Here is a 67,895-nt window from a genome sequence, read left to right as displayed (position 1 = left end):
AGACTTTCTGAACCTGTGCCAGGCAGGTTGGCAACATTTTGCCAGGCTCACTGATCACCAGCCTCCCACTTCCCAGTCACTGCTCCTCCCTCCTTGGTACTTCACATTCTTTTCAAGGGTCCATGTTGTAGTTAGGTTCTTGTGGGCAACCAGACTGGCCTAGGGCATCAGTTGACAGACCTTAAGACTACCCAGCCTGTCTCAGTTCTGAGTGATCCTCCTGCCTCATCCTCTTAAATTCTGGGATTACAGGTGACACTTGACACCTTCCTCCAATGAAAGCAGCTTAGTTGTCTAAGACAATCTCTTTTATTTAATGGACTTAAGGTATGGGACCCATTTAAATATCATGGCTGAGGGCTTTGCCTATGGCAGAGCCTCTATTCCTACTTCAGTCCTTGCTGTCTTTTATATGTACCTATGTATACACACACACACACATATCCCCACACACAGCAATCCTCAGGTAAGGGACAATTTATTAATAAGGAGACAGACAGACAGACACTTAGCTGTGGAAACTTGAAGCTTCTCTGGCCTGCACTGGCCCTGCCCTTGCTCAGCAGGTTGGTCTTTTCGGATGTCCACGATGACCTAGGCTTTGCATCCAGACTGGAAGCTCTGAGTGCTCCTGCTGCTCTTCTAGTCCACCAGTGTCTCAGGGTCTGACTGGGAAGGACCCTCAAACGCATACAGATGTAAGTTCTTTCCCAAAGTGCCCTTCTTGGATAAAGCCATGTCCAGTGACCTAAAGGCAGAGGGGAAACTGCCTTCCCCACAGCAATACTTCACCCTCAGGGGTGGTCACGATGCCCTGCCTTGATCCCTAAAATTCCAACACTCTGCTCTCCCATTCTAAGGTTGAAAGGATCAAGGTTTTTTTGTTTGTTTGTTTGTTTGACCATGGAGTTCTGGCTGACCTAGAACTCTCTATGTAGATCAGTCTGACCATGAACTCAAGAGATCTGCCTGCCTTTGCCTCCTGAGTGCTGGAACTAAAGGTTGGACCTAACTGTGTCCAGCTGAGGGGTGTGTTCTTAACAGGAGGCAGTAGGATTTTAGAATTGAGTCCAGCTCATCAATGTTATAACTATTGAGGGCCTAATCTGTGCTAGCAGTTTTCTAGAAGCTGCGAAACAGCTTACACTGGCAAGGTCCCAACACCTAACCAAGACAGTTTCCTGAGCATGAAGGTTATAAACAGTCTCTGATCTGTTTCTAGCTATTCTCATCCTCCTCATCCCTCCCACCATCCCCAAGTCTTCTCTGCCTTCAGCAGCAGATGCCCTCCCTCTCGAGACTCCCCATCACTCCATTCCAGCTGGTGACTCCTCCTGAAGGGACCTGGGCCGAACATCCCCTACCCCAAAGGGCCTTAAGGCCAGATGCCCACGCTGGTGCTTTATACGAGCAGAGCTGTCACCGAAGCCCTTGCCACACTCTGCACATTTGTATGGCTTCTCCCCGGTATGTGTACGCCTGTGTTTGACTAAATCTGAGCTCCGGGGGAACTCTTTACCACAGAAGCCACACACATGAAGCTGGCTGGGTCCAGAGGGCTGGCCCCGCACCCGAGACTGAGGAACTATGGGTACAGAACCAGGTGGGTTATGGGGCCGCAGGAGAGTAGATGGTGGTGGTGGTCTAGTGCGTTCGCCCTGGTGGGTGCGGAGGTGCTTGACTCGGGCAGAACTGTCAGCAAAACCCTTGCCACACTCGGGACAGAGGTAGGGTTTCTCCCCTGTGTGCACACGATGGTGTTTCACCAGATCCGAGCTTCGGCGGAAACCTTTGCCACACTCGGGACACTTGTGGGGCTTGTCACCTGCCATTGGCGGAGGTGGCTCCCCAGCCTGCGGGCCCCCGGGCTCTGGTTCCAAGCCAGGTAGGCCAAAAGGCCCATCACTGGAATGTGAAGGGCTTCGAGGCGTCAGTGAGGGGCTGGTGCCAGGAGGAGGTGGAGGTGGGCTGGGGATGACTGGAATTACAGGGTAGGCTGAGAAACTGAAGTCCTGAGGCTCCACGTGGGTGAGGCGGTGACGGAGAAGAGTGGAGCTGAGGCTAAAGCTGCGGTTACATTCTGGGCAGGCGTGAGGCCTCTGGCCACTGTGGGTGCGGAGGTGCTTCACGCGGGCAGAGCTGTCAGCAAAGCCCTTCCCACACTCGGGGCACAGGTAGGGCTTCTCACCTGTGTGTACCCGCAGATGCTTCACCAGGTCAGAGCCCCGTGCAAACTCCTTTCCACAGACATCACAACCGAAGGGCTTGGGTCCTAAGTGACTACGCTGGTGGCTCAGTAGGCTGCAGCTGAGTACAAACCTTTTGCCACAGTCAGTGCAGATATATGGCTTGTCCTGGGCCTTAGGTCTGTGTGGAGCTGCTGGAGTTGCCTGAGATGGCTGCCGTCGGGGAACCACGGGCCGGGGGAGTTGATCCCCTCTGTGTGTCCGCTGGTGCTTTATTCGAGCAGAACTGTCCCCAAAGCCCTTGCCACAGATGCCACACTTGTAGGGCTTCTCCCCTGTGTGTGTACGCTGGTGCTTTACCAGGTCAGAGCTCTGCCGGAAGCTCTTGCCACATTCACCACAGATAGTGGGGCGTTCACCGGCGGGAATCCGAGATCGAGGCATCTTGGGAGGACCTGGGGCTGGTGGTGGCCGGACCCGATAGGGCTTCTCGCCAGTGTGAGTTCGTTGATGTTTGATTCGGGCTGAGCTGTCCCCAAAGCCCTTGCCACAGACACCACACTTGTAGGGCTTCTCCCCTGTGTGAGTCCTCTGGTGTTTCACCAAATCGGACATCTGCCTGAAGCTCTTGCCACATTCACCACACACTGCAGCTCGGTCATTACCGCCCTGTCCCCACCGGGGTTCTCCCAGGACCCGGGGGACTGGATCTCGAGGCTGGCGCTTTCCAAGCCCCTCTCTTCGAACCCATAGGTCATCCCAGCTCTGAATGCCTTCGGGTTTGAGAGAAGCATTTCCTGCTTCATGACCTGGGGCTAACTGTTCCTCTTCCTTGAACTCTGGGCCATCCCTCTCCTGTGGTGTATGTTCAAACTCATCCACCGGAGAAGCCTCCATATTCTCAGTCCCTAGAACTAGAGAAAGAAAACAGTTATAAATCTCACCCTTTGGCTCAACCTCATCTTTCTTTTTATTGCTCCCAGAGTGGACCCCAGAACCTCTACCCCTAGTGGCGACCTCCGGTAACTTCCCCAGTAAGACATCTTTAAGGATGCATGTTCCCCTGAATTTTCTCCCTCTCTACTGAACTTAGGGAGCACTAATTATCTGTCTTTCACTAATTATAAGTACCACTGTGCTACAATCCTCAGCTGAGACAGAGGTTTTGATAACTTGCCCAGGCTGGCATTGAACTTTCAGTCCTGCCGGGCGTGGTGGCACATGCTTTTAATCACAACACTGGGGAGGCAGAGGCAAGTGGATCTGACTTCAAGGTCAGCTACATAGTAACAAAACAAAGTTTTCCTAGCCTATCATCCTGGCTTACTATGTTTGTAACCTTCTTTTTTTTTTTTTTTCTTTTTTGGTTTTTCAAGACAGGGTTTCTCTGTGTAGCCCTGGCTATCCTGGAACTCACTCTTGTAGACCAGGCTGGCCTCGAACTCAGAAATCCGCCTGCCTCTGCCTCCCAAGTGCTGGGATTAAAAGCGTGCACCACTGCCCGGCAACACGGGACCTTCAAAATCCTATTAGTAACATTAGTCTCTTTGTTTTACACTCATGGAAATAAAGAGAAATAAAGCAATCCCCCCCCCCCCAAAAAAAAAACAGGGTTTCTCTGTGTAGAAAGGCTGTCCTGGAGTTCACTCTGATGACCTGGAACTCAGAGAGGTGTGCCTGCCTCTGCTTCCTGTGAGTGCTAGGATTAAATGCATGTGTCACCATCACATGAAAGTTAGTAGAAAACGGCCCAAGTCTCTAACTCCTATCTACCCAAGCCTGTGTTATACCACAGTATCTCTATTTAGAAAACCTAGTGTGTGGTCTTTCAATTGAATTTCTGTGGGTTTTTTTTTTTTTCCTCCATTTTTTGAGACTGTCTTACTATATATACTGCCTGACTGGATCTGAATTCTCCACCCTCTCCCCCTTTGGCTCTATTCTGTCCCGGTAACTTCAACGATTTTGTATGTACTAACTTCCCTAAAGATATACAGATATGGGGTGTAGGAGAGAAAAAACAAAGTAGCACGATTCTAACTATGGATTCGGAACAACCCTGCTGTCACAAGAGGCAAGAGATAAGAAGTCAAGGACCCGTATTATTCTAAGGCAAAAACAAAACTAAGGAAAGGAACGCGGTTATTTGGAAAAGGATACAGAGACTAGTCTGAGCACGCAAGGTCTGTACTTAACACTAGGTTCACTAAAGCTTTTAATTACTAAAAATAAGAAAGCTAGAGAAGGTTTTGAGAAGGGAGCCAGTATTAGAGCTGGATTTACAACAGAACGCATGCTGAGGAGGAAAGAGCACCAGAGGTTACCACAATTGAGCCTGGAGGCCTGCAGCAGGGCTGAGTGAAGGGGGAGGGGAGAGCGTTAGCGAGGATGCCCCTCACCGCCCGGCACACAGTAGGTGCTCAGAAACGTTGGATTCTTCCCCTCAGATTTTGCTCCCCAGCCCCTTCGGCCACGTCCGACTTTCCGGGGTCCTCAAGCATCCATTACCTGCCAGCGCTGCGCCGACCGCCGCCCTCACCTGTACCGATGGCTCTCGGCCACTCCAAGTCCGCTGCGCCGCGAAGCTCGGCGCCCCAGGGCTGTGTCGCGCGCTGCACCGTCGGTCCAGGACCCCGACGAGGGCCCGGTGACTCCGAGGGCACCCGCCGCCCTGTTCCCCTCGGTACAACAGGGACCCAGCAGCCAGCGGCTGGGGTACGGGCTCCACGCCACGCCGGGAGGGGGCTCGGCCCACGTCCCGGGCGCCGCGGGGCGGGACGGGAAGCGGAAGCACGGGCCTCGGCGAGCGCTCTAGGACCCGGAGGAGCCGCGGGCTCGGCGGCGGCGGCGGCGGCGGCGGCGGCAGCGGGGGCGGCGAGGACCAGTTCTAGCCGTGCCCTGCGGCGTTAGCGGCGAGCCTCCTCGTTTGGTCAACTGGCACGGCGGGGCCCGACTGCCCGCGCGGGACAACGGGGAAAGAGCCCAGGGATGGGGTGGGAGAGACCGAGGCAGACAAAGGGAAACGGAGAGCCGGCGGGCGGGGCGGGGCGCTGAGGCGGGGGAAACAAAGCCCAGCTCGGAGTGGGGGCTGGGCTGGGGACACACAGGTCGAGCTGGAGCCTGCCAAGTTCTAGCCTGAGAGCCACGAGTCAGGGCACTGGCGGCGAGAGACGACGAGCAGGGACAGGACCAAGAGACTGGGTACCAGAGACAAAGAGATGTAGAAACAGATAAGAAACATCAAGTCACCCAAGCGGAGTCAGGGGCCCTAAGAGGCGGAGAGCCTGGAGAGAAACAGGCGGGAGACAGAACAAAGGACGACAGGCGGAGACAAAGGTAGAGAAACAAAGAAGCTTCCAGCTTTGCAAAAGCCAAGCCCAGGGAGGGACTGAAGGATAAACCCAGCCTCCATCTTGGTTGGGGTCTTGTTCCAAGGGACCCATGCCCTAGAAGCATAATCCCGGGATTTTATGTTGTAGGCAGGTTTTCCTTTATAGAGGTGAGTACCCAGAGAATTCGGTCCTGCCACTAAAGCGAGGGCTAACGGAGTTTTTATTCATTATGTGTTAGCGTTTCACATTAAGGCAGAAGTTAGAGATAAAGTTAAACTATGCATCATTTGTCCCTTGAGTGCTGTCAGTTTTAAAGAAAAGTATACAAATCATTAGACATAGAGAATCGGGCCAATGATATGCCTCAGTGGGAAAAGGTGATTGTCACCAAGCTTGACAACCTGAGTTCTATCCAAGGAACCCATGTGCTGGAAGGAGAATGCTCGTTGTCCTCCCACTGACGCAGAAGAAAGACCACTGACCCAACACATCATGGTTAAATTAATTAAAGCAAGCTTTTTTATTCGTGAACACGGGATGCCTCCCCCTAAGATAGAGTCAAAGGGTCAGCATTAGACTAGGGAAGATAAGGTTTTTATAGCTCGGGGGTGGGGGTGGGGGTGGGGAATTCCAAATGGGGGATTTGGCAAACAAGTAGATGGAGTTACAGAAGCAGAACATAACAAGGTAGTCATAACAACAGGTGGTTATAATAATCTTTAGAAACAAATGTAGGCTTGCAAGATGGTTGTAACTTTTTGGAACAAAGACATGGTTGCTGTTACAGGCTGTATAGCCATTTGTAGTTGAGGTCACAGGTGGGATATGTGTTAGGAACTACCCACATTCCAGAACCAGATGTGCCCTCCGCCTGCTTTCAGCAACCCAGCACCAGCCCCCACATCATCACCAGCCACCATAGCCTTTATAAAGCCCATACCATCTTCTCTCTCATTCCTTCTCTCTCATTCCGGCTCAGAATCGGTCTTTTGTGACTGTCCAATAAATCTCTCGCATTTAGTGCATTATTATAGATCAGTTGTGTGGTGTGTTCTTTGTGTATTCCTTGTCCCCATCCACCAAGGTAAACTTCGGACACAAAAAACCCTAACATTGGTATCCTGGTGCCACTCTGGGACCCTACCCACTAGCTCTACCCGCAACACATCCACCTTCTGGCCCTCTTATCACCAGCATTGCAAATGATCCCTCTTAGTCCGTCGGCATAAATGGTTCACCAAATCTCTGGTATTCTTGGAGGCAGAAGTACCCACCCTGCTTCGGACTCTTTCCCTTTGGGTTAGGCTTTATTTCTGAGGTCTGTTTCCACCTTTTGGGTTCCCTCAAAAGCCCTGTTCCCCATTCAGTGAGGTGATGATCCACTGAACATCTGTGTCTTACAGTTCAGTCTTCCTCCTCAGCCATGGGGTCAGCTTTGCATATCTCCTGGCTCCCCTTTGGGAAGCCTCCTGCAGAACACCCAACCCCTCTTTACCTGGCACCTGACCTGAAGGACTCCTAATGTACTGGCATTCGAAATCTAATTTGGCCTGAGTATCCCTTAGTCAATCCAAACGTAGCCAACTAGTGGCATCCTAGATCTCAGTATTATGTGGGGCCTATTCAAACACTGTGAGCAGTCGAGAGGAATAGAAAAGAGATTTGGTCCCTATTTCTCTCTTGTCTTCTCCAAGCCCGGTTTGTTTTTGTCTAGTCTCCCCAGCACTGTGTAAATGTCCTGTCTCTAGATCTTCAGCTGTTGCCTCTCCTTGCTGTGCCCTCCTTGTGGGTCCCTCTCTCTGGTTCCCACAGCCTGCTATGTATGACTCTAGCCTGCCATGCCCATGTGGTCATCTCCCTTTTCCCTCCACTTGGAGCTACCTGCTCTATCTTTCTTTATGCCTTCCTGACCTATACTGTGCGAATTTCCTTGCCTTCCCTAGGAGCTCCCTGCTAAGTCTTGCAGCTTCTCTACACCTTTGTGGCTTCTGTGATATTGGAGCCCTTCCATAGCGGAGTTCCTGCTTGTTTCTCCCTTATCCCTAACCGATCTACTTCTGGTCTATACCATAAGTGTGTCTCTGGATCCTGGAGTCTGCTATGCCCTTAGGGAGCTCACCACTGGGCAACAACTTTCTCTCGGCTCTGGCCTGCTGCATCCATCCGGATCTTTCTACTGAAGTACTAGTTCCCTTCCCCTCTAGGCTATCTGTCCTTCCAGCCTGTAGTCCTGCAGCTTCAGCTCTCTGCTCCCTCTTGGAGCTATAGGAACCCCCCCCCCACCCCCAACCCCCCCACACACACACACACATAGAGAAGCCCCATCTCACAATAACAAAAGGATTAAAGGCAGACTGGCTTTCAGACTCCATTCTTATACCAGTGCTCAAGACCACAAGTCCTTAGGCATTTAGCTTGGCTCTGAGGCCAGGCAATTGCTCTTGGGCTGAGCTATGCTACTGGCATCCAGAGTCTCCAAACACCTGTCTTGGGACTTTTTGTTGTTGTTGTTGTTTTTGTTTTTGTTTTTCGAGACAGGGTTTCTCTGTGTAGCCCTGGCTGTCCTGGAACTCACTCTGTAGACCAGGCTGGCCTCGAACTCAGAAATCCTCCACCCACCTCTGCCTCCCAAGTGCCCAGCTTCTTGGGACTTTTTAACCATGGCAAAACCTGAGCCAATTCAGTTGCATCCCCAAGCTCTAATGACAGATTTGGAATTGGGTGTGATCAAAGTTTGAAAATTTTCAAAATGTTATCCTAGACTGTGGAGATGGTTTCCCGGGTAAAGTGCCAGCTGCTTAAACATTGTGGCCTGAGTTTAGGTCCCTAGCAACCCCGATAAAGCCAGTAGTGGTAGCACATCTGTAATCCAAGTGTTGGTAGAGAGACACAGGCAGCTACCAGTTGCTGGGGGCTCACTGACCAGCCATCCTAATTAAAACTGCATTCTACTGGTTCAGTGAGAGACCCTGTCTCACAAAGTAAGGTAAGAATGATTAAGGAAAGACTGGAGAGATGGCTCACATTCTTCCAGAGGACCTAGGGTCCAATTCCCAGCATCCACTTGGCAGCTCCAGTTTCAGAAGATCTCTGACAGCCTCATGTAGGCATACATGCAGGCAAAACACCAGTGCAGGGTTAAAAAAAAAAATGATTGAGGAAGACATCCTTGGTTATTTGTGGCTTCGTCATGTTTCTGCACTGTGGTTTGCTCATGTATCCGTACAGTTGAGTGCTCACAAACACATACAAAAGAAAATATCATTCAGCCCAAAGCATTTGGCAGGAGATGTAGATAATACAGCAAAAAGAAACACTTTCACCTTAAAAAATGCACCGCTGTGGGCAACGTGATGAGTCATCAGATAAAGATACTTGCCACCTATTCGGACAACCTGATCTGATCCCTGGGACTCCCACATGGTGGCAGCACAGAGCTGACTCTGACAAATTGTCCTTCCCTCTCCACCCCCCCCCCCCAACCTTCCATACTTTTACTGTGGCTTGCATACACCCACGATAAATAAAAATAAATAAATAGAATGGACAGTGGCGACACATGCCTTTAGCCTCAGCACTCAGAAGGCAGAGGGAGGTGGATCTCTTAGTTCGAGGCCAGACTGCTTTACAGATGGAGTTCTAGGCCAGCCAGGGCTACATACATACATACCCTGTTTTGAAAAAAAAAAAAAAAGTAGATAAATATTTTAAAAGAAAGAAACAAGACAGTCATGTTAGTTCCCTCCTTTATTTGTGAGAAGCAGAGGCAGGAGATCTCTGTGGGTTCTAGGCCAGCCTGGTCTATACAGAATGAGCTCCAGGCCAGCCAGATATACATGGTAAGACACTGTCTCAAAAAGCAAAGCTGAGTGGTGGTGGAGCACACCTTTAATCCCAGCACTTGGGAGTCAGAGGCAAGCAGATCTCTAAGTTCGAATCCAGCCTAGTCTACACAGAGAAACTATCTCAAACAAACAAAAAATAAAACAATGACAACAAAAAAATCATAAATACCTATGTATAGACAAAGGAGAAAAATCTAGAATAATACATATTAAAGTGGTGTTATATTAATGCAAGATATTGGATTAATATCTAATAGTTTATAAATTGACAGGTTTCCTAATGGTATTTTATACAGATTTCATTGGTTGATTCTCCCACAGACTCACCATCTGGTCTCCTGGGGCTCTGGTCCCATCCACTCCAGTACCTCCTCCACTTCAACAGCTCCTGTATCCTATTGGCCTTCCACCCTCTGGCTTTTTAGAAATGATTTTATTTCTTTTTGATTTATTAGACAGGATCTTTCTATAAAGCCCCTGCTGTCCTGGAACTCATGCTGTAGACCAGGCTGGCTTTGAACTCACAGAGATCTGCCTGCCTCTCTCTTCCAAGTGCTGCTGGGATTAAAGATGTTCACCACCATGCCAGGTGAAAAGATATTATTATTGTTATTTAATTAGTTGGGTATATATATGTGCACCTCTGTGTGGTTTGTGCATATGAATAACACAGAGGCCAGGAGAGGGTGAAGGATCCCCTCGAGCTCGAGTTACAGGCAGTTGTAAGCCCCCTGTGTGAGTGCTTAGAATCATTGTGGGACTCTACAAGAACATCGAGTGTTCTTAATGGCTGAGCCACCTCTCTTGCCCCCAGCCCTTCCCTTAAAACCATTTCTTCCCATCTCATGGATTCCTTCCTACTTTTCCTGGCCTTTACCCACTCATCCAGCTATATGAATTTAACCATTAGAAGCTAGGATCTGCATAGGAGAGAACAAATGGTGTCTGTCTGAGCCTGGCGTGCTTCAGGAATGTAATGTCTTCCGGTTCTATCCCTCGTTCCAGAAACTTTCATAGTTACATTTTTCTTTAGAGCTGAATAAAACTCCATCGTGTATAAGCCCCACCCTCCCATTGTCCCTTCACTGTCTGGCCTCATTCCCTGGCATGTAAAGACAGGCTTGGGGAGAGCAGGTATCTCTGTGACTGGGTTTTGTCTTCTCAGAATGCAGCCGTGGTGCATCTGGGCCATAGGGTGCTTCTAGATTTTTGTTTGTTCTTGCTTTGTTTTGAGACAGGGTCTCTCAAAATATGAGATATGTACATGGGGTTGTCCTGTCTGGCCTAGATCTTGGTATGTAGACAAGGCTAATCTAGAATCCAAGGAGATCTACGTGCTTCTGCCTTTCTAATGCTATGATTAAAGGCATTGGTTACCACACATGATATTTTCAGTGTTTTTTTTTTTTTAAAAAAACTTTATTATTTTATTTACATGAATGTTTTGCCTATATATACATCTGTGCATGACCAGTGTGCTTGGTGCTCTCAGAAGCCCACACTGGACTCCCTAGAATCAGAATCAGAGGTAGTGATGGTTGTGCACCACCACATGGGTGTTGGGAACTGAACTTGAGTCCTCTGCAAGAGTAGAAAGTGCTCTTAACCACTGAACTATGTCTCTAGCTTCTATTTTAGTTTAGTTTTTTTATTATTTATTTATTTATTTATTTATTTATAGAAATCTCTACACTGATTTCCATAGTGGCTGTACCAGTTCACACTCTCACCGGTAACAAATACAGACTCTCCTTTTCCACACATTCTCCGGAATTTGTTGTCATGTTTTCTTGATGATAGCCATTCTGACTGGGGTGAGAGGAACTCTGTTACTTTTAGTGTGTGTGTGTGTGTGTGTGTGTGTGTGTGTGTGTGTGTGTGTGTGTGTGTGAGATAAGATGGAGAAGACATGCCAAGGCATGGTGAGAACTCAAAGGGCAACTTTATGGAGTTGTCTCCCTCTGTTCAGATTTTCGTGGGTCCCAGAGGTTGAACTCCAGTGGCCTACAGCGTGCAACAGTATCTCTGTCTCTCCATCCCTCCTCAAAGCAGCTTTCGTCTGCTTTTCCTTGATGCCTTGGATGCTGGGCACTTTTAAGAGTATTTATTGGCTATTTGTATTTCTTCTTTTGAGAACCACATGCTTAGCCGGGCAGTGGTGGCTCACGCCTTTAATCCCAGCACAGGCAGAGGCAGGAGGATTTCTGAGTTCAAGGCCAGCTTGGTCTACAGAGTGAGTTCCAGGACAGACAGGGCTACACAGAGAAACCCTGTTTCCAAAAGCCATTTAAAAAAATTTTTTTTTTGAGAATCACATGCTTAGTGCATTTTTCTGTGTGTTGATTGGCAGTTTGGGGTTTTGGTGCTTAATTTTTAGAGTTCTCTGTCTTTTAACCGGATAGTCTCTGAGGTGTCAGCTCCCAAATAAAGACACGGAGTTTTTTTTTTATTAATTATGAAAGCTTGGCTGTAGGCCGCCGACCCGACTCGCCGGTCAAGATGGCACCGGCCTCGGCCTCTGGTATCCACTACTGGTGAATAGTGCACTGCGCTTGTCAACTCAGTTTGGTGCCAACCCCTCCCGAACAGGGTATGCTAATGAGGTGCCACAATCGAGCAGGGTATGCTAATGGGGTACCAGGATCCTGACCAATCACCCCTCCCGGGCAGGGTATGCTAATGAGGCACTGCAGTTCTGACCAATCGAGCACCTCCATGTGCTTCTCCGCCCCCCGCCCCCCCAAGGGCTGAGGGTATATAAGCAGCTCGCCCTGGGCATTCAGAGTCTCCTGAAAACTAAAAGAGCGCTTCTGCAATAAAGGCTGTTGAGAAGGATCCGGCTGTTCGCATCTTCCTTGCTGGTCGAGCGGGGCGCGACACTTGGCCTTAGTTTAGACTGTCCCTAACTAGCTCTTATAATCTAGTCAACCTGTTTACTCTAAGTTCTGCCATGTGGCTGGTTACCTCTCCTTCAGTTCCAACGGTTGCTTTTCCCTCTGTGTCTTAATGGCAAATCTACCACCTTAGACTCTTTCTCAAGAGTGCCTAACTCTGCCCAGAAGTCCCGCCCATTCTTTCCTGCTTTGCTATAGGCCGTTCAGCTCTTTATTAACCAATCAGAAGGTGATGGAGAAAATGTTTACGTAACTGAGACAAGTGATGCTTCATAATAATACAAAGACCAGACCGTCTTTACACAGTGCATAAAGAGATCGCCCCAACATCCTTCCTCTCTCCTTCCTCACTCTCCCTCTCTCTTCCTTCTTCCTCCCCTCCCCTTCCCCCCTACACTACACATGCATGCCTTCCTCTGTGACTCTCTGCCCTATTCTTTTGAGACATGCTCTCTGATTGAACCTAAAACTTGCCGTTTGCCAACCAGCAAGCCTCGGTAATCCTCCTGCCTCTGCCCTGCCCTCCTTCCCAGCACTGGGGTTATACGTGTGCGTGCTTTCCATCTAGTATTGGGATGTAGGCTTTTACCTACTGAGCCATCCTGCCAGTCCAAAACGCACATGAGGGCCACCGATCTGAACTCCGGTTCCCATGCTTCCACGGCAAATGTTTTTATGCACAGAGCCATCGCTCCATACTTAGTCCAGAGTTTTTATCTTCTCCCTTTTCTTCCTCCTCCTCCCCTTCTCCCTCCTTTCTCTCTCTCTCTCTCTCTCTCTCTCTCTCTCTCTCTCTCTCTCTCTCTCTCTGTCTCTCGCCTCAGCTAGCCTAGTATTCACTATGTAGCCCAGTCTGCCATCAAATTTTGGGCGATCCCCCTGCCTCAGCCTACCCAGTGGTGAGATTACAGTTGCAAAACACTACAACCAGCTGCATTTTGCTTTTTGAAACTATTAAATCCCTCATTGAGGAAAAAGAGACCCATTTATATAAAGGATAGACAGGATTTGGAAATCAGTCGGACATCTTCATGGAGGATAAGAGTAAGAAGAGTTTAGATTGCTTTCTTTACTTCTCTCACTCTCCATAATTTAATTTAATAAGATGGGTCTCAACATGTAGCTCAGATTGGCCTGCAACTTGAACTCCCCTGGCCTCAGCATCCCAAGTATAGCTTACACACAAGTACAGAAATTCATAGCCTGTTCTTTTCGTTTTCTGTTTCTCCCTTCATCCATCCCTCCCTTCTGTCTCAGTGCCAGGAATAGAATCCAGGGCGTCATGCTTCACACTCCAACTCCCCACAAGTCTACTCTGTCTGATAAGAAATAAAGGGGAGGGACAGTGGTGTGGGGTGGAAGGATATAATTATCCCTTTCTTTCTTTCTTTTTTTTTTTTTTTTTTTTTTTTTTTTTTTTTTTTTTTTTTTTTTTTTTTTTGGTTTTTCGAGACAGGGTTTCTCTGTGTAGCCCTGGCTGGCTGTCCTGGAACTCACTCTGTAGACCAGGCTGGCCTCGAACTCAGAAATCTGCCTGCCTCTGCCTCCCAAGTGCTGGGATTAAAGGCGTGCGCCACCACTGCCCGGCCCCTTTCTTTTACTTATATCTAAGCATGGTTTCTCTGCCAGCACTGTCATCATAGGTGCTGCAAGTCATGCTCATGGCTGTCTCTCTCCTCAATGGCCTGATGCTAACTTAATTCACACTGTCATCACAGGTTCGGGCAGAAGAGCAGTTCCTAGCTTTAGCTGACACCCCACCGTACTGCTGAGCCTGTGAGAGAATGAGCGACTTCTCCTGTAAACTCACATCATTCCCTAGGCACCCTTCTGAGCACTTCAAGTGTGCACTGACCTATATACCACATCTTCATTAATTGTGCTTTTGTTTTGTTTTCCAAGATAGGGTTTCTCTAAGTAGCCCTCAATATCCTGAAACTCATTCTATAGACCAGGTTGACCTTGAACTTGGAAATCCACCTGCCTCTGCCTCCCGAGGCATGAGACACTACCACTCGGCTTTCATTGTGTCTTTGTTGGGGGCAATTATCAATGAAGCCCTGAACAGATAAAGAAATGGAGTCACTGAGGTGTTACAGGAAGATGTCCAAGGTCACACAGCCTTGAGTGACCAGATGTCTCTGTAATCATATAGATCACTGTGTTGGTTAATTGTTTTTGTAAAATCAACACAATCTGTAGTCAACTGAGAAGTGGGATACTTAGTTGCGGATTTCCCTCCATCATATTGGCCTGTGGGTGAGTGGGTATTTTCTTGATAAATGATTGATGTGGAAGGACTGCCCCTGGACAGGTGGACCCTACTCTTCTATTGCTATGAAGAGATACCTTGACCAAGATAACTTATAAAAGGAAGAATTTAGCTCTGTGGGCTCTAGAGGGTTAGTCTAGGACCATCATGGTGTGTAGTGTGATGCCAGGCGGACAGGCATGGCACTGAAGCAATAGCTTAGAGCTTTCATCTGATCCACAGCCAGCTACTTGGCCGGGTTAGGGCTTTTGAAATCTCAAAACGCACTCTCATTGACAAACCTCCTCCCACAAGGCCACACCCACTTCAAGAAGGCAACACCCCCTAATCCTTCCCAAACAGTCTACCAAACATACAAATATATGAGTTTATGGGCATCATTCTTATTCAAGCCATCACAGGTGTATAAGACAGCAAACTGTGCCTTTAGCCCCTGCACTCAGGAGGCAGATGTTGTGTGAGTTCAAGACTAGCTTGGCCTACATACTGAGTTTCAGGATAGCCAGAGCTCCATAGAGAGACCCTGTCTTAAATTCAAAATCAAAAGCAAACATGAAAACGCACGAGAGAGAGAGAGAGAGAGAGAGAGAGAGAGAGAGAGAGAGAGAGAGAGAGAGAGAGAGAGAGAGAGAGAGAGAGAGAGAGAGAGAGAGAGAGAGAGAAAGAAAGAAAGACAACCTGGTCAAGTCAGGAGGAGCAAGCCAGAAGCAGGGCTCCTCCTCCATGGCCTCTGCTTCAGTTCCTGCCTTTCAGCCCTGTCCTGTTTGGGTTCCTAACTTGATTTCCCTCAAAGGTGATTGAGACATACAAGCTAAATTAATCCTTTGCTCCTCAAGTGGCTTTTGATCATGGTTTTTATCACAGCAATAGAAGCAAACTAAGACACAGTACAGGGCCTGTGGGTTGAATATGGCAAAGCCTTTCAATCCCATTTGACAGGTAAGGAGGGAAAAAGCTCAGAGGGGACTTTTCACTTCTCTTCCTCCTGCCTCTGTGGTGTGTGCGCATGCAAGTGCTCGCACACTCATGACCACGCCTGTGCATGGGAACTGACCCAGGGTCCTCATTAATACTAAGCAAGAAACCCCATCATTAGCCAGGTGTGGTCGCACACACCTGTTCCAGCACTCAGGAGTCAGGCAGGAGGTTAATGATTTCTAGATCAACCCAGCCTCCATAGCAACACCGAGCAGGAAGGCGACTCTATTGTGCTGCACCTGCTGCCCTGAGGTGATTTTTCTAAGGTTACATAAGGAGAATAGCACCAGATATGTGGCTGAAGCAGTAATTAGGTTTGCTCAGGATGACTGAGAATGTAACTCCATTGTAAGTAACTTCAGTGCCCAGTATCCATAAGACCCTGGATTCCATCCCAGAAACACCCCCACACACCCTCTAAAATCATTTTGTGTCTTTGTGACGCATGTACATGAATGTGCAGATGCACAGGCCCGTGTGCATGCAGAGCCCGGACTCTGTGTGTCTTTCTCTATTGCTCTCCACATTACTGCCTTGAGACAGGGTCTGTCACTGAACTGGAAGGTAGCCTTAGCCCCTGACTGGCTAACAGACTCTGAGGATCCACTTGTCCCCACTGCCCAGTGTTGTTATGATGCCATTCCCATACGCCTGAAGCACTGGGTCTTTGACATAGTGTGCCCATATCAACAGGACACATCCACTCAGGACTCCATTCTTTACACATTCATCAAGGCGCCTCCACTCCCCACAGCATGGGGCATACCTGTGATCCAAGGAATTTGAGAGTCAGAGGCAAAGGATCACGGCAAGTCTGTGGCCAGGCTAGGCTACATATTGATATGTATCTCAAGTAAACAAGACAACAGCAACAAAATACCAAAATAAAACAAACCCACAAAAATGCATAGCCACAATAAAATGAAAAGAAAAGCACTCGTGCTATTGAGGTTGTTAGTATTCTGTCTAAACTCCACCTCCCCAGTTACCTGGCAACAGCCAGGTATGCTCCTCCCCACAGTTACCTGGCAACCGCCAGGTAGGGATCCACTATACAAGGGGCTGCTTGCCCCCTCCTCTTCCTCTTATTCTCTTACTCTCTTACTCTCTCTCTTACCCTCTTGCCTCTCTGTCCCCTCCCCCACCTTCCTCTCTCTCCACGTGGTCATGGCCGGCCTCTACTCCTCTACTTCTCTTTTCTCTTATCTCTTCCACCTTCCTCTCCACACCTTTGCCTATCTCCTGAATAAACCTCCTCCCCCTTAGAACTGCGTGGTCTGGAGTGGTCTGTTCTGAGCTGTGGTCGGACTTTTTCTTAAAAGAACTAATAGAGGCTACCTTAGGCAGAGGTAGGGAATGGAGGAAGCTGCGTGGTATACAACCTCCCGGAGACTGTCTTAGTTACTGTTCTATTATGTGAAGAGACATCATGACCAAGGCAACTCTTATGAAAGGAAACATTTAATTGGGACCTGGCTTACAATTTCAGAGATTCATTCCATTATCATCCTGGCAGGAAACATGGTGGCAGGCAAACATGGTACTAGAGAAGTAGCAGAGGAGAGCTACATCCTGATTCATGGACAGAGAGAATGATGCTTAGCCTAATGTGGGCCCTTTAAGCCTCATAGCCCACCCCAGTAACACACTTCCTCCAACGAGGCCACACCTCCTTATCCTTCTCAAATAGTTCGACTCTCTGATGACTAAGCATTCAACTCTATGAGGCTACGGGGGCCATTCTTTTTTTGTTGTTTTTTGTTTTTTTGTTTTTTTGTTTTTTTGTTTTTTTGTTTTTTTGAGACAGGGTTTATCTGTGTAGTCCTGGCTGTCCTGGAACTCACTCTGTAGACCAGGCTGGCCTCAAACTCAGAAATCCGCTTGCCTCTGCCTCCCAAGTGTTGGGATTAAAGGCGTGTGCCACCACTGCCCGGCTATGGGGGCCATTCTTAGTCAAACCACCACACTTTTATAACAGGATATCACAAACTGGGTGACATAAACAACAAACATTTATATTCTCACAGTTCTTCAGATTGGAATTCCAAGATCAAGGTGTAAGCAGGGTTGGTATCTAGTGAGGCACTCTCCTTGGGTGGCAGATAGCCACCTTCCTGCTGTGGCCTTACTGAGCCTTTCTCTGTACAGGGATGGAAGGAGTATTTTTTTTTTCCTTGTCATATAAGAACATTAGTCCTATTTGACTAAGCCACCAAACTTAACCACCTCCTTTCTTGCTCTGTATGCAAATATAGTCACATAGGGCTTCAACATATAAATGGGGGAGGGGGCACAATCATAAAGTTCAGTCCATAGTTAGAGGCTAAAAAGGAATATAATAAATAAAATAAAATGAAATAGAGGAGCCAGGCTAGACTGCACAGGCCTGTAATCCCAGCATGTGGAGACAGGAGAATGGGAAGTTTTAGGCCATGCTGGGCTACACAGGGAGACCCTAAAATAGAATTAAAGCAGAGAGTGAGCAGGTTCTAGATCATAGGGTCTTGTAGACTATAAGATGACTAGTTTTTAAAGTCCAGAGGAGTTCATTTCTATGCCCAAGGTCACCCAGCTCAAATGTTACAGACAAAGTTTGAAAGTCATAGAAAACCTGGAACCGTCCTAATGGCATACGGAAATACATGTACTTCATTTTACCTCAATGGAGTTGAAAAAGGTCAAATGACCTGCTCAAGGTTACACAGCAAGTCAGGGGTAGATCTGGACTTCATGGGGACTTCCTTCTGACCCAAAGCAAAGATCTTTATGTTCAGTAGACTTTTACCCTTTATTCTGCTTAATTTCACTGATTCATTCTTGTTTGTTTGTTTTGGCTTTTCTTTTTTCTTTTTCTTTCTTTCTTTCTTTTTTTTTGAGACAGGGTTTCTCTGTGTTGTCCTGGCTGTCCTGGAACTCACTCTGTAGACCAGGCTGGCCTCGAACTCAGAAATCCACCTGCCTCTGCCTCCCAAGTGCTGGGATTAAAGGCATGTGCCACCACTGCCCGGCTGGTTTGGCTTTTCAAGACAGGGTTTTTGGCTAGAGAGATGGCTTAGCAGTTAAGAGCACTGACTGCTCTTCCAGAGGTTCTGAGTTTAATTCCCAGCAACCACATGGTGGCTCACAACCATCTGTAAATGGGATTCAATGCCCTCTTCTGGTGTGTCTGAAGACAACAACAATGTACTCATACACATAAAATAAATATATATTTTTTAAAGACAGGGTTTACTGGGCAGTGGTGGCACACATCTTTAGTCCCAGCACTTGGAAGGCAGAGGAAGGTGGATTTCTGAGTTCGAGGCCAGCCTGAGTTCCAGGACAGCCAGGGCTACACAGAGAAACCCTGTATTTATTTTCTTTTCTTTTCTTTTCTTTTCTTCTTCTTTTTTTTTTTTTTTTTTTTTTGGTTTTTCAAGACAGGGTTTCTCTGTGTAGCCCTGGCTGTCCTGGAACTCACTCTGTAGACCAGGCTGGCCTCAAACTCAGAGATGCACCTGCCTCTGCCTCCCAAATCCTGGGATTAAAGGTGTATACTTCCACGCAGCCCATTGACTTATCTCTTGTGCACCCATGCTCCTAAGAAATCAAGTGTTATGAAGCACCCAGAATATACAAATTAGGAAGACATAGTTCCTGTCCCCAGGGCACCAGACACAGACATCTACCTAGGCAAGCAAACGTGAGCATTGAGGAGTCTGAGAAAGCTGGGCAGTGGTGGCACAGGCCTTCAATCCCAGCACTTGGGAGGCAGAGGCAGGTGGATTTCTGAGTTCGAGGCCAGCCTGGTCCACAGAGTGAGTCCAGGACAGCCAGGACAACACAGAGAAACCCTGTCTCAAAAAAAAAAAAAAAAAAAAAGCCAGTCTGAGAAAGATGTTAGACAGTTTAAAACAGGAAAGCTCTATCAGAGGCAACGGAGGAAGATTTCACTGAAGAACTGATCACCTGGTGCAGAGGAAGAAAACGTTAGACCTGATTTTATAGCTCAGTGGTAGAGTGCCTGCCTGTGTGGTGGCTTGAATAAGAATGGCGTTTCATAAGCTTTGGCCCCAGTTGCACTGTTTGGGGAGGTGGGGCAGCCTTGATAGGAAGTAAGTACATGATGGAGGGTACATCATGGAGGACTTTGAATGTCTGTAGCCTGGTCCAACTTCCAGTTTGCTCCCTTTCTTTTTCAGTGGTTGAAAGGTGATTTCTTAGCTTCTTGTCCGGCTGCCACACACCCTTAATGATGGCCTCCTATCCTTCTGGAACCATAAGCCAAAATAAAATTCTTTTCTTCTGTAAGGTCATATAGGATTTTCTCATAGCAACAGAAAGTAGCTGACACTCTTGACCTGCATCACAATTCCAGCACCAGGCCTGCCAGGGTTAAGATGGAAGCTCAGGGGCCGGAGAGATGGCACAGTGGTTAAGAGCACTGGCTGCTTTTCCAGAGGACCTGGGTTCAATTCCCAGCAACCACATTGATAGCTCACAGCTGTTGGTAACTGCAGTTCCAGGGCATCTGAAATCCCTTCCAGCTTTTGTTGACACCTATGTGGTCCTTACATGCTTGTGGTACACAGTCGACCTATGCAAGCAAACCCCATACAAATAAAACAATAAAATAAAAAGGTTTTTTAAAAGGGCTTGAGAGACTGCCTGAAGGTTGACAACACTGACTGCTCTCCCAGAGGTCCTAAGTTCAATTCCCAGCAACCACATGGTGGTTCACAACCATCTGTAATGGGATCTGATTCCCTCTTCTGGGTGTCTGAGGACAAATCACTCATATACATATAAATAGATAGATAGATAGATAAACATTTAGCTATAGATGCTTGAAGAGTGAGTGAGACAATTCATCAAGCAAAGAGAGACAAAGTTGCCCATCAGGTCAGAGTGCAGACTGCATGACAGTGTGGACGGGTGTCGGGGGAGGGGAGCTTCTGAAGAGTTTGAGCTGTGACTTCCTGGGTCTGGATAGTTGTAACCAGATGCCAGGTCTGTATACCAACAATCCCAGCACTGGACAGCCAGGGGCAAGGTCAAGCAGATCAAGAGCTGAAGGTCATCCTAGACTACAAAGTGAGTTTGAAGCCAGCCTAGGCTACATGAGATCCAGTCTCAAAACCAAAAACTGCAATTGAGGTACAATGGCACAGGCCTGTGATCCTAGCTTCCAGGAGACCGAAAAAGTGGTAGGTTTGCAAATTCAAGGCCGGTCTGGATAGACAGCAAGACTGGTCCTGTCTCAAAGTATCCCAAATACATTGGGAGCTGGGAGTGCAGTGGAGTTGAGCATAGCAGTACCTAGGGTTTGAATTCAACCCAAGCACCGCCACCGTCCAAAAGAACCCACTGCCTGAGCTGGGAACCTTAGTCGCCTCTCCCTCCGATCCTATCATGGTTTTTTGTTTGCTCACACCCCTGGAAACCTGTTTTCTTTTTGCAAATCATCTTTCGAAACCCTTATCAGACTTGCTAAGGAGACCATCCTGCTTCCTTTCTTTCTGTCTGTCCCCACCTCTCACCATGATGATGGGGGCTGCGCTGGGGCTTGGCATAAAGACATGTGGAGAATGAAGGGGCTGAAGCTATACATAGGGTGATAAGAAGAGATGCATCAGGACTGTAGGTGGCTTATCAATTAAGACTAAATGCAGTTCCCATTGTCTATGTCAGGCAGTGCACAGCTGCCAGGTCCGATGCCATGCTCCACTCATGTGCACAGATCCCTGCTCCCCAGGTAATTAAAAATCATATCTTTGAACTAAAAGTAAAGGGGTGTGCATGGGTTTCTCACCTCTCTTTGAGCAGCTCAGCTTCCTGCACTGCCCCCTCAATTCACCCCCCTCTTTGTTTGACACATTCAACTTCCTGTCCCACCAGAGGAAGTGGGGAGCAGTACCAGGTGCAAGCGACAACCAGCAGAGCCATGGTGAGTTCTTGGGCTCAGAAATCTAGGCATCTGGGGCCAGCCCTCTCCCTTAGCCTCCCCAATTCAAAGTTAACCCATAGTAAGTGGCCTTGTTGGCTTCCTGGCTCAGGTGGTACTGGGGCACTCCCTGCCATGTCCAGGAACCTCATACTGTCTCCCTTTACCCCCACAGGACAAGGAATATGTGGGCTTTGCTGCCTTACCCAACCAGCTGCATCGCAAGTCTGTCAAGAAGGGGTTTGACTTTACACTCATGGTGGCAGGTCTGTGGGTTCTGGAGAAGACTCAGGGGGTGGTGATGTCCTCGGGAGATCATGGCTGCCCTCCGGTCTGACCAGTGGGCCTCTCCTGTGCACAGGGGAGTCAGGCCTGGGGAAATCCACCCTCATCAACAGCCTGTTCCTCACCAACCTCTATGAGGATCGTCAGGTTCCAGATGCCAGTGGTAAATCTACCCCTCACCTCCACCCCTGCACGCTTCCCAACCCTACTGCTGTCCCGGTCTTCCTTCTATGGTGGTCCTGGCCTCTTCCTGTGTCATCAGGCAGAATTCTTTTTCTTTCTATCTGGGGCTTTGGTGGCCTCTGTTTTTTTTTTTTTTCTGAGTCTGTTTCCTCTCCTGAAAACACATGGGGGCAGCTGTGGCACCAGGAAAAGAGCCCTGCTTCAGAGCCCCATGCAGCCAACTTCTCTGTCCCTTTAGCTCGCACCGCACAAACTCTGACCATTGAGCGCAGGGGTGTGGAGATCGAGGAGGGAGGTATCAAGGTGAAGTTGACCTTGGTGGACACTCCTGGCTTCGGGGATTCTGTGGACTGCTCAGATTGGTGAGGAGGGAAGGGACAAGAACTAAGCCTCTCTTCTAGTACAGAAGACCAGGGGTCAATTGTAGACTGGCTTGTCATAGCCACTTGACTCAAAAGGAAGCACCTGTTTTTGGTAATGATCTGGCCCAAAGTATCCAGTGTTTCTTATTTTGAGACAAGGTTTCTCTATGTAGCTCAGGGACCTCAAATTCACTGTGTAAGGCAGATTGGCCTGAGGCTTGAAGTCCTCCTCCTGGGATTAGAAGTATATATGCCTATCTGGCTGTTCAGTGCTCTTTCTTGTTGTTACTTGGGGGTTTTTTGTTTTGTTTTGTTTTTTTGTGATGGTGTCATATTAGCCCATGTTAGCCCGGAACTCATTATATAGACCATGCTGGCCTCAAACGTGGCAATTTTCCTGCCTCAGCTTCTTGAGTGCTGAGATTACAGGCGTGCAGCCACCACACTCCTTGATGTCTCATGCACCATTGCCAGCTGTTCCTGGTAGCTTTGGTTAGGAGCAAAGAAATTACTTCGAACTGCACAGCCCTGGCTAGCTTTATCCTGTTGCCTGCCCTGTGATCTCAGACTATATATCTCCTCTCCACACTCCAGCTGGCTGCCTGTGGTTCGCTTCATTGAGGAGCAGTTTGAGCAATACCTCAGGGATGAGAGTGGCTTGAACAGGAAGAACATCCAGGATTCTAGAGTCCACTGCTGCCTCTACTTCATCTCACCCTTTGGCCGAGGGTCTGGAAAGCACTCTGGGGGTGGAATGGTTGGAGAGGCTGGAGAAAGCTCAGTACTTGAAGCTGAGTCCTGACCAGTCAATCCCTGAAACAGGCTCCGGCCCCTAGATGTGGCTTTCCTCCGGGCAGTGCATGAGAAAGTCAATATCATCCCGGTCATCGGCAAAGCAGATGCCCTGATGCCTAGGGAAACTCAGGCCCTCAAGCAGAAGGTATGACTGAGACCGCTAGGTGAAAACAAATGCCGTGACCGAACCTCATTTGTCTTGACTTTTTTCATTTAATCTTGGGGTGACCTTTTTAGAGCAGGTGTCATTAGGCTAGATGGGGGTGGGGTGAGGAAAGGGTGTATGAACCTGCCACAAGCAGCCATGGCCCTAATGGTTCAGGCTCGGAACCGAATGACCATACAGCCCTGGAACTAGATGCTTGACTAGGAGGAAAGGGGGAGGGGCCCACAACTCCTGGCATCTCTTTGGTCCTGTGATAATGATGACTGCCTGTCTCACTGTCTTCAAAATGTTTTCCCACTGTCTCACTTCCTAGGATTTTGATATTTTTTCTATCTGAGTTTCTCACCAGCATGTCTCTGAGGTTTGGTTTTGGTCATCTTGTGTGGCCATTTTCACCATCTGTCCTTTATATCATCCTTTCTCTCTGATCACCCCACTATACCCCACTGTCTCTGGCCATGTAATTTCTGTTGGTCGTACTTCAGTTTCTCCCTCTATCCGCTCTGAGATCCGGGACCAGTTGAAAGAGGAGGAGATCAACATCTATCAGTTCCCAGAGTGTGACTCTGATGAGGATGAAGAATTCAAGAAGCAGAATGAAGAAATGAAGGTTTGACAGGTGGAGGTGGAAAGGGGCAAGGAAGCAGGAAGTGGAGGTGAAAGCGGAGAAAGAGGGTTATGCCCAGGAGGAGCCAACGCGACTCCGGACTCCCGTCCCGCAGGAAAACATCCCTTTCGCAGTCGTTGGTTCTTGTGAAGTGGTGAGAGATGGAGCCCGACCAGTGAGGGGACGCCGCTACTCCTGGGGTACCGTAGAGGGTAAGGCTAGACATGCTTTGAGAGCAGCAGGGAGCTCAGTCTGCATCCATATGTGAAGCTAGAGGTGGGCTCTAGTCTTGGGAGTTCCTAGAAGCCACAAGAGGGGTCCTTGGGCTGCAAATCGTGGGTCCTTCACTAGAATAGTGAAGTACTAGAGAGCAGATCGTAGGGGTGGAGTTGAACGGGAAGTTATCTGGTCCGCCCTCTAGTGGAAAATCCACACCACTGCGATTTCCTAAACCTGAGGCGGATGTTGGTGCAGACCCACCTTCAGGACTTGAAAGAAGTGACCCACGACCTGCTCTACGAGGGCTACCGGGCTCGCTGCCTACAGAGTCTGGCTCGACCTGGGGCTCGGGATCGAGCCAGTCGCAGGTGAGAGCAGGGCTATTTTGGTGTTTCCATAGCGCCACCGTTTGGGCAAGCCTTCCTGATTGGTCCTCCTACCCTTAACTCTGTTTCCCAGGACCAACTAAGCCTCTCCCACTCTGTCCCTAACCTCAGGGACAAGGCCCCGCCTCCTACACTCAGAATTAGCCCCAAGACTAGACCCATAATGTCAGACCTCACCCTATTTTCTGCACGCACACAACCTTTCCCTCTACCCTCTTAGCAAGCTTTCCCGGCAAAGCGCCACTGAGATCCCGCTGCCCATGTTGCCTCTGGCCGACACTGAGAAGTTGATTCGCGAGAAGGATGAAGAGGTGAGCAAGCACTTCTCTTTCCCTCTAATCAGTGCCCTAGAACGTCTTTTAGATCCCATTCCGGCCTTGCCGTGTCCCACTGCCTGCAATCTTGCTCCGCACAGCTGCGCCGCATGCAAGAAATGCTGGCGAAGATGCAAGCCCAGATGCAGCAGAGCCAGGTTCAGGGCGAGCAATCAGATGCTCTGTGAAAACCTCACCGCCGCCTATCCTAGCGTCTGCTCACCGCTAATCTGCTGTCCCATCCCCAGACTGCCCAGTGCCCAATCCGGAGACCCAGAGGGTAGGCCCGCCCTTGCACTTAAACTAGTTCCCTCCAATCCGGAAGGCCCGCCCAACTCTACCTTCCGCACTGTTCTAAGAGGACCGCCCTCCAAACGCCTGCCGGCGGGTTCCACTTGAATTTTCCTGTTCCTCCAAGTTCTCCATCTAATAAAATCTGCTCCCCGCCTCCCCCAGCTGCCGGACTCTTCTTCCCAGTAGGAATGGAGCTGCCCGCTGGGGTCCTCCTGGCTACTAGTCGTTCCACTGTTAGCCATTCCTTTCTGTCTGGGCGGTGTTTCAGCCTCCCACCTGAGTTCGCGCATGAACACACTGAAATCGCCATCAATAAGAAACAAAGACCAGTTGACTTTTATTGGGGGTCAGGGTGAGAGTTGGAGCGGCTATAAGCCTATCTAGGTCTTCTGAGACCTTGGGTCCCCTATTCCTGGTCCTTAGCGTCACCATGTGTGATGACATAGCAGATGTTCTTGTAGTCCACGTTGCCGCCCACATCTGGGGGAAAGGCTGCCCACATGTTCTTGATCTGCAGGAAGACAGGAGTAGCTCTAGAACCGGTCTTCCCACCCGTTCCCTCTCTTCCACTTCCCTCCACTCCGAGTCCTTTTCATTCCCGGGCTCTGCCCAACTCACCTCCTCCTGGGAAAATCGGTCACACTGCGTGGTAAGCAGCTCCTCCAAGCTGAGAAGACGACATTCCGGGAGGTGAGATTGGGTTCATGAGTCCTGTCCCCTCTCATTTCATTCCTGTTCCCACTAACCTTCCCAGAAACATGTCCGGCACATCTCCCAAATGTTCTGGCCTCCCGTCTCGAATTTCTTCCCTTATTTATTATAAAAATGTAACCCTGTCAGCCAGTCCTTATTGCTCACACATTCTGTCAACCTGTCACTCTTATGCAGGAATTTTAGGAGACTACAGTAGAGCCACTAGAGGGAGCCACTCACAACTGCTTTTTGATGGTGCCCTTCCCTTCTGGGTCCAGGACCTTGAAGGCTCCAGTGATCACATCCTCAGGGTCCGCACCTGCAGGGTCAGAGGGCACATGAGCCTAGCAAGCCCTGAAGGTCTGGAAGGAGCAACTAGGGTCTTGGACTGAAACCTTTTACTCACCCTTAAGCTTTTCCCCAAACATGGTCAGGAAGACAGTGAAGTTGATGGGTCCACTGGCTTCCTTCATCATAGCGTCCAGTTCCTCATTCTTTACATTGAGACGGCCTGAATGGGTGAGCATCAGGAGTTGGAGTTGGGTGCTGGGAACCAGAGTTGTGCTTCCCATAAACTTATATTAGCACGTTCATTTTTCATCTGGGCAGATGAAGGCCTGAAGCCCCTGGATTCCCCTCCGACTCCATAGCTTTTAATGTTTATAGACGGGAGTAGGGAACTCACCCATGGCCGCAAAGGTGTCCCGAAGATCCTCCTTGTCAATAATGCCATCTCTGTTCTGATCAATTACAGTGAAAGCCTGTGGAGGGGTAGGGGTGGGGACAGGTAAAGCCAGGAATTGGCCCAAGGCAGATCAGATTCTGGCCCTGAGCCAGCTGTCCCCCTCCACCCTTTGAAGGGAGGGGAGGAATTCTAAACCCTCCTCCTCCCTCAACAGGTGCACTTTCTGGGAAGGAGGGGTGGGGAGGAGTGGTGGGAAGGAGTAGTGGGGAGGAGGGGTAGGGAGGAGTATTGGGGAAGAGGGGTAGGGAGGAGGGGTAGGGAGGAGGGGGGGAGGAGGAGTGCGGGACTTTCCTTAGCCTCCCTCTCTCACCTCCTTGAACTCCTGGATCTGAGTCTGGTCAAACATGGAGAAGACATTGGAGCTCCCTTCTGCTGCTGCCCTTCTCTTGGCCTTCTTGGGTGCCTGTGAGGGTAAAGGTTGAGCAGGAGAGTCTACAGGCCAGTTGCTGTGCCTCTCTCCTGGGAGCCACAAACTAGACTTTTGTTTCTGTTAAGGACAGGGTCTCACACTTTCTGCTTCACTGAGGATGACCTTGATCTGCTCACCGTGCCTCCATTGCTAACCTCGACCCTGCAGGTTCCAGGGTCAGCATCACGTACAGCCAGCTATTTTATTTGGTTGCTTGCGTATACTAGGCAGGCACTACCAACCAACTGAGTTACATCCCCACCCCCACCCCCACCATGGTTTCTTGATTTAGCCTTGGGACCTGTTATACAGACCCAGCCTTTCCTTTCCTTGAACTCAAGAGATCTACCTGCTTCTTCCTTCTGAGAATAAAGATATTCATCACCTCACCCAGCTCCTCCTCCTTTTTCTTTTTCATTTTTAGAATGGTCTCACTACATTGCTCAGGCTGGCCTTGAACTTCTGGACTCCTGGACTCCTACCTCCTCAGGCTTTAAAGCAATTGAAATTATAGGCGTACCTACCCACAGTGCCTGGTCAGATTCAGATTCAGAGTTCTTTGAGTCCAGTTTTCTAAAATAGCTCTTCTTTTTCTTGGCACCTCTTGGCTTAGGGAACTCATTTTGGCTGCATATCTTAATTCCCAACTATAGCTCCCAGATCACTTCATCCTGACTGACAAGTGTTCTTAGGATCCTCCACCTGCCAACTTGGTGTCCATACTTGTTTAATCTACTCATTGACCCTATCTGAACCTCTAATTCTCACTTATAAAATGTGAGCAGGATCGTCTCACTCGTCTGAGGATTTTAAGAAAGGACAGAAAGGGATAGAACAGCAGGCCTACCCTTCGCTCCTAGACATCATGGTTGGATATCTGAGTATATTATCCTTGACTGAACCCTTCAGCCCATCACTCTCCCCTGGCTGCATTCTGGTGCTAAGAGAAAGGATTCATATTTTGCCTGTAGTTGGAATGAGAAGAGGCAACTTTTTTTTTTGAAGGGTGAGGCTATCCTGAGCTAATGGGTCAGGACTATGTGGGAGGCAGATCTTCACTCACCATGTCTTAGGTCTCCTGGGGGCAAGGCAGTAGCTCCAGATGGAAAAGAGGAGGAGAATGTGCTTGGAGCAGCTCTTCTGGGGTTATATAGTCCTGCCCCGGTAGCCCTTAACATACGGTGGTAACCTTAGCCCTGTGGATACCCACCCCAGATACTAAAATAGCCCAGCTCAGGGGCCTCTCCTTTCTTGGAGGCCTGCAGCAGCTGGAGCCCAGGAAGGGAGGGGGAGGAGGCCTTGGGATGCAAGTCTCATTAGGACCTAGGTAGGAAGGGATGTTCTTTCTCCCAAAGGGGGATTGCAACGTGCCAGAATTCAGAGGGGCTCAGGGGAGTCTGCAGTTCTGGAAGAGCTGAACCAGGCTTTTGAGCCAGAGGGGGTTGGGTGCAGATCTAAACTCAGTAAGCATTTATTGCCAACAGACAATATGCTTGGGTTTGTGGGTTCACTTTAGCAAGCAATCAGGCAGGCAAGCAAATGACAACAGCAAAACTCAGCAGAAAGTGAGTTAGGTGAGGGCTGGTGAGCAGATATGCAGACAGAAGGCACAGCATGTGGGCAAAGGCCAGGACAGTAAAAATCAGCGGTTAGGCTTGCCAGAACTGAGATGGGGCTGGATGTTAAGGTTGGTGAACAGATACTGTGGGGTTTGCAACGAGCGGAAACACTGGTGAACTTGGAAAGGGTTGAAGCAAGACAGGTTTAGGCTTCTTGCTGGACCTCAGAGAAGACATAAAGGCCCAGCTATCCTCTCCCAGGTAGCATAACCAGTGGCTTTTCCTTTCTGGTAAAAACCTAGCGTGGCTGATGTGACTCTCATAATGTTCTGTGCCTCGGTGGCCCATATTGCTCCACATAGTGGAAATCTAGGGAAATAGCAGTAGAGGAAACCCCAGGTTGGCAGTGATATGCACCTCCTCCTGCTCCCTTTAGGACCTGATGTTCTGAGGAATGTGTCCCCTCCCTTCCCCTCCTCCAGTCCATGCCAATGCCACTAAGACATTTTCTTTTCTGGGCACTGGGGCCGAGCCACCTGTTGTCTCTAAGACGAGAGAAGGAGCCACCCTAAACTTAGCAGCTGCCCTTGGCCTTCCGTATGGCCCCTCCCGGCATTAGTTGGCAGCTGTTTTGCCTTATATGGGTACCACGGGGGTATGTCATGAAGGAGCCCACTCATTAGTGGATTCTGGGAGATGAGAAAGACTCCAAAAAGGGAATGGGATTTGGGGAGTTCTCAGTGAACTTGAATCAAACGGAAGACAGAGAAGTTATAAAAAGAAGATCTGACAGGTCATCACCAGGTCTGGGTCTGAGCTGGGAGTGGGAAAGTAAGCTGACAAGACTGAGGAGCTTCAAAACTCAAAAGACAACAAGGAATAGGGAATTGAGAGCTAGGTCTCATTAGAACTTTGAGAGTGGCAGGTGCTTAGGATTTGGGAGTCCACTCATCCTGGGGCTCCCGCGAATGGGGAACAGGGAAGCAGTGGTACAAGTGGGAAGATTCCTGCTTTGGTGGTGGCACAGGCCTACAGTCTCAGAAATCAGGCGGCAAAAGCAGGTGGATCTCTGAGTTCAACATGATCTACAGAGTGAGTTCCAGGACAGCCATGCAGGGCCACACAGAGACACTGTCTCGAAAAACCTTTTTTTTTTTTTTTTTTTTTTGGTTTTTCGAGACAGGGTTTCTCTGTGTAGTCCTGGCTGTCCTGGAACTCACTCTGTAGACCAGGCTGGCCTCGAACTCAGAAATTCGCCTGCCTCTGCCTCCCAAGTGCTGGGATTAAAGGCGTGCGCCACCACCGCCCGGCTTCGAAAAACCTTTTTAAAAGAGGAAGGAGGAGGAGGAGGAGGAGGAGGAGGAGGAGGAGGAGGAGGAGGAGGAGGAGGAGGAGGAGGAGGAGGAGGAGGAGGAGGAGGAGGAGGAGGAGGAGGAGGAGGAGGAGGAGGAGGAGGAGGAATTGGAAGAATGTTGGAGTTCATAAAGTCAGGTCTTCTGGTTTTGGTCTAAGGGCTACCTACCTTGAGGGCTCATGAAGTTGGAGTCTGAGTTAGTAGTTAATGAGTACTTAGGAGAGGTGATAACAATAGGGCTTGGTTCTTGAATCCTCCGAAGAACAGGAATACAGATATGGAGGGTTCATGGTATTGAGGATTCATGGATTTGAGTTCTGAGATGGGACCTCCACCCACACTCCCCGAGAGTTAAGTAGCGATCAGAGGAATAAGGTTTCAGAAATTGCAGCGTTTGGCAGAGAAGCTGAGTTTATATATAAGAACGTCGAGAATCCTGGTCTGAGTTCCTGCCTGGAATAGGGAATTCAGAGAGATGAGTCTTTTAGAGGACTGACTATATAGTCTAACTAGAGACATCAAGGTAGAGAGTACCGATGAGGGCACTGGGTTTGTGGTGCAGCTCAGGACCTGAATGAACCGGGCCCCTTTTGGAAACCCAAGAAGGCCAGCACGGTACTCTTATTGGCTAGGAGCCGCACCGATGCTCCAGGCCCTTTCTCAGTGATGTCCCCAGCTGTCACCTCCTCTCGCGCTTGTCTCTGGTTGTCACTGACTATTCTTGCTCTGGCACCGCCTGCTGGCAGCATCCCTGCCCCTCGAAGAGAATGTTATCTATCTTCCTACCCTTATGCAAAGTAGAGAAAGACAGTCATTGGCTAACAAGTTAATCACAAGTTAAGCCCGCCTCTCCCTAGTTGTCATTCCTTCCTGATCATCTCAGGAAGTCTAAGAACTCTTCGGCTCTTTCTATTGACTGCTGATGCTGTCATCACAGGAATAGACGTGACCGTCAGTCAATTTGACTGCTTAGTCCCCTTTTTCATTGGTTCCCTTTTCACCATTTCCATTGGCTAACACGTTCCTAGTCCCTGCCTTTTACTGCCCAGCACCAACCTCATTCCCCGCCTTTCTGCGATCACTCACTCTTCAATTGTGTTTATTGGCCTGGAGGCTCAGAATCCCTCTTTTCTATTGCTTGTTTTCTTCGTCCTGCCTCCGCCTTCTTCATTTCCTCTTTCTAGAAGACCCACCCTCTTCCCGCCTCTAACCCCACCCACCCTTCCATCGATTGGCAGGAACTCAGTTTTCTCTCTCCTATTATCTGTCCTGGTCTTATGTAGGGGGCGGGAGGTTAAAAAAAAAAAAAAAAGAGAGAGAGGCGCGCGAGGGCTTTCCCTCGCGCAGGCGTAGTCAGCCGAGACACTGGCGGCTCCTCAATCTCTGCGCAGGCGCGACGTCGGCAGCCGGCCCCTCGCAGGGAGGGGGCGGCGCGAGCGCGCGAGTAGGGTGAGAGGCCCGGAGACCCCGGCGCGAGCGCCGTCGACCCTTGCCCCGCCTGCGCGCGCCGCCCGCCGCCTGCCGCCCCGTCCCGCCCCGCCCCCGGCGCGCGCCGAGCCGCGCCCTTCGCCCTCTCTGCAGCCCGGCGGGCTGCTCCGGGCGGCCTGAGGGGCGGCGCCTTCTGCGGCCTCCCCGGCGGGGGGGATGTGAGGGGCGGCCCGCAGCTATGGAGACGGGCCCGGCGCCCCTTGTGGCCCCGCCGCGCCGTCACGGCGCCCCCGCTGCCCCTTCGCCCCCGCCCCGGGGTTCCCGGGCCGGGCCGGTCGTAGTGGTGGCACCAGGACCGCCAGTGACTACAGCCACTTCGGCCCCTGTCGACCTGGTGGCCCCCGGGGAGGCTCGGCCCGCCTGGGTTTCAGGATCGCCGCAGACCTCGGCCTCGACACCCACGACGGCTACGGGCAGCACGGTGGTGGTGCTAACCCTGGAGGCCTCACCCGAAGCCGCGAAGACGCAAGAGTTCCCCGCACCAGCGGCAGAGGCAGGAGCCGAGACGTCGGTGGCCTTGGCTTTGGGGACAGACACTCCAAAGACGGAAGAGGCTCGAGCCTCGCCTGTCCCAGGACCAGGGACCCCCACTCGGACCCCTTCCAGAACGGCTCCTGGAGCCCTGACTGCCAAACCTCCGCTTGCCCCCAAGCCGGGAACCACAGTGGCTTCAGGAGTGACTGCACGGGGTGGAGCAGGGCAGGTGGCAGGTGGACATGGAGCTGCTACATCAGCATCAGCAGGGCCAGTGCCGGAGGACCCCTCAGGGCCTGTCACAGGCCCTCCCGGGATGTGCGAGGCTCTGGCTCCGGTGGCTGTGGTGACAGTGACCCCAGCTCCGGAGCCAGTTGAAAACTTTCAAGACCTGGGCTCCACGTCCAGTCTAGGACCTGGCATCTCTGGGCCTCGAGGGCAGGCCCCGGACACCCTGAGCTACTTGGACTCTGTGAGCCTCATGTCCGGGACCTTGGAGTCCTTGCCGGATGATGTGAGCTCGTTGGGTTCAGACTCGGAGATAAATGGACTGGCCCTGCGCAAGACGGACAAGTATGGTTTTCTTGGGGGCAGCCAGTACTCAGGCAGCCTGTGAGTACACAGTGGGCACCCCGTGGGGGCTGCCTGTGGACGCGGAGGTTGGGGGAGCGGGGAGGTGATGCACCTGGCCAGCCCTGACCCAGGGAAGTCATTAGCAGGAGCTGTAGTACCCAGAGCATCCTGGGGTTTCTGTGACTTTAGAGTTGAGGATCAAGGATCAAGGCAGTCGTCTCGGTTTAAGCTTAGACCTTGTGTAGGCCCGTGTCCTTGAGCTAGTGGTGTTTTCTGTTTCTGTGCCTCAGTTTCCTCTATAAAGAGAAGGATTGAATGGGATGATACCTACTAAGCAGCTAAGATACCAGCTGCTGGGTATGAAACTCCTAACTAAAAAGGCAGGGCATTCTGGAAAGCTGGTTGGGCCAGGGTAGAAATCTTAGGTCTCTGAGGGCAAGAGGGATGCTGGTACCTTCAGAATAGCAGTAGGGGTATCAGTGAGCAGTAGGCAGAATGGTGGGGTGAGGAAGTCTGCTTGATGGAGGAGAGACCCTGAAGGCAGGGCCTGTGTGAGAGGGCAGTTATGTATTTTCATTGAAGGGAAAGGGTGGGGGTGGCCTCTTCCCCATTTCCTCATCTCCCCGCTCTAGTCGAGCTTTCCTAGTTCCTTCCAGGGAGGGGCCTGAGTCACTCCTTAGGTGGGGGTGTGTGTGATTGGCCTGACTTCTTCCTTCCCTCTCTCTGGATCCTGACCATTGCTCCTCTGCTCCCTTAACCTGCTTGCTAGTCTGTCACCTGGTTAGCCCAGCCTGCAGCATGGCCTGAGGACACTGCAGCCGGGCTCTGTACTGAGCACTAACTGAAGGACTACTTTCAGGGCTCTCATCTGGAGTTCAGTGTAATTGGTTGGGTTTAGCCTAGAGATGAGAGGGTTCTGTGAGCACCTGGATGTGAGAATTTTCCTGAAGAGGATCTGAGTCAGGAAGATGGGGTGGGAGAGTAAGACAGGCAGGGTTTGTAAGCTAACACAACTCAGAAAACTTGATTGGGCACCAACATTCAGTCTGAACTCTAACTGAAGTTTGACCCTGGTCCTTTCTCCTGTATGTCTTTCACCTCATAAGAAAACTAGAGTTGCCTCCCTCGTGTAACATGCATCTGTGTGACTCGGGGACTTCCCTCCATACTAGTCTGTCCAGAGAAACTTGGTTTAAATTCGATTTTAGAATATCACTCCTTTGTCAGTCACTCTGTTGGGTTCTGTTTTTCTGCTTTATAACTTTGACACTTCAGAATCTATCTTCCATGCCAGAGGAATTACCTCTGAGGCAAGGCTGATTGTAACATATTAGCACAAACACGTTTTTTCCCCTTCAGGGTAAAGTCCAAGCTGTTGCCAGCATACTGGCTTCACATTGCCTAGCCTCTTTGGTCTCAGCATCAGTCTGTTAGACTGTGTATTAAATTAGTAGTGGGTTATTCAGGCCTGTCCACCTGTCAGGAATGCTCTTCCCCCTCTTTGCCTCTAGTTTCTCTTCACTCCTTTTGGTATACTTCTTTTTGTTTGTTTGTTTTTGGTTTTTCGAGACAGGGTTTCTCTGTGTAGTCCTGGCTGTCCTGGAACTCACTCTGTAGACCAGGCTGACCTCGAACTCAGAAATCCACCTGCCTCTGCCTCCCAAGTGCTAGGATTAAAGGCGTGCGCCACCACTGCTTGGTATACTTCTGATGTCTTTTTTTCCAGGAAGCCTTCCCTGATACCCTCTGTCCTGGTAATAATGACTCTGTGTGAATCTTTTGCCATCACATCTCTCGTGTCATAGTAGATGTTCTTCCCTTTCTGTTTGTTTTAAGATTTAACAGTGTTTTTATTTCATGTGTATGGGTGTGTTACTTGCACTCATGTCTGTGCACTGTGTGCATACCGTGCCCAGGGAGGCTAGACGAGAGCTTCAGATGCTCTGGATCTGGAGTTTCAAACCATTGTTAGCTGCCACTTGGGTGCTGGGGACTGAGCCCTGGTTCTCTACAAGAACATGTTCCTTGGGACAGGAAAAGTACCTTAATCTTTCCAGCCCTGAGAGTGTAGAACTGGCATTAATGTAATAGGAGATGATGTCTCTGTTTAAGGAGTTTCTAGTACAGAATAAACTAACATCTGTTACGCTCCTATGTAACAGTGTTTTTGTGTATTCTTCTTACTCGTCCTTATAACTGTAGGTAGTGACATCCCATTTATAGCCGAGGAAGAGGCTCAAGTTACTCACATGTCAAAACTTTTTAGCTTCTAAGGGACTGGGCTTTGTGTTTAGTCTGGAATTTTTAAACCCAGTCTTTCTTCCATTTTGTTCTCCTGTAACTGGCTCCTGTAAGTAACCAGCCATCTCCAGACAGATGAAACACCTTGAGCATGGAGCTGACAGAATAGCATCAGAGCAGAAAAAGTCATTTGCTTGGGAATCTGGGGAGGTTGCAAAGAGGAGGAGGAGAGAAAGTCACAGATGGTCCAAGCAATCTCATGTCTCATAGGATAAAATGACACAGCCAAGGTCATTCATATGAGCTCCTGCTCCAGGCTGCTTACAGGTTCTTTCAGGTATATATTGTTACTCTCTTGACCTTACAAATGAGGAAATTGAGGCTTAGAAAAATTCAGTGACTTGTTCAAGGTCACGTAATGAAACAATGGTAAAACTAGGACTTAGATCCAGATTTAATACAAAATGTGGCTTATAGTTAATTATTGTTATTTTTTGTAGTGCTGGGACTGAATTCAGAGCCCTTCACATGCAAAAGAATCGCAGTACCACTGAAGTACATACATCCTCAGCCACAATGTGTCTTTTCAGTATGACCAAAATTGGATGTGTCAGAAGTGGGATTTAAATTATCTGTGTAGAGATTCAGTAGGGAAGGAAGCCTTTAAAGTGTGGTGGACTAGGCTTTGGATGGTCAAGTGTTCAGACATTTTGATCTCACACAATTTCTAGTTTCTCAGTTGAGCCTGAGGGAACTGGCTGGCTCAGTTTCCCCAGCAGCCTGGGGCTCTACACTGCTGCCACTGACCTCTTCCATAAAACTCCGATTCTGCAGAGAGAGCTCTGTTCCTGTGGATGTGGCTCGGCAGCGGGAGCTCAAGTGGCTGGAGATGTTCAGTAACTGGGATAAGTGGCTGTCACGGCGTTTCCAGAAGGTTTGAGGGCTGTGTAGTGGGCTGGGCACTGCGCAAGGGCGGGGAGTGCAAAATAATAATATCTGCCCTCCTAGCACAGTGAGGATCAGTGGTACTTGGGCATCGGGAGGAGGAGCTTTAACCTGTAGCCAGGCCAGGTACAACGTTGTCACGTCTGGCATGTGGGAGGAATGTCTCTGGGAGCCTGATGGCTGGTGGGGAAAGCTTAGAGAATGTTCCAGGCCTGAAGCTGTCACCCTAGATGTTACTCTGCCTTAGGTAAAGCTGCGCTGCCGGAAAGGAATCCCCTCCTCTCTCAGAGCCAAGGCTTGGCAGTACCTGTCTAATAGCAAGGAACTCCTGGAGCAGAACCCGGGCAAGTTTGAGGTTTGTGCAATTCCAGGGTGTGGGGATACGTGGCACTGTCTCTGCAGGAGAAATCAGTTCTCCCAGATCCTGAGGTAGTCCCTGCTGTCCCACTGCAGGAGCTGGAACGGGCTTCTGGGGACCCCAAGTGGCTGGATGTGATTGAGAAGGACCTGCATCGCCAGTTCCCTTTCCATGAGATGTTTGCTGCTCGAGGAGGGCATGGGTAAGAGCCTGACTGTGGATCAGTTGAAGGGTCCAGGTAGATAGAAGGCTTGGGCAAGCAATTCATGCCCTCTAGGGCTCTTAGAAGAGTGATTATTAGTCAGTCGAATGTCACGCAGTGTTAACAAAAGTGTCTGGTGAGGGAGATTCTAATTTGGGCCTTCATATAGGCACATCAAGGACTAATTGTGGTTGTATTTGTACAGGGTTTTAAAAGCTAGTTGGGACTGGGGCAAGGTAAGTTTTTCCTTCCTGGGAGGTTGTATAAGCAGTGTCTGTGGACAGTGGGTTTTTATAGAGCTGAATCTGGAAAGAAGTTCAGGCCAGATCACCAAGAGCCAAGGCACTTGTATTTTTATTCTGTAGGTTAGGCTTCCTTCAGTTGAAATATGTGAAGCACTCCTTATAGTATGTAAGGTGACCTTAGGTGGTTGTACGGACTTTGGTTGTCGTGTTGGAGCTTATACCTAACATGCTGGGTAAGTGTTCCTCCACTCACTCCACTCAACTAGTCCTCAGCCTGGATGAGCATTTTCTATCTTTATGAAATATAGATTTTTCTTTATATAATATAACAGTGTGTATATATTTTTTTCTGTGAGATAGGGTCTGACTAGGTAGACCATACTGCCTCCCAAATGCTAGAATTAAAGGCTATGCCACCATAGCCATAGCCAGCTAATTTATATGAGTGACCTTGAACTTGCTGGGTTGCCCAGAGTGTCTTGAACTCAGTATTCTGCTACAGCCTCTCAAGTGTTAGGATTATAGATATGTACTATGTGTAGCTTAAATAAACATTTTTATCAATATGTTCATCTTCAACAAATAGGTATTGAGTGCCTACTTCTCCTAGGTACTGTTCTAGTCACAGATGACAGCAATGAATCAAAACCCAGAGCTGTCTTCCTGTGGGAGTAGACAATCCGTGATGGAGGAAAGTCTGTGAAATATGTGAAGTAGTGGTCAGCATTAGTGAGGGTTTAGACAGTAAAGGAGAATGGAGAGCACAAAGTACAAGAGACTTGCTACTAACAAAGACCAGAGGACTGAAGGAAATATAGGTTTGGGTTATGTCAAAAGTTTTAGAGTCAGACATGGTAGCTCATGGCTATAGTCTCAGGTACTTAGGTGGACTTTGGTAGGGGGCTGTGGACCAGCCCAGCCCTTAGGAAGCTGTGGCAGGAGGATTGTCATGAGTTTAAGGCCAGCCTGACATACATCTTGAATTCCAGAACAATTTGGCTAGAGTATGACTCTGTCTCAAACTAGGTGGGAGTTGCAAACTGGACATCCAGGAGATGTAGGCAGGTTGGGTACCCAGTATATTATAAGTCTGGATTTCAGGAAAGAAGAGAGTTTGTTTGTTTGTTTGAGATAGTGTTTCTTTATATAGCTCTGGCTGTTCTGGAACTCACTCTGTAGACCAGGCTGGCCTGGAACTTGGAGATCCATTGCCTCTGCTTGGATTAAAGGTGTGTGCCACCACTGCCTGGCTCAGGAAAGAAGCTTAAGTTGGCTATAAATTGGAAATTGGAAGTGTGCTTATGGAGGGATTAGATTCACTCATTGAACAAGATACCACCAAGCAGCAAGTATAGATACAAAAGGAAGATATGACCTGGTGTGGTAGCACTGGGGAGGCAGAAGCAGGTGGATCCTTGTGAGTTCTAGGCTAATCTGTTGTAACAACAAAGTGAATCTTAGGCCAGTCGGGTATTCGTAGTGAAACCTGTCTCAAAAAAATAAGGAAGATAGATATGATAGGCAAGCAAGGCTTAACCCCTGAAGTGCTGATGTTTTAGGACTGAAAAAAAAAATCTATAAAGGACACTAGGACTAGCAGCTATAGAGGTGGAGGGAAAGTCTGACTTCCAGAGCAAAGTGAAGAAGAGCCTCAAGGATCAGCTTCAGGAAACAATCTGGGGGATGAGTAAATCACATCTGAGAATTAGCTTGGCCGTACCACTAGGTAAGTCATTAGGGACATGTTTTTGAGACATCCTTACAGTATAACTCAGGTGGCCTCAGAGTTCAAGGAATCTTCCTTCCTCAGCCTGTCTAGTCCTGGGGTTAAAAGTGTGAGCCACCATATGTCTCATTAGTGACTTGATAAGAGCGGTTTTGTGGGCATATGGAAATGCCTGCCAAGCGTGCAGGAGGAATGACATGGAAGACAGTAACTGTATTTTCTAGAGCAACTTGGCTGACAAGGGAAGAAACTTTGTTCTTTGGAGGAGAGAGTGGGATTAAGGGACACTGTTTTAAACAGATTGAGAACCAGTGGGGTGGCTCAATGAATAAAAACACTTGATTGCCAAGCTTGACCACCTCAGTACGAAAAAGAGAAGAAGAAATGGCAAGTCTGGAAATGCAGCTCCATGGCCTCGTGCTTGTCTAGCATGCACAAGGTTCTGGGGTCAGTTCTAGCACTGTAAAAGAAATAGAAGTTTAAGATGCTGACTTTTAGTATGCTGATGGGAGTGATTTAGTAGACAAGAAAAACTGCTCAAACAGAAAAGGTGGCACACTCCTAGCAGAAAGGGAGGCTGGGATCTAATCATAGGTAGAAGGGTGGATATGGTAGAAGCTACATTTTTGCATCCCTGGTGCCCAAGGATGTCAAAAGAGGTGTGGGGTCATCTGGAACTGGAGTCTCAGATGGTTGTGAGCCACCATGTGTGTGAATGCTGGGAACTGAACTCAAGTCCTCTGCAAGAGCAACAGGTGCTCTTAACTGGTGAACCATCTCTCCGGCTCCAGTGCTCCGTGTTGGTTTGGTATGGATTACTTTTAGTATGTATTAGATAAAATAATCAGCATCATCAGACATGTTACCTCATTAGGTCTTTTGCAAAGTCAACAGCAAAGTAAGCAATCAGAGATGGTGATGTAGCTCATTCAGTAGAGTGTTTGTCCAGCATGCAGGAAGCACTGAGTTTGATTTCCAGGCCACAGAAAGCCAAGTGTAATGGTATGTGCCTTTAATCCTGTTACTGGAGAGATAGAGGCGGGAGGATCAGATTCAAAGTCACTTTTGGGTATGGTGGTTGGAATCCAGCAAACTCTGCATGAAACCCCATCTCAGGAATTTTTAAATAACAGTGAAGTAGTTGCAGATAAAAGTGATCACATCTGAGCGAATAGATTTGGGGTACAGATATAAGTGGTCACATCTTAGTTGAGTAGATTTGGAGTGCAGATATAAGTGGTCACTTCTGAGTGAGTGGATTTGGGGTGCAGATATGAGTGGTCACATCTGAGTGACTGGATGTGGGGGTGCTAGTATAAGCAGTATTAGCAGTGTGACCACAGGCAGAGAGATTGGGAGGCCAAGAGATAGAGGTCAGAGATGGAAGTAGCTGTGGTCGGGGAGAAGAGATTAGAGAATCGAGTTCAGGATGTAGTATGCCTCAGACTTGGCGGCTACCCTCTAGGAATGCAGAAAGCTGTTTTTTGAGTAGATGGAAATATCAGATATGATGGAACTCAACAAGGAAGAAGAGTAGGGCTCAGGGACAGATTTGGCTCGATGCAGAGATAAGAGAAGAGGAGGTTGGCTTCCTAGCCTTTCCCAAGAACCAGGACCAGTGGGCATGCTGTGAGGTCTGATGGACTCAGTGAAACAGATGATAGTTAAAGATGATTGCCTGCTCTGGAGGATGAAAACACTAAGTTCCAGAGGAGGGCCAGTGCTATGCAGTAGACAGGTTCTTGAGGAGAATGACTATGATTGCTTTGCGGCTAGTTGCAAGTGAAAGAGGAAATGGGTAGAAACTCTATGGTATATGCAGCTAAGGGTGAAAGGTCAGGACATAGACTGCTCACGTGTTGAGCCTCCAGTAGGCAGGCTAGGAAGGTAGATGGCTGTGACAGTAAAGCTCTTGACAGTAGCTTGGAACTTGATGTAAGGGAGCGCTGGTCCAGGCTTAGAGGCAGGTTTCATGATCGCCGTCTTCTGTACTCCCCTTAGGCAACAGGACCTGTACCGAATCCTGAAGGCCTATACCATCTACAGGCCTGACGAGGGCTACTGTCAGGCCCAGGCCCCAGTGGCTGCTGTGTTGCTCATGCACATGCCTGCTGAGGTCAGCATACGTGGACCTGTTTGGGGTGGGGGTGAGAAGATGTAGACATACCATGGTGAAGGGAAAGCTGCATCCTCCCTGCTGCTCAGGCCCCATCCCTGCCTCTTGTTCTTGCCCTTCTTAGCAAGCGTTTTGGTGCCTGGTACAGATCTGCGACAAGTACCTCCCAGGTTACTACAGCGCAGGGCTGGTGAGTGTCTGGAAGCTGGGTGCACTGGGGCTGTGACTTTCCCCAAGGCTGCCTTAGGCCCTTGCCCTGCCTCATTTGTCCTTCTGTCCCTCTACCACTGAGGTTAAAACAGCCTCTTAGGTTTGATTGTACCCCGAGGGGACCGTAGCCAACCAGACCCACTTCTTATGGCTCTTCCCACCACCTCTAGGAGGCCATTCAGTTGGATGGAGAAATCTTTTTTGCACTCCTGCGCCGGGCTTCTCCGCTGGCACATCGTCATCTTCGGCGGCAGCGCATTGACCCTGTGCTCTACATGACAGAGTGGTTCATGTGCATCTTTGCCCGCACCCTCCCCTGGGCTTCAGTGCTGCGTGTCTGGGACATGTTTTTCTGTGAAGGTATTTAGTGGCTGGCCAGGCTGAGGGGGAGGCTAGGAATTGTCACTTTAGTGGTAGCCCATAGACAAAAGTATTGTTGGGCCTAGGCTTCATAATAAACAGTCTATAGGATGGAAAAACAGGAGCCATCTTGGTTCAGCCACCAACCTGGAGTCTGCTTGCAAACAGGAGCCATCTTGGTTCAGCCACCAACCTAGAGTTTGCTTGCTCTCTAAGAAATCTACAACCCATAGCAGCTCTCTTCGCCTGTAAGGCTGGCAATAAATGGCAACAGGGGCTGTCTTGCCTTCATAAGACAGGTGAGATCCTGAACCTGATCTCTCCTTGCATTCCTCTCTGACCCTGTAGGCGTTAAGATCATCTTCCGAGTGGCTCTGGTCTTACTGCGACACACACTGGGTTCTGTGGAAAAGCTGCGCTCATGTCAAGGCATGTATGAAACCATGGAGCAGCTTCGAAACCTGCCACAACAGTGTATGCAGGAGGACTTCCTGGTGCATGAGGTAAGCCATGAACCTCAGCACACCCTGCCCTGCTTCAGCCCATTCCCACACAGGTCTACACTTTGGCTCCCATGTCTACCTAGGTGACCAACCTCCCAGTGACAGAAGCATTGATTGAGCGGGAGAATGCAGCCCAACTCAAGAAGTGGCGAGAAACTAGGGGAGAGCTGCAGTATCGGCCCTCAAGGCGACTACACGGCTCCCGAGCCATCCATGAGGAACGAAGGCGGCAGCAACCACCCCTGGGCCCTTCCTCTAGCCTCCTCAGCCTCCCTAGTCTCAAGAGCAGAGGCTCCCGGGCAGTTGGAGGGGCTCCTTCCCCACCACCTCCTGTCCGCAGGGCTAGTGCTGGGCCTGTCCCTGGGGCTGTCGTCACTGCTGAGGGACTGCATCCATCCCTCCCTTCACCCACTGGCAACAGCACCCCACTAGGCACCAGCAAGGAGATCAAGAGGCAGGAGAAAGAGCGGCAGAAACAAGAGAAAGAGCGAGAGAAAGAGCGGCAGAGACAGGAGAAGGAGCGGGAAAAGCAGGAGAAGGAGCGGCAGAAGTGGGAAAAAGAGCAAGAGAAGGAACAGCAGAAGCAGGAAAAGGAGCGGCAGAAGCTGGAGAAGAAGGGCCAAGGCCGGAAACTTTCCTTGCGTCGAAAGGCAGATGGGCCCCCAGCACCCCATGATGGTGGGGACAGGTCAGCAGCTGAGGCCCGGCAGGATGCTTACTTTTGACCTCTTGTTGGGTCTGGATGCCATGGCCCTCCTCCTTTCCCCTCAGCCAAGAGCAGCCCTGGCAGGCGTGTTCTCCCAGCTCCCTTAGCAGGCTCTTCCTTTTTCTAAGGAAAGTGGCTTGATTTCCCAGATTCCTTGCCAGCTGCTGATCCCTTCATGGCCAGGACAGCCACAGTGCATGGGACAGCTACATTACCTAGGGTAACAGTGACCAAGTCTGGAGACTCTTTTGTCCAGTTAGGCTCAGCTTGGGTCTCTGTCACTCCTATGAAGTCCTTCTGGGGTGCTGTCTTAATTTGCCTTTTGTCACCACAGTGACTCTTGGCAATGGCAGTTAGCAGTTGCAGATTCTTACACTCTGGTGGCTTCCCTTAGATGGTGGAGCTAGGTTCCTTTTCCTGTCTTGGGGCCCTGCCTGTCACCCCACTGTCTTTTTGGGGGCCAAGGCTGTTTTCTCCTGGATATCCTTGTGTTGTAATTATGTACAGAAGGTCAGGTTGGCCTGGGGTGGGTGCTCTGTCCTTTCCCTTTCCACAGCGCTTCTGCACTCCAGTTTATTTAAGAGGATATGCTAGGAAGTGTCCTCCGTCTCCTTCCCACCCACGTTCTCTTTCCCGACTCACTTGCTTTGTATGCTCAGGTCTCTCTGCTGTAGTCAGAGAGCCTGTCTTTCATTTTGTTCCCTTTCCAGTTGTCAAGCCCCTCTCTAAATAAGGGTCTTCCCTTGAGTCCAGGGGGTGGAACCCAATGTTTACATTCTCTTCTGTCTTAGTCCCACCCCAGTGGCAGTTTTGTGGCGCTTTGAGGAACCGGAAAAAGAACCTGCTGTTATATCTGGGTCTGTCTCCTGCCTTGTTATTTGAAGAGGGCTGTAGAGTAAAGGGGAGGGAGGCAGGAAGAAAGTCTGACTCTTCATAGGTTCAGTCTGCTGATCTTGGCAGGAACATCTAGACCGCTGGTTCTCAGCCTTCCTAATGCTGTGACCCTTTAATACAGTTCTTCATGTTGTGGTAACTCCAACCATAAAGTTATTTTCATTATTACTTAATAACAGTTTACTACTGCTATGAATCATAATGTAAGTTTCTGTGTTTTCTGATAATCTTAGGCAACACCTGTCAATAGTATTCAACCCCCAAAAGGAGTCACAGAAACCCTTGCTCCATCACTCATCAACAAACATAGTGGTCCAGCTCCTTCTCAGCTTTGCCTGGGATCTGCTGCCTCCAGTCACTGGCTTCCTGGGACCCTCTGCACGGCTTGCAGGACTGGGATCTTTCCAACAGCTTCAGCTCCCTGGAAGCTGAAGGAGGGGCTGAGAGTGCCTGCAAAACCACCACCTTTAGATTGGGCTGGATTCTTGGTCAACAGCTTGGTGCAATTCCTGGTACTGGGCTTCTAGGGTAGACTAGCTGCCTTCGGTTCATCCCAGAAGGTGCACACAACCAAATGACCCAGCTCTTGTTTTCTGTGGCTAGCTTTTTGCCACACCCCCTCTACTCTGGGTCACGATGATAGCTGCATGGACTTCTGTGGCCATAAAGCAGAGCTCCACTTGGCAGTTCTTCAGCAGGATGAGGATCAGAGTGTGTGGTCTCCAGGGAGAAGAGAAAATTCTCCCCAGATAAACCAGCAGTGCTGAGAGCTGGTGATTTTTCTGGGTCCTGTCTGTATCAAGATGCTCTCCTGGTGTAGGACCTGTGTTCTGTACTCACAGAAGAAACTAAGGTCATACTTTCATTGAAGTTTCATAGTAATTCAAAATGGGAGAAAACCCTGGAGAAGGGTGTAGTCCATCTGGCCGCCTTCTTCCAGCTTTAGTAAGATCACCTGAGCTACTAGCCCGAGGGTGGGGGCGGAGTGGAGGTGTTCAGGTTTGAGTTGTTCCCAGAGCTCCAGATCTAAGCCTCACTATTCAGGAAGATTTCACCTGACCCCACCTTGGCAGTTTACTAAGTGGTCGGGTAGGCTTCCTCTTGTAACTGATTCAACAGCTTTTTGGGGCCTACCTGAGAACAGGGCACGATGCCGGTGCCACCTCCTGTGGTTGTCCCATTACAGAAGCTAAGAATTAAGAGAGGAATAGACATGGCACAAATGACTTCCTGGGTTCTATAAGGGCTTTGACTCAGGGAGAAAAGCAAGATTTTTTTTTTTAAATAGACGGTCTCATGTTGTATCCCAGACTGGCGACAATACCCGTTTCAATTTCCCGAATGTTGGGATTGCGTTAAGCTCGGAAACCCGAGTTTCTACTGAATGAATGCCATCGGTCGTACAGAACCCCGTCCATAAATGCAAACTGAAACCCAAAGCCCCTGTTCGGCCTGTGTCTCTCCATCCAGGCCTTGGGAACCTCTTTTAGCAAACAGGACGCCACGTCCTCACTGTAGCCTCCATTGAAGAGGAATAATAAAGCATATCCCGCCATCCTCACGTCCCGTGAGGCAAGTACGGAGTTACGCGAGTCTTTGCAAGTCTTACGTCACTTCCTGCGGCGAGTCCGCTTTGGCAAAAGGTATACTTCCGCCCGTTCTGCCAGTCTTTTGGATAGAAGTGAAGCCACTTCCGGGCCCTATGGCAGCCTTCAGAGTCTTTTTCCGGGTGGTGGAGGCGGGTGCCCCGGATGTAATACCGGCGAAAGCACCTTTCCTTTTCTTCCCCGCACGACCCTGGCTTCCTAGGTGAGTCCCGGCGGGTAAGATTGATTAAATGCTTGTGGGTTTGCTTCGCCTCTAGTTTGTACGCCGAGTTGGACAAGGCCGAGCAGGTCGCTATGTGGAATTTGGGGTTCGAGGCTACTAGGGCGCCAGCTCTTGGGTTCGACCGGCCTCTGAGGGCACTCCGGTGGCAAAGGTGGTTGAGCTCCGTAGCTCTGGACTGGTAGTGGGGGTGATGACGTAGGGGGAACCTGGTTTGTTTTTTTTTTTTTTTTCCCGCCCTTTAGGTGGGAGTACCCACAGGGTCCACGCGGGGGCGGAGATCTCCACATAGCTTCCCTTCAGGGCCTCTGAATTGCCAAACCAATTCCGGACGTCGTTCCGGCTAGTTCATCTTTCAGATGCTTTAGTAATCCGTCCTCTCTCACATTTACCAGGAAAAATGTTTGTGGAGCCTGTACGTTCTCGCGGTCCTCTCTCCTGACCTAATTTCCTCACTTGATATTTTTTTCCCGAGGTCCAGCTGGAGGAAATCTACTGTCAGTCATGCCAAAGAGGAAAGTAACTTTTCAGGGCGTTGGAGATGAGGATGATGAAGATGAAATCAGTGTTCCCAAAAAGAAGGTGAGGTGGCCAGATTCCTAAGTTCTGTAGAGGACTGGGGAAGGAGAGGGAGAAGTCTGATAGGGGGAAAGCCGGGAAGCCAAGGGAGGGTTAGCTTTTCCAGGTGCACTGGCTTTTGGAAGGATTCCAGTTTGTGTACAGATCCTGGAATATTTGGGAAACTAGCCAGTAGCCTGCGTTTCTCATTTGCTTCACCCTTCTCACAGCTGGTGAACCCTGTGGCTGAAGCAGGTGGTCCTGGGAGCCGATTCAAAGGCAAACACTCTTTAGACAGTGATGAAGAGGATGATGATGAGGAGGGGTCCAGCAAATATGATATCCTGGCCTCGGAGGATGTAGAAGGTGAGCTATTTCCAAAGCATTAGCTGTGTTGGACAGACAAGTCTTAAGTATGGAGCTGGGAGGTGTGTTGTTTCTTTTTTTGCAAGTCTAGCAATGCCTGCCCCCTGTCTTTGGTGCAGGTCAGGAAGCAGCTACTCTCCCTAGTGAGGGGGGTGTGAGGATCACACCCTTCAACCTTCAGGAAGAGATGGAGGAAGGCCACTTTGATGCTGATGGCAACTACTTCCTGAACCAGGATGCACAGATCCGAGACAGCTGGCTGGACAACATTGACTGGGTGTGGCCCAGGAACTGTCCTGGCTGAGGCCTGGGAATGCTTGTGCTGGGCCTGGGCTCTGGTGGAAGTTTGTAAGCAATGATAAGTATCTTTCCCTTCTAGGTGAGGATCAAGGAACGGCCACCTGATAAGCAACAGGTTTCAGACTCAGAGGAGGAAGGCAGCCTGGGCCAGACTCCAATGAGTGCCCAGGCGCTCCTGGAGGGACTATTGGAGTTGTTATTGCCAAGAGAGACAGTGGCTGGGGCTCTTAGGAGGCTGGGGGCCCGAGGAGGAGGCAAAGGCAACAACAGGGGGACTGGCCGGCCCAATTCCCCCCAGCGTCTAGACCGGCTGTCTGGGTTAGCTGATCAAATGGTGGCTCAAGGCAACCTTGGTGTATATCAGGAAACAAGGGAACGGTTGGCTATGCGACTGAAGAGTTTGGGGTGTCGGACCCAGGGATCCCATGACCCCACACCTCCACCCTCCCTCGACATGTTTGCTGAGGAAGTAGCAGAGGAGGAACTGGAAACCCCAACCGATACCCATAGAGAAGGTAAGTTTGGAGGGCACGGGAGGGGCAGTGTGGGCAGGAGACTGGGTGCTTGAGGTCCAAACGTCTTGATTGATTTAGAAGCAGAGTCAGCAGGAGACGGTCTGATGGATGTGATGTGGGAATATAAATGGGAGAACACGGGGGATGCTGAGCTGTACGGCCCCTTTACCAGTGCCCAGATGCAGGTAAGCCCCTTCCTACCGTGGCTGTCCAGCCCAACTCCTGACATCTTGCCTCAGTTGTGTCCTCTGTTCTTACAGACCTGGGTGACTGAAGGTTACTTCCCGGATGGTGTTTATTGCCGGAAGCTGGACCCTCCAGGCGGTCAGTTCTACAATTCCAAGCGCATTGATTTTGATCTCTACACGTGAGCCCACTAAGGGCCCAGTGTGGCAGTCCCTTCTTTCTTGGACTTGACAGAGGAGGCCCAAGCTGCCCTGGGCAGTAAGGATATTGGAGGCTGCTACAAAGCTGTTGTCTCTTCGCTAATAAAAGCCTTGACTGTGTTGATGGCCAAGAGCCAGGGCTTCTCCAAAGCTCCTTTTGGCTTCACCTGGTAGGTCCTTGAGTGTTTCCTCCCAAGAGACTTCCTCACATGCTTCTCTCTGCAGTTTTTGGAGGCAGAGGTAGGGCCCATCGGGTGTCCTGCGACTTTGCTACTTAGACTTCTACTTTTGTAAAATTCTCTCCTGTCACTTTTCAGTCTCCGTTTCAGGTCCTTGTTCTGTTGATCTTTGGCTTTTAGAATCTCAAATTCTCTGTCCTGGCAGCTCCCTTGTAGCTGGGACATTGGGAAGACTTTGAGATACTGTTGGATTAAACATGGATTCCCTTCTTCTCCCTAGTTTGATTTTTCTGCCCCTCACCCTTGGGCAGTTGTTTGTATAGCTCTTAGGTGAAGTATAAACTTGGTAGCACTTCAGTGTTACTTGGGCCACCATACGACACAGAGGGGAAAGGGCAGTGACTTACTGGAGATCTCACAGTTAGAGCTGGCCCATGGAGCTAATTCCCCTGACCTTTCTTGCCATAAAGCTTTTTCTTGCTTGGCCTTTCAGGCATTGTAGTATACATTTCCTGGGCTCCCGAGTCTTGGGCATAGGGCTCGTGCCTTGAGGAAACAGCTCTGGTCTGGTCCTCTTCCAGGAATCCAGAGTGCAGTGGAGGGCTGTGGGAAGCTGACAGGAACTAACAGTTTTCACCCCACCAGTGCTGCCCTGTGCTCACCTCGTCCATCTACAAGAGGCACCCCAAGAGCTACAAGCTAGCTAGTAGGATCCAGGCTAAGGACTTGGAAAGTAGGGGCTGAGCTCAAGCTTGGTTGCAGGTATTTGCTGCAGAGACCTCCAACAAGTCTAACAATTAGACCTGTTACTGCTATCCTAGATTACGCTTTCTTTGACTTCAAGACACCATTAGTGGTAAGACATCTGACTTAGCGTGTCACTAAGAACCCTCCAGGTATTACTTTGTAAGGTATTACTGGTAAAAGAGGAACTGCTTTCTGAGATACAGCCGTGAAAACCTAGTGTCTTGGGATGAGTAAAATCCAGTCCCTTGGCCTGAGTGATTGTTCACAAGTGTTTGGTGAAATAGACACTGAGGTATTCTCCAGGTTCCTCAGACTTGACTCAAATAAAGCTGATTTCTTCTGAGTGTACTTTCCTGACAACACCAAGGAGGGGCCAGAATATTGATCCCTGAAGAAAGTTTTTGAGATGGCCTGGCTGGCCTGAAACTTACCAGAGATCTGCCTCCCAAGTGTTGAGACTACAGGTGTGCACCATGGCCACCATGACGCTGAGCAAAATGGAGAAATTTTGAGACTGTGAGATTCCTTTTGATTATTGGGATCATTGTAATCATGGGGTCCTCATGCTGGAAAGAACCGACTCCTAACGAGCAGAGGGCTCTGAAAGTTGGAAGAGAGGTGGATGAGTCAGGGTGCAGGTGGCCTGGAGAGACCAACAGGAGAGCAGAAGACAGGTTTTTCCCAGACAAGTGCAGCCCCACGGTGACAGCCCAGTGAAACTCACTTTGGACCTGTACCGGCTAGAATTGTAAGATAATAAATTTGTGTCAAGCTGCTTAAGTTGTAATTTAATAAGGCACCAGTGGAAAGCCCACCTACTCTGGAGAGCCACAGCCACGTTAGAAGCACTGTCGGCTTCACCGTAGCGTTCCTGTGGCCTTCCCATCCAACCTGTCCCAACCCTGCTTGTGTTGGAGATTGGGTATATTCTGGGTGTACAACCATCGACTTTCTAAACACAAAGCCAGTAATTGTTTGGATGGGTTTTTATTGTTTTGAAATAGGGTCTCTCTTAGACCCTTAGACCTTGTCCTGGAATTGATTATATAGCTCAGGCTGGTCTTGAACTTACAGAGATCCATCTGCCTCCCAAGTGCTAGGCAAACTGCTTTCCTCTCCACTCCCTCTCCAATAATAAAAAACTACAATGTTAATTTTTTTTTAAAGTCGGGGGTGGGGTGGTAGATGGGCTGGAGAGATGACTCAGTTTAAGAGCACTGACTGTGGCCGGGCGGTGGTGGCACACGCCTTTAATCCCAGCACTTGGGAGGCAGAGGCAAGCGGATTTCTGAGTTCAAGGCCAGCCTGGTCTACAGAGTGAGTTCCAGAACAGCCAGGGCCACACAAGAGAAACCCTGTCTCGAAAAACAAAAAAAAAAAAAGCACTGACTGCTCTTCCAGAGGTCTTGAGTTCAATTCCCAGCAACCATGTGGTTCACAACCATCTGATCCCCTCTTCTGTCATGCAGGGATACATGCAAATAGAACGCTCATATACATAAATAAATCTTTAAAATGTGGGATGGGGCGGAGAAATGCCAGAGCAGTTAAAAGGGCCCAGGCTTGATTCTCAGCATTTACACATGGGCTCACAATCTAACTCCAGGGGAATTTGAGGCCTAGTTTCAGGCACTAGGTGTCCAGGTGAACAATACAAAGGCAAAGCACCCATACACATTTAGAAATTGTTTTTAATGAGTTTCACATTAGTAGACAAGTCCTTATTCTCCAGCTCTAGTGACCCCTGCTGATGTCCTGTCTCTGGGTGTTTCAGATAAATGGAAACCATACAATGTGATCTCTTCTGTCTGGCTTCTTACACTTAACAGTGTTTTTATGGTCTATCTATGGCTTAGCATGTCACTTTTTTTTTTTAAGATAGGATTTCTGTGTGGCCCAAACTGGCCTAGATAGAGCTTACTGTGTTCCTGCTGGCCTTGAATTTAGAGATCTGCCTACTTCTACCTCCAGAGTTCAGAGATCAAAGGCGTGCACCGCTGCCGCGGTCCAAATATCTTGTTCTTTGTTGTTTACTTACGTTCATTTCCATTCCTCAGCACCTCATATCCAGCCTTACCTCCCACTCACACTAAGTTGAGTGGTTCTTTTTCCCCATTGAGTCCACTTTGTGTTGTCCAGCTCCCACTCTTGGGTGTGCTGTGGAACCCAGGGGGTTGCATCTGCTGGACAAACACTCCAGCACTGAGGAATAGCCCAGCCCAGTTTATGGTTTTGCTTTGTGTGTGTGTGGTAGGGGGAGAGTTTGGGAGAATTCTCGGAAGGCCTTGCATCAAACAACTCCACTGAGCTACGTCCCTAACCTTTAAAAGTAGAAGAAGAAAGTGGCATTGATGTGTGTGTGCACGCACATGTCCTATTTTACATACGGCAGTCAGAACGGGGGGGGGGCAGTTCTCTCCTGTCCTGTGGATCCTGGGATTGATCTCAGCTGGGCAGGCTTGACAGTGAGTGCCTCTACCAACCAAACCTTTTCCCTTTCTTAAACATCTGTTTCTTGGTAATTTCTATAAATTGCTCAGTCTGACCTTGAACGAGTCCTCCTGTCTCAACCCCTTGACTGCTAAGGCTATGAAGTATGCCTCCGCGCCCAGCTGCTGTTTGGGAAGGTCTGTTGTCTGACTCCAGCCCTGCTGCCTTTTTATTTTGTTACTCTTGACTTCACCATGCACCAGCCCCAACACTCTCCCTCCTTTCCCTGCTGTGAGCCTGTAGTGAGGCTGAACCTGGTGCAGACAACTGGGAGAAAGCAGTTAACCGTGGGAGCCCTCCTTCCAGCTGTCAGGAAAGACCAATCAATAGATACTTAACGGGGCTTCCTGGGTGCTCACTCCCTGCTTGGTATCTGGGTGGTTGTTTCTTCCACTGAGTCTATACCACAGACGTGTGATCCAGCCACCTAAACTACCTTCCCCATGGTGTTCTCCACTAGTTAGCCTTAGAGGCAGAGTGCTGAAGACAACAGAAGTGAGCCAGCTTTTTTTTCCTGTCCTGTGGACAGGGGCAGCCCTCTCCTCAAGGAGACTGAAGAGTGAGGATGCCATGGCTTGGTGGTGCATGCCTGAAGTTCAAGGATGTCATCAACTGAAGCTCTTTGGGGCTGTTTAGATGATGGAATACAGAGTCTGAACCCAGAGTCTCTCAGAGGGCACCCGAGGGTGTCTAAGTTAATGTTTTCCTTGGCTGTGATAAAATGCGACCTAAGTCAGGTGGTGGAGGCACCTACCTTTGATCTCCGAGTCCAGGCCAGCCTCGTCTATGGCGTGAGATCCAGGATAGCCAAAAGCATACAGAGAAACACTGTCTCGACCAAAACAACAAAAAGAACAGAAAACCATCATGATCAAAAGCATCATGGGAAGGAAAGAGTTTAGTTCATTGTTAAGCTGGCAGGAGCCAGCTGTCAGAAACTGAAGCAAAGGCCACAGAAGAATGGGGTTTACTGGCCTGCTCAGCTTGCTGTCTGATGGCGCCCAGGACCACCAGCCCAGGGGTGGGATGGCCTGCACTCAGCCCTATAGTCAGCTGAGCCCTTCCCATCAGTCAAGTAAGTGCACTACAGACTTGCTCACAGGCAAATCTACAGAGACTTTAATCAACAGTCCCTTTTCCCAAATGACTTTACATAAAACTAACAACAGCCATTCTTACTTTGGAGTAACCTTGTATCATGGGCAAACTCACAAGAAGGCCTTAAGGTCAAAGCTGTAGGTGACAACATCACATTGAATACATCTGATTTGACTGCTTTTTGTTTTCTGAGAGGTAACAGGAGCCAGGTGTGGCAGGGAGGTTCAGGGTGTTGGGTTCTGCCATGGGCATCTGGGGGACTCATGGGGACAAGGAGTAGAGTGATGTCCAAACGCTGCTAAAATAAACCAAATGGGGTGTGGTGGGGCACCGGTGATTCCAGCACTTCAGGAAAGGAGTCACATAGTCCCCAGGTCAAACAATAGCAGGTGGCAGGTGCTTGTAATCTCAGCACCTTGGCGGTGGAAGCAGGAGGATTGGGAATTCAAATCATTCTTAGTTTACCTAGCAAGTTTAAGGATAGCCTGGGCTACATGAGGTCTGCCTTAACCCCTCAAACAACAAAAACCCAACTAAGCAAAAACAAATGGTTTTGCGCTGCAAGGATGTCTGACTCTGACTCGGGTACCGTTCCTTCCCACATGAAGAGGCCTTAGCCCCACAGCATTCGTCGTCTGCTGCTGGTTTTGGTTTGTGTGTGTGTGTGTGTGTGTGTGTGTGTGTGTGTGTGTGTGTGTGTGTGTAGGAGGTTGTTTGTCTTTTAAGATTTTACCTGTTTTCATGTTTGCTTACATGTATGTGCACTGTGTATGTAGTGTCAGCCCTTGGAGGTCAGAAGAGGGTGTTGGAGCCCTGGAAACTTGGGTTACAGATGTGAGCCGCCTGTGAGTGGGGAGTGAGCCCGGGGCCTTCGAAAGAGAATCGAGTGTTCTTTACTGCTGAGCCAATCTCTCAGGGCCTCAAACTTTCCACCGTTGCGTTTCCTTTTAAGTACTAGTATCTTAGGTGGATGACAGTGTCTGACTCCATCAGATGTCTAGATGAGCCATTCTGCTTTGCTGCTGATCCTAGGTTTCAGGCTGTGGCTGTCTACATGAAGTCAGAGCCAAGCGGAATATCTGGAAATGATACTGAGACCTGAGGAATGTCTCAGGTCTGATTTATAAGCAGGTGTGTGCAGGATGGGAGGTGTTGATGCCCTGGGGAGTATGAAGTCACTTCTGAACTCCCCCTGGAGGCCAGGCTGCCCTTGGTCCTTTGTGGGCTCAAGGCTATGGTGCTAAGCAAGGGCTTCGGCCTCCCCAGGCCACTACCAGTACTTTGGGGCCCTATATACAGTCTGCCTACACTCAGCTAATTCCAGCCACTGCAGGCCTCTCCCTATCAGGTCTCTGTTCTTCAGAGGCTTGTCTGGCCTAGACTGTCTCTAAGGTAAGATGCCAGCTGCCATGCTGCAGGTGCTGGGGCTGTAGAAGCCAGCAGCCTGGGGGATGCCACTGGGGATGTCTTAAGCAGTTTCTGTTTTCCTGTTCTGTTGCTTTGCTCTGGCTTTCCTGTTCCCACCCCCACCTCTGCCGACCTCTGCCTCGAAGTTTGCCATGGCTTCAGGCTCTCCAGCTCCATCAGGCTCTCCAGCTCCAGTGCCCTGCTCTCAGCACATTCATCTCTGCCACTCCGTGCTTGTCAAGTACCTGAGTTTCTCACCCAGTCCGCACTGTTCTTGTTCAGAGTCTCAGCCCGTGGTTTGGCAAGGAAGACTGGGATTGGGGCACCCCTGCGTGCATTAGCCCCAGCTCTTTATTTAATATCTAATTTCTCCGTTTTGTGCTGAGGAAGCAGATGAGACTCAGAACACTGAGGTGAAGCCACAAGCCCGGTGCTCCTCAGCCTGTGAGAGTTAAAAAGCTTAGCCAATCTGCCTGTCCCTGAAGTTCAGTCAGGAGACTCAGTGAATTTCTTTCTTTATATTTTTGCCCATTTTCCAACAATTGTGGTTGGGACTGGTGACATACTTATAATCCTGGCACTCAAATTGACGCAAGAAGGGGCTCATGAGTTCAAGTCTGGACAGGGTGCACTATGAGTTTGAGGCAATCTTGTGCTACGTAGCATGGCCCTGTCTCAAATTAACTATAGGTTTTAGAATTAGATTATCTTCCTCTTACTGAAGTATGAGAGACTGAGCCACCTCAGTCTTAACTGCTGAGCCATCTCTCCAGCCCTCCTTTTTACTTTTTAATTTTATTTTAATTTTATTTTTTATTTTAGTTTTTTGAGACAGGGTCTCCTATGTAGTGTTTGATGTCCTGGAATTTGCTTTAAGATCAGACTGGCCTCGAACCTCACAGAGATCTGCCTGGTTCTGGAGTGCTAGAATTAAAGGCATGTACCACTACCACCCTGCAATTCTTTTCAGTTTTAAAAATCAGTATCTCCTGTTTTGTTTTGTGTCTGTCCCTCTCAGCTGATTTTCTCCTGATTTTCTCCCAGGGCCTTCAGCATACTGAGGCAACAGGCAAGCTATGCCTGCAACCCTGTCTAGTTTTATACAGTCACATGGTGCTTAACAATAGGAGGTGTCAGTTGGCTTGGGAATGGTTCGATGGTTAAGAGCTCTGGCTGATCTTACAGAGGGCCAGAGTTCAATTCCTGCACTCACACGGAGGTCCACAGCCATCTGTAACTTTGGCTCTGGGCACATGTAACCTGGCCTCCCCAGGCAGCAGGCGTATATGTGGAACACAGACATACATTACAGACAAAGCACCCACACACATAAAGTAAAATGCAAAAGAAAAAAAAGAGAGAGTGGGGGGCACCATCTGAGCAACACATTACTAGGTGATTGCTTTCTCTTTTTTGTACAATTGTGCCAACATTGTAGAGTGTTACTGCACACACCTAACTAGTGTCTAACCTATCACACACCCTCCAGTTGGATCCTGTGCTGCAACCCTGTACATGTGAGTGCACTAAATGGCTTGGACAAGTATAAGGATGTGGGGATATTTATCCCTAAACATAGAACAGGACCAGTAAAGAGACCAGGCAAATTACTAGGGAAACATGAATGCTCTCCAGGACACTTTCAGGACAGTCCGAGATGAAGCTCATTCTTCAGGTTGTGTCTCTCCACAGGTGAACTCACCCTCTGCATGGGCGGACCCAGACAAGCTGGTGACAAGACAGTTTCAGTCACAGTCACTCCCTGTGCTTCCCCTCCCCTCCCCCATTTTTTTGGAGACATGGTTTCTCTGTGTAGCTCTGGCTGTCCTGGAACTTGCCCTGTAGACCAGGCTGTCCTCAAACTCAGAAATCCACCTACCTCTATCTCTTAAGTGCTGGATTAAAGGCCTGCAAAACCATGCCTAACATTTGTAACTGTTTTGGGTGGTTGGGTGTTTGTTTGTTTATTTGTTTGTTTCTTTTTGAGACAAGGTTTTCACTAGCTTTGGCTAGCCTGGAACTTGCTGTGTAGACCAGGCTGGCCTCCAACTTACAGATTCACCTGCCTCCTTTTGAGTGCCGAGATTAAAGGTGTAAGTCACCATGCTTGACCTGTCAAGTTTGTTGTTGTTTTAAACTATACTCCTTCGTGCTCAGCCCTGTCCCCAAGTTGTATCCTCAGTCAGTGGCTGCAGAGATGGACCTGGAGGAATCCTTGGATTTCCTACTGACACCTCTGAAGTTCTCTGTTGAGGTCAGCAGGGGGCTCCATTCTCTGTGAATACTCTTGCAGTGTGTGCTAAGACAGATGTGGGGAGAAAGGCAGTCCTGGGAGACTGGCTGTGACCCATGGTAGACTTGTCTGGAGCCCCCTGCCATCGACTCATTTGGGTCCATATGGATGCAGAGCTTTTGCCCCTCCCTCCTGGGGGATGAAGTGTAGGAGTGGACAGTAGACCCTGAAGCCAACTGTGAACTGCCATGTAAATCTAGTCATCCGACTTGCGTCCTCTGAAAGAACAAAAACTCTTAACCATTGAGCCAACTGTTTTGACAGGATTGTTCTGGAAATTTCCCTAGTGATCATGTATGTAGACCTAGTAGTGTGCACTTAGACATATCTGTACACTTTTCATGCACATCTGCTCTGGTGACTTGGAGGGACTGTTATACAAGTGTTACCCTCCTAGTAGTTGTAATGCAGGACCTGCAGAGATGCTTCCTGAGGAAATGGCAGGGTAACTGAAGAAGGGGGATGGATGTAAGGGTTGCTTGGGCCAACAGTTATGCAGCAAGAGCCGTAGACCTATTTCAGTTTCTCTGTTGTTTGAGACATGGCCTGGCTTCCATTACAGGCGAATGTCATCCTGCCAACCTAAATCAGGAAATTCAACCCTTGCTACCACCACCATCACCACTGCACCCACACACACTTTTACCAGTATTACAGATGGAACCCAAGACCTTATTCATGATCTGACCGTAGCAAGGATATTGTCATCTATCAACAAAAAAGTCAGCTGGTCTATTTAGGAATAACAGACATTCCATAGAGTCCCATCAGGAAATATCAATAAACTAAAAACAAAAGAAACAGAGGAAGGTACCAATCAACATTTGTGGTTTACTCTATTCCTCTAATCTCTATATTTCTATCAAACAAATTAAGATTTCTGTTTTTCTTTTCTTTTCTTTCTTTCTCTTTCTTTCTCTTTCTTTCTTTCTTTCTTTCTTTCTTTCTTTCTTTCTTTCTTCCTTTCTTTTTCATAAGGCCCCAGGGCTCCATGAGAACATAAGGATGTGATCTTGTTTCTGAGGAAGATGACAAGAATGAAGGGGTTTTCCATGGTGTCTGTTCTTCCCCCTACACCCCTGTGAACTAGAAAAGTCCTTTGTTCAAGAAGTATTAATAACATAAAATACTAGCATGGAGTTATTTTTTCCCATTTTTTGAGATTACACTACAATTACATCATTTCTCTTTTTTGTTTCCTTTCTCCAAATTCCCCTACATCCTTCCCCTTGGTCTCTTTCAAATGTATGGCCTCTGTTTTCTGTAATTCTTGTTACATAATAGATGTATGTAATAGATATTCCTAAATACATAAATACAGCCTGCTCAGTCTGTACACGTTACTCGTATGTGTGTTTTCAAGGCTGACCATTTGGTACTGGATAACCAGTTGTGGTCTACCCAGGGTAAGGCTGTTCCCGGCTCTTTGCATTCTTACTGTTCTTTGTCTAGGGTGGAGGCCTCATGAGCTCTCCTTCATCCACACTAGCATGTCTGTTGGTGTCCTCCTTGTTCAGGTCAGGCTTAGGCAGCCGTGTTGAGGAGGAAGGCAAAATGACAATGATATCTGAAAAAAAGTCACAAGGAATCAATTTATTAAGTATCCAGTTAACAATGCTGATCACGCCTGTAACTCTGTGCTCACATATACATATACATTTTAAATGAAATTTTCCTACTTGGCTGACAGTGCTCTCCAAGGGCCAAAGACCTTTAATAAAGCCCTCCACCAGGCATGAGAAGCCCTCTATTGTTGTCTAGGCTGTCGATATTGCCCTTGGTTGCCTTCCAGAGATGGAAGGTAAGTCTCTATTGCTGAAGACACAGGTCCCAGAGGTCCTGGGGATCCAATATCCTCTTCTGGCCTCCACAGGACATACTACATATGGGGGATATATTCATACAAACATACAAACCTACACATGAGTAAAAGGATAATAAATTTTTTTAAAAAAATCTGAACTAAGCCTGAGTTTTGAATCCAGGTTCAGCATATTCTAGCTGTATGAACTTAGGTTAGCACTTGGCCGTTAGCTGCCGTCCTTCCTGCTCTTCCTGATACCAGAGTCAGAGCCTCAGCCCACGGTTCTCTTCTCTTCATTCAGCCATAGTCCGTCAGTCAGCCAGTCAGTCAGTCTATCTATCTATCTATCTATCTATCTATCTATCTATCTATCTATCTAACTATTATTTAGAGACAGATTCTTATTATGTGTCCCTGACTGTCTGTAATTTGATGTTTAGACCAGGTTGGCCCCAGATTCCTAGTGTCTGACTCCTGAGTGCTGAGATTAAAGGCATGTGCCACCACACCTGGCAACAACCATCTCCCCAAAGATGCTCCACAATTTTTTTTAAACAGCATTGGTTTCAATTAATTTTTAAAAATCCTGGCAACAATAAACTTTGAACACAAAAGTGCTTTTATGTCCTTAATTAGGCGAGCTTCCCATCTGTCGCCCCACGAATTTTGTCTTTGGTGTAGAACCCTGTGATCCGCACCTGCTCTCGGGGCCTCACACTGTGCTTCCAGCAGGCATGTGGAGTTTAACAGACATTCAAATGAACTGTTTTTTTTTTTTTTCTAATTTACTTTTTTTTTTTTTTTTTAGAATTTTTATTTTATTTTATGTAAGTACACTGTAGCTGTCTTCAGACACCCATATGAGGGCATCAGATCTCATTATGGATGGTTGTGAGCCACCATGTGGTTGCTGGTCATGATTTGAACTCATGACCTCTGGAAGAGCAGTCAGTGCTCTTAACCACTGAGCCATCTCACCAGCCCTCTAATTTACTTTTTACTTTACATTTTTATTTATTTGCAAGATGTGTGTGCACGAGTACAGGCTCAGATTGCCACAGTTTGAGCGCAGAGGTCAGAAGAAAACTTGTAGTAGTTACTTTTCTCCCTCCTCCCTGTGGGTTCTAGGGATTGAACTCAGGCTGTCAAGCTTGGTAGCGGCTCCTTTACCCACGCAACCATCTCAATGAGCTCCTCTTTATCATTGGCTCAGGAACTCTCAGCGATCAGATCACCAAGCTCAGAGCTCACTTATTCAGCTAGGTTGGTTAGTCAACCCCTCCCCCCCCCCCCCCATTCCATATCCTCCCTTCTTGTACACCCCTTTGGGGTTTCCCAGAACATTCTAAGCCTGATTCATTTTAGGGATGAATACCCCATGGCTGGCTTCCTCTCACCGTCAGGGCTCACCTTCTCAGGTCAGCCTGCAGGAAAGAACATTTCCTCTCTGCTCCACTGTTCCACGGAGCCTACAGCATGTTTGTTTAGAATTTGTCTCAGGAGAAGTCAGTTCTAAGAGGACAAGTGAGACGGCACCAACCCAGGTCTAAAAGTTCATCCCACAGGGGGAAAATGTCCATGGGACAGTTGTTGGGGATGTGAGTGAGAATTCTGGGAAGGAATCTGTCTGCAAAGACGACTGACTGCTTAGCGATGCAGTGATTGCAGCTGCATAGCACTGGCTGCGCGCTTCCTGTGGACTTCGGCTGGATTTCCAGCACCATGAGGCCTGGCAGTACATAGCACATTAGTTCCAGGAGATCTGATGCCTCGTGCTGGCCTCCTCAGGCACTGCATGTAAGTGGTACAGGATCATTCAAGCAGGTGAAACACCCATACACATACAATTTGCAGTGTTTGAAAAAAAGTGGTAGCGCATATCTTTAGTTCCAGAACTCAGAAAGAGAGGCAGGTGGATATCTGTGAGTTTGAGCCTGGTCTACATAGTGAGTTCCAATACACACAGGGGCTAGCTACACTGAAAGACTTTGTTTAAAAGAAAATAAAAGTCGCCTCGCGGTGGTGGCGCATGCCTTTAATCCCAGCACTTGGGAGGCAGAGGCAGGCGGATTTCTGAGTTCAAGGCCAGCCTGGTCTACACGGAGAAACCCTGTCTCGAAAAAACCTAAAAATTAAAATAAATAAATAAATAAATAAATAAATAAATAAGGAAGGGCTACAGCAAGGCGGAGAGACAGAATCTTTAGCCCTTAAACAGTGACCTTTGCCCAACTCTATCGGAACTAACACCCTGTGACTAATAGATACAAACCTTGGGAATCTATTAACTCTGCAGACCACTAACTTCCACTGACCCAAAAGCTAATAATGTCATCAGATCACATATTGGCTTCTTCCATCTTGCTGTAACCGCCTTTCTGGTGTTTCCACCCATGCATTTTAAGCTTGCCTGGATTTGACTTTCTCTGACATGTTACTATAAATGTCATGAATCTGCTTCCATTGGGGACATGGGACCTGAGGTAATCTAGCCCCATGTTCTTAGGCCTCACTCACTCACTCACTCACTCACTCACTCAAATGCATGTCACCTACTCTCCTCCAGGTGAGAACTATGATTTTTTTCTTCTTCTGGAGACACGAAGAAAACTTTCTTCCAGTGGCCAGGGGCTGCTGAAGAGCTTGTCTTACAGATCTGGAGTCCCAGAGGCAGGCCTCAGGAGTGGCAGGCAGGCAGGAAAAGGGGAGGTTCTTCATGCTCTTTCTGGGGTTAGGTGGAGGAGTTCCAGTCAGGAGGAATGCAGCCTTCCAATCCTCTGATGGTCTGGAGGTCCAGCCATGCAGCTGGTAAGTGTCTTCTCCCTTGAAGGGCGAAGAGAGCAGACACATACTGGGCAAGTCTCAGTCAAGTTCCAGACAGGACACTGCTCAGGGATCAATAGGTCTAAAGCTGGAGAGAATCTGACCTAAAGGTAGAGGCAACAAAAGACACAGGCCTGATACTTAGTCAGAGAGGCCAAGTCTGTTCATCTCTTCCACTTCACAGCAAGAAAGCATTTCTTTGAATCCTTGAAGACCGACCTAGGCAACTGTTGGCACCACAGTCCACACAGCAGAGATGTTCACTACAACAAAGCTAATAAGAGGCTGATTATGTGTTGCCTGGCTCTGAGATGTCCAAAATTAGTACTTAAAGATTACTTTTAGACTTGTTTAGCTTATTTTTATATGTGTGGGAGCTTTGCCTGAATCTTCATATATGCACTGCATGCATGACTGGTATTTGTTGAGGTCAGAAGAGGATGTCAGATGCCTTGAAACTGGAGTTACCGATGGTTGTGAGCCACCATGTGGGTGTTGGAACTTGAACCAGGGTCTTCTACAAGAGCAGTGGTTACAATAAGATGGGAGAAGCTTTTACACTGAGCCTGGCTAGTTCAGTTGGTAGAGCTTGAGACTCTTAATCTCAGGGTCATGGGTTCAAGCCCGATGTTGGGTGCCATTTATAAAGTTTGGTCTGGTTCTTCCAGCCCCATGCTCCCAGAAATAAGACTCAGATTCAAAATATATTTACAAATACCTTGGTGATATAACTAGGCTCTTCTCTGACTAGATCATAACTTAAAATAACCCAGTTATTTTAACCTACATTCTGCCACATGGCTGGTTACCTGTGCTCAGGCACCATGTGTCTGTCTCATCACATTTTCTTGGCCAAATCTTCTGTGCCTGGCTCTGTCCAAGAATTTTTTCTGCCTCCCAGAGGTCTTACCTTCTACCTTTTTCTAGAGGCCATAGGTTTTGGGTTTTTTTTTTTAAAGTTTTTTTTTTTTCAATTTCTATTATGTATATGAGTACACTGTAACTGTCTTCAGACAAACCAGAAGAGTGTATCAGATTCCATTACAGATAGTTGTGAGCCACCATGAGAATTGAACTCAGCACCTCTGGAAGAGCAGTCAGTGCCCTTAACTGCTAAGCCATCTCTCCATCCCCCAACCATAGGTTTTTTTTAATTGACAGGTGATGCATCCGTACAATATACAAAGTACTTTCTCCACATCATCCCTCCTGGTCTCCTATCCCCCAATTAGTGATTTTTTAAGTCATCTGAAACAAAGTGAAACTGGAGGTTTATTTGGTAACAAGAATTTCTCCTCCTCCTCTCTTCTTCCTCCTCCTTCTATTTGGTAACAAGGTGGTGGTCTTCTTCTTCTCCTCCTTCTCTTTCTCCTACTCCTTGTTGTTGTTGTTCTTCTTCTTCTTGTTCTTCCTCCTCCTCCTCCTCCTCCTCTTCTTCCTCCTCCTCCTTTTTTTCCTTGTCCTTTTTTTTTTCTGATACAGGATTTCTCTGTAGCCCTCACTGTCCTGGAACTGGCTCAGGAGACCAGGCTGACCTCGAACTCACAAAGGTCTCTGCCTCTCTGGAGTTGGGATTAAAGGTGTGCACCATCACCACAAAGCCAGTTTATTTATTTTTGACTTGATAATTCATGTGAGTCTCCCTTCTGAGGCCAGTCTCAGGAAGCTGGAGGTTAAACATAGAGCTGACGACTCTAAAAGTGCTTTCTCGGACTTGGGTGTGTATCTGTGAATGTGTGTTTTGTTTATGTCAACTCTGTCACCAGCTGCTTCCTGTGGATGCTAAATTACAAATGACACCGTGTGGTTTTGCTGGGTTGGGTGTGGTTCTTGCATTTGCTAGGCACTGACTAGACCCTTATCCCAGAGATATAAGCACGTGGCCTAGTGAAGCTCTCTTAGGATGTGTCTCCGATCATTTTTCCTTCCATATCCTCAGTGCTCTCTTGCTAGGACATTTATAGGTTGGTTCCTGGCCCAACCTGCTATGACTCTTAGAGAAGATGGTGCAGAAGTCAGAACTTCAGGAATGGATTCTTTCCTTCCACTGGAATCCTGGGATGGAACTCAGGTTGTAAGACTTGCATGACCTCCAGGCTTAGGCTTTGAGAGATTCCACCACCTCTGTGCTCACACGTCCCTCCTGTAGTAGAACTGTAGACAAGAGATTCATACAGACGACTACAGGCCCCTGTTGGGTAGCAGAGAAATTACTACAGAGACTCCTTACCACCACCTAGCATGCTCCATCAAGAGAAGTGATCTGAAGCTGGACATGATAGGCCACTCCCTTAATCCCAGAACTGCTGAGGCAGGAGCAGGCCTGTGAGATAAGAGGTCAGCCTGGTCTAGCAAGTTCCAGGATATCTAGGGCTATACAGAGAACCCGTCTCCAAAACCCCAAACCAAACACACAAGAGTGTGTGCAGGGAGTAATCTGGTTTGTTTTCAAGGCAACAACTTTATTGGAACTTTATTATGTCCTGACAGTGCAGATTTACCTAAGATGATTTGATAATTCACTCTCCCTCTCTTTCTCCATCTCCTTCTGTCCCTCCCTCCCCCCTTAACCCCCCCCTCTCTGTTTTTTGTTTATTAGTTTTTTTGAGACAGGGTTTCTCTGTGTAGCCCTGGCTGTCCTGGATCTAGCTCTGTAGACTAGACTGATCTTAAACTCAGAGATCTGCTTGCCTCTGCCTCCCCAGTGCTGAGATTTAAGGCATGTACCATCATGACTGGCCTATTTCTCTATCTATGTATCTATGTATCTACCTATGTATCTATGTATCTATGTATCTATCTATCTATCTATCTATCTATCTATCTATCTATCTATCTATGTATCTATCTATCTATCTATCTATCTATGTATCTATCTATCTATCTATCTCTATCTCTGTCTCCTTTGTCTTCCATTCTTGTCTGTGTGTGGGAAGGTGTGTGTGTGGGGGTTGGTAGTTCTATTTCTGGGTAGTTCCTTGACTTTTTGTATCAATACTTTCAGTAATTATTATATTTTTAATTTCTAACAATTCAATCTAGTATTCTTTTTAAAACTTTATTTATTTATTTATTTATTTAGTGTGTGTATGTGTGTATACTCTTGTATGCATGTGTGTGCCAAAGTGGGGACAAAGGCTGAGGTGGTTTGAATAAGAATGGCCCTCTTGGGCTCATATATTTGAATATCTTGTCTGTAATTGGTGGAGCTGTTTTGGAAGGATTTGGAGATGTGACTTTGTTGGAGGAGGTGTGTCCCGGGGCCAGCCTTTGAGATTTTAAACAACTCAGGCCATTTCCTCTGTGCTCTCTCCGCTTCCCAACCAACTCCATACCTGTTACTTGAAAATCAGGATGCGAGCTCTTAGCTAATCTTGCCGCCATGCTTTTGCTCTACCTTTATGGGTTCTATACCTGTGAGACCATGAACCCAATTAAGCGCTTTGTTGTGTAAGTTTCCTTAGTCATGGTGTTTAGTCACAGCAATAGAAAAAAGTCTAGTACACAGCCAACCTGAGTATTATTCCCCAGGGCACTCTCTTTATTTTTTTAAATATAATATTTTATTAATTCTTTTAAAATATACATGCACATAATGTATTTTTAAAATATTTATATTTATTTTAAAATGTGTGGCTGGGCAGTGGTGGCACACACCTTTAATTCCAGCACTTAGGAGGCAGAGGCAGGTGGATTTCTGAGTTCAAGGCCAGCCTGGTCTACAGAGTGAGTTCCAGGACAGCCAGGGCTACACAGAGAAACCCTGTCTCGAAAAACCAAAATAAATAAATAAATAAATAAATAAATAAATAAATAAATAAATAAATAAAAGTTTGCCTGTGCACCATATGCATGCAGTGCTCATGGAGGCCAGAAGAGGGCAGTGCGGTCCCTGATAATGGCGTTACAGACAGATGGTTATTAGCCACCACATAGGTTGCTGGGAATTGAACCCAAGTCTTCTGGAGGAACAGCAAATACTCTTAACCACTGAGCCATCTCTCCAGCTCCTCACAATGTATTTTGATAATATTTTCTCTTATTCTTCCCCCACAGCTCTTCCAAGACCCGTCCAGGTTCGTATCATCATTTTCTTCTTCTACTTCTTTCTTTTTTCTTTTCCTCCCTCCCTCCCTCCTTCCCTCCCTCCCTCCCTCCCTCCCTCCCTTCCTTCTTTTCTTCCTTTTTCTTTTTTTGAGACAGTGTTTTTCTGTGTGGCCCTGGCTGCCCTGGAACTTCCTCTGTAGTCCAGGCTGGCCTTCAACTCACAGTGATCCACCTGCCTCCGCTTCCTGAATGCTAGGATTAAAGGCATGCACCACCACCACCACCCAGCTATGTCCTCATTTAAAAACCCACTGATTCCAATTTCTGCTGCCCATATATTTGTGGATGTAGGGCCATCCATGGGTGCATGTCCCCTTGTTTGTTGAGGTGGAGTCTCTCACTGGCTTAGAATTCTCAAAGTAGTCTAGGCTGGCTGGCCAAGAGATCTTCCTGTCCCTGTGCCTCCACTGCTGTGATTACAGGTGATACTCTATCTAGCTCTCTTATGCACGTTCCAGAGATAAGCCTCAGGTTCCCATGCCTTGTCCACTGTACTGTTTCCCCATCCCCAGCATCTGCTTTCACTATGGAGCAAGAGAATTCTCAAAAAATATCAGATTTTTCTATTTTTTCCTCTATTCAACTTCCCCTAGGGTTATTTTTATGTACTGAGGATGCCTTTGGCTAACTAACTAAAAAATTCCCCTTCTAGGAAGCCCTAGACGGAGGCAGGTAGGAGCTGAGACAATGTTCCAGTGTGTCCCTGCCCTCTTTTTCCCCATGCTGCCACCCACAATCCATCTGGGGCCAGTTCCTCTCAGAGTTTCAGGATGTGGCTTTAGTCATGTCTGCAGGGAGAAGGTATCCCTCTTTCATTCTCTTCAAAGTAGACAAACTTGGCAAGAAGTCTCTCTTCCTCTGTCTCAGGGCTGGAGCTAGGGAGCGTGTCTTCAGGGAGCTTGTCATGGGGGATGTGCCACTGTTGCAGCAGAATGGCAGATAGGGTCAGCTTCAATCCGGGTTTGGTGGTGCACATCTGTAATCCATCCCAGCTCCTGAGAGGTAGAGCCAGAAAGTTTAGGAGGTCAAGGCTGGCTTCTGCAACATTGCAGGTTTGAGGCCAGCCTAGGTTATACGATCTCAAGTCAAAGGGAAGGAATGACATAAATGAAACAAAACCCTTTAAAATGCAAAAGACAAAGTATTCATTTGGCTCATTGTTTTAGCCTGTGGTTTCTTGGTCTTGTTCTTTGGGCCTGGGATGAGGCTAATTGTTGTGTCTGGTTGCTCCCTGTGTCTACCTCTCCCTCAGGTAGTCAGGCCCATTGTACACCAGACTAGAGGAAAAGAGGCTTGGGGGGGGGCAGGTGGGTGCAGGCAGGATCTTGATCCATGGTGAGTACGTGGGCAAGGAATACACATCCAGGAACAACTTTGAAGAACTCCTTCCGTTTATTGGGTTGGGGGGCAAAGGCTATTTAAACCTTTGTGGGGTGAGTAGGGTCTATTGGGGTGAGTATACATCATTGGCAGTTGCCAGTGTGCCTGGGACACCTCATTCCCATGAGGAGGAATCCCAGATGCTGCTGGACATGATATTTTAAGGGGAGAGGGAGTTTTTAACTTGGCTGCAGGGCTACATGGCCTCCTCTGGTGAGGCAAAGATGGGAGCACAGGGCTCCCTGTGCAAGGACATGCAGGCCTGGGCCAGTGGAGGAGCCAGCCTACTCCTGCCTATGTCAGGAGGAGATTTCCAGATTTCCAAGGTTTGGAGACACCTCGACCCTGTCTTGCTCCAGGCCTGCTTCTCCCTGTTCCATGGTTCCACAGCCCCACAGACTTACATGGTGGGAAGAATTTGGCATGGAAGAGCTTCACCTCACAGCAATCTAAAAATGGAAGGAAACCATGAGGAACTGGAGACAGGGCATGCCTATCTGAGAGACACCCACTGACCTATTTCCTTCAATCAGGTCTCATTCCATAGATGAGTCAGCCATTGTATTAACTGCTTTCACATCACTGACGGAAGCCCTGAAAAACAACTCATGAGAGGAAAGCATACTGGTTCATGGTTTCACTCCATCATGCCAGGCAGAAAATTCATCCCTGGCAGCAGGAGCAGAGGGCGAGGCTGCTCACATGGTGGTAGACCAGGAGGCAGTGAGCTGGGCCAGAACTGGCTGTGCTAAAACCTTCAAAGGCTTTCCCCTTGTAATCTACCTCTGCCATTTAGATCCCCTGTCCAGAATATTCCACAGCCTCCTGCATTGTCCTTCGTTTGAAGAACAATCTTAAATCACGGACCTGGGGGAGACTTTGTATCCAAACCTGGAACAGGCCTAGGTTTGGATTCCATCAATGAAGTAACCTCAGTACTGAGACAGGGAGCTGAACCGACCCCTCAGTGCAGGGGCAGGCAGCTGAACTGACCCCTCAGTGCAGGGGCAGGCAGCTGAACCGACCCCTCAGTGCAGGGGCAGGCACAATGGTCTAGCAGCCTTTTAAGTAGACCACCAGCTGCAGACTATACTTCCACATGTCAGCCTTTTGGGTTCACACACAAATAAAAGATTAATCAAACCTCATCCTTCCTAGTACTAAAGGAGGGGCCAGCATCCCTAATGTGTGTGGAGGTACACAAATTGGGGGTTCTGTTAGGGAGGAGAGAGATTTGCTTATTTTGGTTCACATTTAGGGTTCTTTGAATGCCTGCACCTCTGTTTTAGGTAGTGATGGTGTGCTGTCATTGGTTTTTATTTGGTTTTTCTAAGATAGACCTTGTTATATATCCTAGACTGGCTTCCATCTATCTGGAGGACCAATTATAGGCGTCTACATTCCAAGGGGAGCCACTGGAAGGCGAACTGGGCTTTTGCTTCTACATTTCCAGTCTGGGACTTACTGTATTTATTCTTTTCTCTTTGTTGTTGTTTGGTTTTTGTCTTTTTTTTGGGGGGGGGGGTGGTTGTTTTTTTACTCAAGACAGGTTTTGAATTAGATCAGGTTGGTCTTGAACTCACAGAGATCCCCCTGCCTCTGCCCCCTGAGAGCTGGGGTTAAAGGTGTGTGCCACTACCGCTATTTCAGTTTTTGACTCCTTTTTTTCTTAGAGAACAAGATCAAGATCAAGAACAGATCCTAGTGGGAATGAAATCAATGCCTCTAGGGTTCCAGGAACTGCATTACACCTAGAATCCTGTCAGATCGTGGTGAGGGTAAGATAAAGGCACGTTTGAACGGAGTTCCTTGGAGGGCTCACCACCTTCTTAAGAAGTCACTGTCTTAGGAAGTGCCTTGGAGATGAGCTTAGATGAGGGAGGGAATCCTGACTGAAAGAGGAAGGTGTGGGTCCGGGAGACACGATCTCATTCAGGGCACGAGCAATAACTGTCAGCACCAAGGAGATACTCTCAGCGATCCCAGCACCTGGAAAGCTTCGGTGAGTCTGAAACCAGCCTGGATCACACAGTGAGACCCCATCTCAAAAACAGCACTCATGTGTTTTTGTCCAACTGGCAGATAACAGCATGAAGAGGAGGGTTAGCCTAAACTTTATACCCCAAAATTCAATAACAACCTTGGCTGTCCTGGAACTTATTCTGTAGACCAGGCTGGCCTTGAATTCACATAGATCCACCTGCCTCCGCCTCTGCTTCCACCTCCCCAGTACAGAGATTAAAGGAGTGTGGCACTGGTGGTGCCTGGTAAAATTTATTGCTATTATTTAAATGCAGTGTGTTTGTGTTGGATGCATCTGTTTAAGGGAACGTACATATGAGTGCTGGTATCCATTAGAGGCTAGAGGCATCGAGTCCCCTAGGGATAGAGTCACAGTGTTAGGGTCTGGGAATTGCCACACAAACCATGTGTACACCAATCTCAGTTAAGTAAGAATAGTTTTTTCGAGACAGGGTTTCTCTGTATAGCCCTGGCTGTCCTGGAACTCACTCTGTAGACCAGGCTGGCCTCGAACTCAGAAATCCACCTGCCTCTGCCTCCCAAGTGCTGGGATTAAAGGCATGCACTTAATCACCACTGCCCGGCTAAGGCAGGCTTTTTATATGAAAAACCAGGTGCAAAAGTTTGAAGGCAAGCAGTGAGGTGGTAGAAAGTTTTGGTTAACTAGACAAAGTATTATCAGCCAACCTTATGCTGATTGCTCCTGACTGAAGTAGGAAGGGTGGTGAACAGGTAATGAACAGGGGGATTT

At 48.5% G+C, this 67,895-nt stretch overlaps 5 protein-coding genes and 1 non-coding gene across 10 annotated transcripts; 4 read left to right on the top strand and 2 right to left on the bottom strand.

Moving 5' to 3' along the window:
* Positions 1 to 461: 461 nt before the first annotated feature.
* Positions 462 to 5,233, bottom strand: Znf48 (zinc finger protein 48). 2 transcript variants are annotated; one of them, XM_034486265.2, is made up of 2 exons: positions 4,726 to 5,233; positions 462 to 3,100 (listed from the first exon to the last, which is right to left on the bottom strand). In XM_034486265.2, exon 2 carries the CDS (start codon positions 3,081 to 3,083, stop codon positions 1,308 to 1,310), a length of 1,776 nt encoding a protein of 591 aa, XP_034342156.1. In that variant the 5' UTR covers positions 3,084 to 3,100; positions 4,726 to 5,233; the 3' UTR covers positions 462 to 1,307. The 2 variants fall into 2 exon arrangements, with proteins under 2 accessions (XP_034342156.1, XP_034342151.1); XM_034486260.2 differs by having other exon boundaries at positions 4,695 to 5,032.
* A 16,051-nt stretch (positions 5,234 to 21,284) lies between these two features.
* Septin1 (septin 1) lies at positions 21,285 to 25,202 on the top strand. Of its 2 annotated transcripts, none has more exons than XM_034509430.2 (11): positions 21,285 to 21,433; positions 21,606 to 21,696; positions 21,792 to 21,878; positions 22,137 to 22,260; positions 22,855 to 22,989; positions 23,083 to 23,200; positions 23,730 to 23,831; positions 23,944 to 24,040; positions 24,250 to 24,415; positions 24,654 to 24,744; positions 24,849 to 25,202. In XM_034509430.2, the coding sequence occupies exons 1-11, from the start codon at positions 21,431 to 21,433 to the stop codon at positions 24,933 to 24,935; spliced, it is 1,101 nt and encodes a 366-aa protein (XP_034365321.1). In that variant the 5' UTR covers positions 21,285 to 21,430; the 3' UTR covers positions 24,936 to 25,202. The 2 variants fall into 2 exon arrangements, with proteins under 2 accessions (XP_034365321.1, XP_076799092.1); XM_076942977.1 differs by lacking the exon at positions 21,285 to 21,433 and adding an exon at positions 21,494 to 21,512.
* A 152-nt stretch (positions 25,203 to 25,354) lies between these two features.
* Myl11 (myosin light chain 11) lies at positions 25,355 to 28,075 on the bottom strand. Its single transcript, XM_034510547.2, has 7 exons — positions 27,952 to 28,075; positions 26,790 to 26,882; positions 26,420 to 26,495; positions 26,141 to 26,245; positions 25,975 to 26,053; positions 25,660 to 25,708; positions 25,355 to 25,552 (listed from the first exon to the last, which is right to left on the bottom strand). The coding sequence occupies exons 1-7, from the start codon at positions 27,952 to 27,954 to the stop codon at positions 25,448 to 25,450; spliced, it is 510 nt and encodes a 169-aa protein (XP_034366438.1). The 5' UTR covers positions 27,955 to 28,075; the 3' UTR covers positions 25,355 to 25,447.
* A 3,090-nt stretch (positions 28,076 to 31,165) lies between these two features.
* On the top strand, positions 31,166 to 42,805 carry Tbc1d10b (TBC1 domain family member 10B). The gene is made up of 9 exons (XM_034508991.2): positions 31,166 to 32,375; positions 35,412 to 35,511; positions 35,770 to 35,877; positions 35,976 to 36,082; positions 40,055 to 40,169; positions 40,294 to 40,359; positions 40,550 to 40,739; positions 41,088 to 41,242; positions 41,326 to 42,805. Exons 1-9 carry the CDS (start codon positions 31,468 to 31,470, stop codon positions 41,965 to 41,967), a joined length of 2,391 nt encoding a protein of 796 aa, XP_034364882.1. The 5' UTR covers positions 31,166 to 31,467; the 3' UTR covers positions 41,968 to 42,805.
* Positions 42,806 to 44,516: 1,711 nt separating this feature from the next.
* On the top strand, positions 44,517 to 47,246 carry Cd2bp2 (CD2 cytoplasmic tail binding protein 2). Of its 3 annotated transcripts, none has more exons than XM_034518656.2 (7): positions 44,517 to 44,651; positions 45,151 to 45,251; positions 45,458 to 45,593; positions 45,713 to 45,870; positions 45,973 to 46,408; positions 46,490 to 46,593; positions 46,669 to 47,246. In XM_034518656.2, exons 2-7 carry the CDS (start codon positions 45,174 to 45,176, stop codon positions 46,777 to 46,779), a joined length of 1,023 nt encoding a protein of 340 aa, XP_034374547.1. In that variant the 5' UTR covers positions 44,517 to 44,651; positions 45,151 to 45,173; the 3' UTR covers positions 46,780 to 47,246. The 3 variants fall into 3 exon arrangements, with proteins under 3 accessions (XP_034374547.1, XP_034374533.1, XP_034374539.1); XM_034518642.2 differs by having other exon boundaries at positions 44,518 to 44,651; positions 46,487 to 46,593; XM_034518648.2 differs by having other exon boundaries at positions 44,519 to 44,651; positions 45,145 to 45,251; positions 46,487 to 46,593.
* A 12,953-nt stretch (positions 47,247 to 60,199) lies between these two features.
* Positions 60,200 to 60,272, top strand: Trnak-cuu (transfer RNA lysine (anticodon CUU)). The gene has a single exon. It is a non-coding gene; the product is annotated as a tRNA-Lys (tRNA).
* Positions 60,273 to 67,895: the final 7,623 nt, after the last annotated feature.

The sequence above is a fragment of the Arvicanthis niloticus genome, chromosome 1 (assembly GCF_011762505.2).
Source record: "Arvicanthis niloticus isolate mArvNil1 chromosome 1, mArvNil1.pat.X, whole genome shotgun sequence".
Lineage (NCBI taxonomy): Eukaryota > Metazoa > Chordata > Mammalia > Rodentia > Muridae > Arvicanthis > Arvicanthis niloticus.
Note: the sequence above shows the minus strand (reverse complement) of the source record. Positions and strands in the feature narration are given on the sequence as shown.

Coding starts and splice junctions, on each gene's coding strand:
- Znf48 (XM_034486265.2), bottom strand. CDS start 3,083: ATGGAGGCTTCTCCGGTGGATGAGTTTGAACATACACCACAGGAGAGG.
- Septin1 (XM_034509430.2), top strand. Junction 22,990..23,082: donor ATCTCACCCTTTGGCCGAGG/GTCTGGAAAGCA, acceptor TCCCTGAAACAG/GCTCCGGCCCCTAGATGTGG. Junction 23,201..23,729: donor CTCAGGCCCTCAAGCAGAAG/GTATGACTGAGA, acceptor ATCCGCTCTGAG/ATCCGGGACCAGTTGAAAGA.
- Myl11 (XM_034510547.2), bottom strand. Junction 26,496..26,789: donor AGATCCAGGAGTTCAAGGAG/GTGAGAGAGGGA, acceptor ACCCCTCCACAG/GCTTTCACTGTAATTGATCA. Junction 26,054..26,140: donor GTTTGGGGAAAAGCTTAAGG/GTGAGTAAAAGG, acceptor CTGACCCTGCAG/GTGCGGACCCTGAGGATGTG.
- Tbc1d10b (XM_034508991.2), top strand. CDS start 31,468: ATGGAGACGGGCCCGGCGCCCCTTGTGGCCCCGCCGCGCCGTCACGGC. Junction 35,878..35,975: donor AGAACCCGGGCAAGTTTGAG/GTTTGTGCAATT, acceptor GTCCCACTGCAG/GAGCTGGAACGGGCTTCTGG. Junction 36,083..40,054: donor GCTGCTCGAGGAGGGCATGG/GTAAGAGCCTGA, acceptor TACTCCCCTTAG/GCAACAGGACCTGTACCGAA.
- Cd2bp2 (XM_034518642.2), top strand. CDS start 45,174: ATGCCAAAGAGGAAAGTAACTTTTCAGGGCGTTGGAGATGAGGATGAT. Junction 45,252..45,457: donor TCAGTGTTCCCAAAAAGAAG/GTGAGGTGGCCA, acceptor CCCTTCTCACAG/CTGGTGAACCCTGTGGCTGA. Junction 45,594..45,712: donor GGCCTCGGAGGATGTAGAAG/GTGAGCTATTTC, acceptor TCTTTGGTGCAG/GTCAGGAAGCAGCTACTCTC.